The sequence below is a fragment of the Arachis hypogaea genome, chromosome 20 (genome assembly GCF_003086295.3).
Source record: "Arachis hypogaea cultivar Tifrunner chromosome 20, arahy.Tifrunner.gnm2.J5K5, whole genome shotgun sequence".
Classification (NCBI taxonomy): Eukaryota; Viridiplantae; Streptophyta; class Magnoliopsida; order Fabales; family Fabaceae; genus Arachis; species Arachis hypogaea.
Window position 1 is genome coordinate 22,427,063 of NC_092055.1, and position 72,089 is coordinate 22,499,151.

Below are 72,089 nucleotides of genomic sequence, written 5' to 3' on the forward strand. Positions count from 1 at the left end.
GGTATTTAGTGTTTTCCCACTCCTCAATTGAACTGCTTGGCATTCTTCTGCTATTTGCCTTGATAGCTGCTGCTTTGTTTGCTTAAACTGTTCGTCCATATGTATATTAGCTATCCTTGTCTCCTGTAGCCTGTCCTTGAATTCAGCTAACTGCTTTGTTAGAAAATTCAATTGCTGATTGAATTCAGCAGCTTGTTTTACAGTACTGAATTCAGCAGTTACTGTTTTAACCTCTTCATTCATGGAAGGGTTGCTGCTTAGATACAGATGCTGATTCCTGGCAACTGTATCAATGAGCTCTTGAGCCTCTTCAATTGTCTTTCTCATATGGATAGATCCACCAGCTGAGTAATCTAGAGACATCTGAGCTCCTTCTGCAAGCCCATAGTAGAAGATGTCTAACTGAACCCACTCTGAAAACATTTCAGAGGGGCATTTTCGTAGCATCTCTCTGTATCTCTCCCAGGCATCATAAAGAGATTCATTATCTCCTTGCTTGAAGCCTTGGATGTCCAGCCTTAGCTGTGTCATCCTTTTTGGAGGGAAATATTGATTCAGGAATTTTTCTGTCAGCTGTTTCCACGTCCTTATGCTGGCCTTAGGTTGGTTATTCAACCACCTCTTAGCTTGATCTTTTACAGCAAATGGAAACAGTAATAGTCTGTAGACATCCTGATCTATTTCTTTATCATGTACTGTGTCAGCAATTTGTAAAAACTGTGCCAGAAACTCTGTAGGTTCTTCCTGTGGAAGACCGGAATACTGGTAACTTTGCTGCACCATGATAATGAGCTGAGGATTCAACTCAAAGCTACTGACTCCAATGGAGGGTATGCAGATACTACTCCCATATGAAGCAGTAGAGGGGTTAGAATATGACCCCAGAGTCCTCCTGGACTGTTCATCTCCATTTATGTCCATGATGGATATATGGATATAACTTGGACTGATTTACCTTTTTAATTATTTTATTTTATGGAAAGAGGACAACTTAACCAAAAATAAAAATAACAAAAATTATGATTTTCGAAAAAGTGAGGAGAGAAAAAGTGGTTAGAAAGTTTTGAAAAAGATATGATTTGGAAAAGATTTTAAAAAAAAATTTTTTTTTTATATAATTTTCGAAAATTTGTTTTTTTTTTTTAAAATAGAGAGAAAGGATATTTTTGAATTTAAAGAGGAGAGAGAAAAATAATAAGATAGCACAAGATTTAAAATTTTTAGATCTAATGCTCCCTATTTTCGAAAATTTTGGAGGGAAAACACCAAAGAACACCCAACTTAAAAATTTTAAAATCAAGTCACAAGGAAAACTTAAGAACACGAAGAAAGAACACCAAACTTAAAATTTTTAGAAAACCAAGCTAAAATTTTTGAAAACCAAAGGGAAATCAACAAGAAAACACCAAACTTAAAGTTTGGCACAGGATTTAATAGAAAAAATTATTTTTGAAATAGGTTTTAAAAATATGATAGCCAATTACCATGAACATAAACACCACGTTCTAACTAACTGAGCTATAAATTTAAAGTGTTTTAATAAGGGATAAATAATAAAAGACTCTAAACCAAAAAAAGAAAGATTTTTCCTAATCTAAGCAACAAAATAATCCGTCAGTTGTTCAAACACGAACAATCCCCGGCAACAGCGCCAAAAACTTGGTGCACGAATTGTGAATCACACTTTTCACAACGCGTACCACTAACCAGCAAGTGCACTGGGTCGTCCAAGTAATACCTCACGTGAGTAAGGGTCGAATCCCACGGAGATTGTTGGTTTGAAGCAATCTATGGTTATCTTGTAAATCTTAGTCAGGAAGTCAATTATGTTTATCAGTTGAATTGCGAATAGCCAAGAGAGCATAAATTAAAGATTACTTGTTGTGCAGTAATGGAGAATATGTTGGAGTTTTGGAGATGCTTTGTCTTCTGAATCTCTGCTTTCCTCTGTCTTCTGATTCACGCACGCACGTCCTCCTATGGCAAGCTGTGTGTTGGTGGATCACCGTTGTCAATGGCTACCTTCCCTCCTTCCAGTGAAAACTACGCTCACGCGCTCTGTCACAGCACGGCTAATCACCGGTTGGTTCTCGATCCGGTTGGAATAGGATTTACTATCCTTTTGCGCCTGTCACTAACACCCAGCCTTCAGGAGTTTGAAGCTCGTCACAGTCATTCAATCTTTGAATCCTACTCGGAATACCACAGACAAGGTTTAGACTTTCCGGATTCTCATGAATGCCGCCATCAGTTCTAGCTTATACCACGGAGATTCTGATTAAGGAATCTAAGAGATACTCATTCGATCGGATATAGAACGGAGGTGGTTGTCAGGCACACGTTCGTGGTTTGAGGAAGGTGATGAATGTCACAGATCATCACCTTCATCACAGTTAAGCACGAATGAACATCTTAGATAGGAACAAGCGTGTTTGAATGGAAAACAAAAATACTTGCATTAATTCATCGAGACACAGCAGAGCTCCTCACCCCCAACAATGGGGTTTAGAGACTCATGCCATCAGAGAATACAAAGTTTTGATCTGAAATGTTATGAGATACAAAATAAGTCTCTAAAAGTTGTTTAAATACTAAACTAGTAGCCTAGGTTTACAAAAATTGAATAAACTATGATGGATGATGCAGAGATCCACTTCTGGGGCCCACTTGGTGTGTGCTGGGACCCACTTGGTGTGTGCTGGGGCTGAGACTTAAGCAATTCACGTGCAGAGGCCATTTGTGGAGTTGAACGCCAGTTTTTATGCCAGTTTGGGCGTTCAACTCCAGCTTTTGATCCTTTTCTGGCGCTGGACGCCAGAATTGGGCAGAGGACTGGCGTTGAACGCCAGTTTACGTCCTCTATCCTTGTGCAAAGTATGGACTAATATATATTTCTGGAAAGCCCTGGATGTCTACTTTCCAACGCAATTGGAAGCACGCCATTTCGAGTTCTGTAGCTCCAGAAAATCCACTTTGAGTGCAGGGAGGTCAGAATCCAACAGCATCAGCAGTCCTTTTTCAGCCTGAATTAGATTTTTGCTCAACTCCTTCAATTTCAGCCAGAAAAATACCTGAAATTATAGAAAAACACACAACTCATAGTAAAGTCCAGAAATATGAATTTTTCCTAAAAACTAATAAAAATAGACTAAAAACTAACTAAAACATACTCTAAACTATATGAAATTATCCCCAAAAAGCGTATAAAATATCCGCTCATCAATAGGTCTTTTCTAGAGTTAAACGCCAGCTTGGATGCCAGTTTGGGCGTTTAACTCCAGTTTTGGTGCCAGTTCTGGCGTTTTACGCCAGAAAAGGGTCTCTGGCTCGCGTTTGGACGCCAGTTTGGGCCATTAAATCTTAAGAAAAATATGGACTATTATACATTTATGAAAAGCCCAAGATGTCTACTTTCAAACGCAATTGAGAGCGTGCCAATTGGGCATCTTTAGCTCCAGAAAATCCATTTCGAGTGCAGGAGGGTCAGAATCCAATAGCATCTGCAGTCCTTTCTCAGCCTCTAAATCAGATTTTTGCTCAGGTCCCTCAATTTCAGCCAGAAAATACTTGAAATCACAGAAAAACACACAAACTCATAGTAAAGTCCAGAAATGTGATTTTTGCATAAAAACTAATAAAAATATAATAAAAAGTAACTAAAACATACTAAAAACTATGTAAAAACAATGCCAAAAAGGGTATAAAATATCCGCTCATCACAACACCAAACTTAAATTGTTGCTTGTCCCCAAGCAACTAAAAACAAAATAGGATAAAAAGAAGAGAATATACAATAAATTTTAAAAATATCAATGAAGACTAGTTTCAATTAGATGAGCGGGACTAGTAGTTTTTTTTGCTTCTGAACAGTTTTGGCATCTCACGTTATCCTTTAGAGTTCAGAATGATTGGCATCCATAGGAACTCAGAATTCAGATAGTGTTATTGATTCTCCTAGTTCAGTATGTTGATTCTTGAACACAGTTACTTTATGAGTCTTGGCCGTGACCTTAAGCATCTTGTTTTCCAGTATTACCACTGGATACATAAATGCCACAGACACATAACTGGGTGAACCTTTTCAGATTGTGACTCAGCTTTGCTAGAGTCCCCAGTTAGAGGTGCCCAGAGTTCTTAAGCACACTCTTTTTGCTTTGGATCACGACTTTAACCACTCAGTCTCAAGCTTTTCACTTGGACCTTCATGACACAAGCACATGCTTAGGGACAGCTTGATTTAGCCACTTAGGCCAGGATTTTATTCCCTTGGGCCCTCCTATCCATTAATACTCAAAGCCTTGGATCCTTTTTACCCTTGCCTTTTAGTTTAAAGGGTTATTGGCTTTTTCTGCTTGCTTTTTCTTTTTCTTTATTTTTCGCCACTTTTTTTTTCGCAAGCTTTGTGTTTTTCACTGCTTTTTCTTGCTTCAAGAATCAATTTTATGATTTTTCATATTATCAATAACATTTCTCTTTTTTCATTATTCTTTCAAGAGCCAACAATTTTAACATTCATAAACTTCACTATAAAAAATATGCACTGTTCAAGCATTCATTCAGAAAACAAAAAGTATTGCCACCACATCAAAATAATTAAACTATTTTCAAGATAGAATTCGAAATTCATGTACTTCTTTTTCTTTTTCAGAAAATATTTTTCATTTAAGAAAGGTGAAAGATTCATGGAACATTCATAGCTTTAAGACATAGACACTAAACACTAATGATTATGTAATGAAGACACAAACATGGTCAAAACATAAAGCATAAAAATTGAAAAGCAGAAAAAAAAAAAAGAACAAGAAAATTAAAGAACGGGTCCACCTTAGTGACGGCGGCTAGTTCTTCCTCTTGAAGATCCTATGGAGTGCTTGAGCTCCTCTATGTCTCTTCCTTGCCTTTGTTGCTCCTCTCTCATGGCCTTTTGGTCCTCTCTGATTTCATGGAAGATGATTGAGTGCTCTTGGTACTCCACTCTTAGTTGCTCCATGTTAGAACTCAAATCTCCTAAAGAGGTGTTGAGTTGTTCCCAATAGTTGTATGGAGGAAAATGCATCCCTTGAGGCATCTCAGGGATTTCTTGATGAGGGGCTTCTTCATGCTCTTGTTGAGGTCCATGAGTGGGCTCTCTTGTTTGCTCCATCCTCTTCTTAGTGATGGGCTTGTCCCCTTCAATGCGGATGTCTTCCTCTATGATAACTCTGGCTGAATTACATAGGTGACAGATGAGATGAGGAAAGGCTAACCTTGCCAAAGTGGAGGGCTTGTCAACCACATTGTATAGTTCTAGAGATATGATCTCATGAACTTCTACTCCCTCTCCAATCATGATACTATGGATCATGATAGCCCAGTCCACAGTAACTTCAGATCGGTTTCTAGTAGGAATGATAGAGCGTTGGATAAACTCTAACCATCCTCTAGCCACGGGCTTGAGGTCAAGCCTTCTCAGTTGAACCGGCTTGCCTTTGGAGTCTCTCTTCCATTGAACTACTTCCACACAGATGTCCATGAGGACTTGGTCCAATCTTTGATCAAAGTTGACTCTTCTAGTGAAAGGATAAGGATCTCCTCTCATGATTGGCAAGTTGAATGCCAACCTTACAGTTTTCGGACTGAAATCCAAGTATTTCCCTCAAACCATTGTGAGCCAATTTTTTGGGTTTGGGTTCACACTTTGATCATGGTTCTTAGTGATCCATGCATTAGCATAGAAATCTTGAACCATTAAGATTCTGACTTGTTGGATGGGGTTGGTGAGAGATTCTGAACCTCTTCTTCGAACCTCATATCGGATCTCTGGATATTCACTCTTTTTGAGCATGAAGGGGACCTCGGGGATCACATTTTTCTTGGCCAAAACTTCATAGAAGTGGTCTTGATGGACTTTTGAGATGAATCTCTCCATCTCCCATGACTCGGAGGTGGAAGCAATTGCCTTTTCTTTCCTCTTTCTAGAGGTTTCTCCAGCTTTAGGTGCCATTAATGGTTATGGAAAAACAAAAAGCAGAGCTTTTTCCCACACCAAACTTAAAAGGTTTGCTCGTCCTCGAGCAAAAGAAGAAAGAAAGGAGGAGAAGAAGATGAAATGGAGGAGATAGAGGGGTGTTTGGTATTCGGCCAAGGGGGGTATTAAGTGTTTATGATTGTGAAGTTGAAGGTGGTAAGGAGGGGTATTTATAGGGTAAGAGAGAGAGAGAGAGAGAGAGAGAGAGAGAGAGAGGGAAGTCGTGTATGAAGGGGTTGGGTTTGGGAGGAAAATGTTTTGAATTTGAATGGTGAGGTAGGTGGGGTTTTATGATGGGTTTTGGAGAAAAGTGGATGGATATGAGTGGTGAAGAGATTAAGGGGAAGAGGGTAGGATTTGATGGGTGAATGGTGTTTGGGGAAGAGTGTTATGGAAAGGTGTGAAGAGGAGAGAACGAGAGGTGGGGTAGGTGGGGATCTTGTGGGGTCCACAGATCCTGAGGTGTCAAGGAATTTTGGTCCTTGCACCTTTCTGGCGTTTAACTTCAACTCTGCTACCTTTTCTAGCGTTAAACGCCAGGCTGATGCCCTTTTCCGGCGTTTAACGCCAATCAGACACCAGAAACCCTTTTCCAACGTTAAACGCCAGTCTGTCTGCCAATTCTGGCATTTAACGCCCAGAATGCTGCCAGAGTGGGCGTTAAACGCCCATTCTGCTATCCTTACTGGCGTTTAAATGCCAGTAAGCCTGTCCTCCAGGGTGTGCTATTTTTTATGCTTTTTTTTTTATTCTGCTTTAATTCTGCAGTTGTTTTTGTGACTCCACATGATCATCTACCTAAAGAAAACATAACATGACAATGGAAAACAAATGTTTATAAAAATAAATATAATTAAATAACATTAGGTTGCCTCCCAATAAACGCTTCTTTAATGTCAATAGCTTGACAGTGAGCTCTTAGAGAGCTTCACAGAGACTCAGAGCTTAATGGAGGCCTCCCAACACCAAACTTAAAAGTTAAGTGTGGGGGCTCTGTTTGAATCTGTATTGAGAGAAGGTTTTCATGTTTCCTCTCCATGGTTACAGAAGAAGATCCTTGAGCCTTAAACACAAGGTAGTCCTCATTCAATTGAAGGACTAACTCTCCTCTGTCCACATCAATCACAGCTCTTGCTGTGGCTAGGAAGGGTCTTCTAAGGATAATGGATTCATCCTCTTCCTTCCCAGTGTCTAGGATTATGAAATTAGCAGGGATGTACAGGCCTTCAACCTTCACTAAGACATCCTCTACAAGTTCATAAGCCTGTTTCCTTGATTTGTCTGCCATCTCTAGTGAGATTCTTGCAGCTTGTACCTCAAAGATCCCTAGTTTCTCCATTACAGAGAGTGACATAAAGTTTATTCCTGACTCTAGGTCGGACAGAGCCTTCTCAAAGGTCATGGTGCCTATGGTACAAGGTATTAAGAACTTTTTGAGATCCGATTTCTTCTGAGGTAATTTCAGTTGAACCAAAGCATTCAGTTCATTGATGAGCAATGGAGGTTCATCCTCCCAAGTCTTATTACCAAATAACTTGGCATTCAGTTTCATGATTGCTCCAAGATACTGAGCAACTTGCTCTTCAACAATATCTTCATCCTTTTCAGAGGAAGAATAATCATTAGAGCTCATGAATGGCAACAGTAAGTTCCATGGAATCTCTATGGTCTCTGTATGAGCCTCAGATTCCTTTAGTTCCTCATTAGAAAACTCCTTAGTGGTCAGTGGACATCCATTGAGGTCTTCCTCACTGGAATTTACTGCCTTTCCCCCCTGTGCATTCGGCCACATTGGGTATATTGATGGCCTTGCACTCTCTCTTTGGATTCTCTTCTGTATTGCTTGGGAGAGTACTAGGAGGGATTTTAGTAACTCTTTTACTCAGCTGACCCACTTGTGCCTCCAAATTTCTAATGGAGGACCTTGTTTTAGTCATGAAACTGAGAGTGGTCTTAGATAGATCAGAGACTATGGTTGCTAAGTCAGAGAGGCTCTGCCTAGAATTCTCTGTCTGTTGTTGAGATGATGATGGAAAAGGTTTGCTATTTCCAAACCGAATTCTCCCATCATTATTATTATTGAAGCCTTGTTGAGGCTTCTGTTGATCCTTCCATGAGAAATTTGGATGATTTCTCCATAAAGGATTATAGGTGTTTCCATAGGATTCTCCCATGTAATTCACCTCTTCCATTGCAGGATTCTCAGAGTCATAAGCTTCTCCTTCAAAGGAGGCTTCTTTAGTACTGCCGAATGCAGCTTGCAATCCAGTCAGATTCTGAGAAATCATATTGACCTGCTGAGTCAATATTTTGTTCTGAGCCAATATGGCATTCAGAGTATCAATCTCAAGAACTCCTTTCTTCTGAGTCATCCCATTATTCACAAGATTTCTTTTAGAAGTATACATGAACTGGTTATTTGCAACCATTTCAATGAGTTTCTGGACTTCTGCAGGTGTTTTCTTCAGATGAAGAGATCCACCAGTAGAGTGGTTCAATGACATCTTGGACAATTCAGACAGACCATCATAGAATATACATAAGATGCTCCATTCTGAAAGCATGTCAGAAGGACACCTTCTGATCAATTGTTTGTATCTTTCCCAAGCTTCATAGAGGGATTCACCTTCCTTCTGTCTGAAGGTTTGGACTTCCACTCTAAGCTTACTCATCTTCTGAGGTGGAAAGAATTTGGCCAAGAAAGCATTGACCAACTTTTTCCAAGAGTTCAGGCTTTCTTTAGGTTGTAAGTCTAACCATGTCCTAGCTCTGTCTCTTACAGCAAAGGGGAAAAGCATAAGTCTGTAGACCTTGGGATTAACCCATTGGTCTTAACAGTGTCACAGATTTGCAAGAATTCAGCTAAGAACTGATGAGGATCTTCCAATGGAAGTCCATGAAATTTGCAATTCTGCTGCATTAGAGAAACTAATTGTGGCTTAAGCTCCAATTTGTTTGCTCCAATTGCAGGAATTGAGATGCTTCTTCCATAGAAGTTGGAAGATGGTGCAGTAAAGTCACCAAGCATCTTCCTTGCATCTCCACCATTGTTGTTGGGTTCGGCTGCAATGTCTGCTTCTTTTTCAAAAATTTCTGTAAGGTCCTCTCCGGAGTGTTGTGCTTTAACTTCTCTTAGCTTTCTCTTCAGAGTCCTTTCAGGTTCAGGATCAGCTTCAACAAGAATGTCTTTATCCTTGTTCTTGCTCATATGAAAAAGAAGAGAACAGAAAAGAAGAGGAATCCTCTATGTCACAATATAGAGATTCCTTTATGTGAGTAGAAGAAAAGAAGAATAGAAGAATGAGAATAGAGAGGAGAGAGATGAATTCGAACACAGAGAGGGGGAGAGGGTTCAAATTATGAGTAGAAGAGAATTGTTAGTAAATAAATAAAATAAATAGAAAGAGATGAGAGAGGAAATTCGAATATTAATTAAAAGAAAAGAAAAATATTTTTGTTTTTATTTTAATTATAAGTTAGAATTTGAAATTTAAGAAAAGAAATAAAAGAAAATTGAAAACTAAATAAATCAATTAATTAAAAAGATTTTTGAAAAACTTGTTAGTTAATTTTCGAAAATGATGAGAGGAAAAAGTAGTTAGGTGGTTTTGAAAAAGATAAGAAATAGTAAACTTTTAAAATAAAAAAAAATCAAGTAGTTAATTGAAAAAGATTTGAAAATAAATTTTGAAAAGATAAGAAGTTAGAAAAAGATTTTGAAATTAAATTTTGAAAAATATATGATTGGAATTTATTTTGAAAAAGATTTGAAAAGGAAATTAAAAAGATTTAATTTTTAAAATTAAAGTTGATGACTTGACTAACAAGAAACTAAAAGATATGATTCTAGAATTTAAAGATTGAACTTTTCTTAACAAGAAAGTAACAAACTTGAAATTTTTTTAATCAAAACATTAAATGTTAGTAAAATTTTCGAAAATTATGAAATAAAGTTAAGAAAAAGATTTTGAAAATTAATTTTTTAAAAAAAATATTTTCGAAAACACATAAAAGAAAAATTAAAAAGATTTGATTTTGAAAAAGATTTGAAAAGATAGAATTTTTAAATTGAAATTTTGACTTGACTAACAAGAAACAACTAAATTTTAAAAATCTTTGACTAAGTCAACCCAAAATTTCGAAATTTATGAGTAAAATAAGGAAAGATATTTTTTTTTATTTTTTTTGAATTAATAAAGAAAGAGAAAAATAACAAAATGAAACAAATATAAAAATTTAGGATCGAAACAAACAATGCATGCAAGAACACTTTGAATGTCAAGATGAACACCAAGAACACTTTGAAGATCAAGATGAACATCAAAAACATATTTTTGAAAATTTTTAAGAAAAGAAAGATATGCAAGACACCAAACTTAGAAATTTTTAATGTTTAGACACCATGAATTCGAAAATGCACAAGAAAAACAACAAAAAACACAAAACAAGAAAATCACAAGATCAAACAAAGAAAATCATCAAGAACAACATGAAGATCAAGAAAGAACACATGATGAATTTTCAAAAATCTAGGAAAAAGTAAAATCATGCAATTGACACCAAACTTAAAATTTGACACAAGACTCAAACAAGAAACATAAAAAATTTTTGGTTTTTATGGTTTTATTAACTTTTTTGTATATTTTTCGAAAAAATTTTGGAGAAAGAGAATAAAGAAATTGAAAATTTTTAATAAGAATTCCAGGATTCATTCCATGTTAGTCTAAAGCTCCAGTCCAAAAGAATTAGACATGGCCAAATGGCCAGCCAAGCTTTAGCACAGAATTTTAAATTAGAATCCAAAGGTTCATGTAATGTTATTCTAAAGCTCCGGTCCAAAGGAATTAGACATGGCCAAATGGCCAGCCAAGCTTTAGCATAACAAATACATACAACAATCCAATGAATAAGAATTCAAAGGCTCCTTCAATAGCTGCAATGATAAGTTAAAGCTTCGGTCCAAAAGATTAGACATGGCTTAATAGCCAGCCAAGCTTTAACATATCATCATGAAGCTCGAAGGTGGAATTCATTCTTAAAATTTTTATGAGTTTTTTGAAAACTACATTTTTTTTTCGAAAATAAAAATAAAAAATCTTAAACATAAAATAAAATTACCCAATCTAAACAACAAGATGAACGGTCAGTTGTTCAAACTCAAAATATCCCTGGCAACGACGCCAAAAACTTGGTGCACGAAATTGTGATCACACTTTTCACAACTCCGCACAACTAACCAGCAAGTGCACTGGGTCGTCCAAGTAATACCTTACGTGAGTAAGGGTTGATCCCACGGAGATTGTCGGCTTGAAGCAAGCTATGGTCATCCTGTAAATCTTAGTCAGGCGGATTCAAATGGTTATGAGGTTTTGATAATTAAATGATAAATAAAACATAAAATAAAATAAAATACTTATATAATTCATTGTGGGAATTTCAGATAAGCGTTTTGAGATGTTTTATTGCTTCTGAACCTCTGCTTTCCTATTGTCTTCTTCCAATCATGCGTGCTCCCTTCCATGGCAAACTGTATGATCCTCTCGGATGAAAATTACCAGATACGGTTTCTGCACGGCTAATCAACTATCGGATTTCTCATCTCGGATGAAAAATACCAGGTACAGCTACCGCACGGCTAATTATCTATCGGTTCCCACTAGCGTCGGAATAGGATCTCTCTATCCTTTTGCACACTGTCACTGCGCCCAACATTCGCGAGTTTGAAGCTTGTCACAGTCATCCCTTCCTAGATCCTACTCGGAATACCACAGACAAGGTTTAGACTTTCCGGATCTCAGGAATGCTAACAATTGGTTCTAGCCTATACCACGAAGGTTCTAATCTCACGGATCCGGATGCTCTGTTATCAGGAGAGATGATGCAAATCGTGGATTACAGACCCAAAAGAATATACTCCGGCTGTCGTCCAATGACTACGTTGAACATCATGTAGACCGCTTGTGATTGTCAGGCACGCGGATCTTGGCTAAGCGAGTAATGAAGATAGTGGGTGATTGTCACGGGTCACCCCTTCATTATGACTTAACTAAATTAAGTATGAGAGTATATCTTGGAGAAGAAGTAAGCGTGAATTGAAAGAGAAACAATAGTACTTGCATTAATTCATGAAGAATAGCAGAGCTCCGCACCTTAATCTATGAGGTGTAGAAACTCCACCGTAGAAAATAGATAAGTGAAAAGAGGTCTAGGCATGGCCGAATGGCCAGCTTCCCAAATGGCATAAGATATGATAGCATCTGAATACAATAGTAAAAAGTGCTATTTATACTAAACTAGTTACTAGGGTTTACAGAAATTGAGTAACTAAGTGCAGATAGTGCAGAAATCCACTTATGGGGCCCACTTGGTGTGTGCTTGGACTGAGCATTGAGCTTTACACGTGCATAGGTCTTTTCTAGAGTTAAACGCCAGCTTGGATGCCAGTTTGGGCGTTTAACTCCAGTTTTGGTGCCAGTTCTGGCGTTTTACGCCAGAAAAATGGCCTCTGGCTGTCGTTTGGACACCAGTTTGGGCCACCAAATCTCGGGCAAAGTATGGACGATTATACATTGCTAGAAAGCCCAAGATGTCTACTTTCCAACGCAATTCAGAGCGTGCCAATTGGGCTTCTGTAGCTCCAGAAAATCCATTTCGAGTGCAAGAGGGTCAGAATCCAACAACATCTGCAGTCCTTTCTCAGCCTCTGAATCAGATTTTTGCTCAGGTCCCTCAATTTCAGCCAGAAAATACCTGAAATCAAAGAAAAACACACAAACTCATAGTAAAGTCCAAAAATGTTATTTTTGCATAAAAACTAATATAAATATAATAAAAAGTAACTAAAACATACTAAAAACTATGTAAAAATAATGCCAAAAAGGGTATAAAATATCCGCTCATCAACCAGCAAGTGCACTGGGTCGTCTAAGTAATACCTTACGTGAGTAAGAGTCGATCCCACGGAGATTTTCGGCTTGAAGCAAGCTATGGTTATCTTGTAAATCTTAGTCAGGAGATTAATGATAAAAATAATTTTTATTTATGAAAAGTAAATAACATGAAATAAATGATACTTGTGATTCAGTAATGAGGAACAGGTTGAGGTTCTGGAGATGCTCTATCTTCTGAATCTCTGCTTTCCTATTGTCTTCTTCTCCAAACACGCGTGGCTTCCTTCAATGGCAAGCTGTATGTTGGTGGATCACCGTTGTCAATGGCTACCATCCGTCTTCTCGAATGAAAAATACCAGGCACGGTTTCTGCACGGCTAATCAACTGTCGGATCTCTCGTCTTGGATGAAAAATACCAGGTACAGCTATCACACGGCTAATCATCTGTCGGTTCTCACTAGTGTCGGAATAGGATATCTCTATCCTTTTGCACACTGTCACTGCGCCCAACATTCGTGAGTTTGAAGCTCGTCACAGTCATCCCTTCCTGGATCCTACTCGGAATACCACAGACAAGGTTTAGACTTTTTGGATCCTAGGAATGCTGCCAATTGGTTCTAGCCTCTACCACAAAGGTTCTAATCCCACGGACTCGGTCCGTGGATTAGAGACCCAAGAGATACGCACTCAAGCTGTCGCCCAATAACTACGTTGAGCTCAGGTAGAATGGGAGTGGTTGTCAAGCACGCGTTCATAGATTTGAGAATGGTGGTGAGTGTCACGGATCATCATATTCTCTATATTGAAGTACAAGTGAGTATCTTAGAACAGAATCAAGGGTGATTGAATAGAAAACAATAGTAATGGCATTAATCCATTGAGATATAGCAGAGCTCCTCACCCCCACCTATGGGGTTTAGAGGCTCATGCTGTAGAAGATACAATGTGGAATGTAAAAAATGTCATGAGTTCCAAAATGAATCTCTAAAAGTAATTTTTATACTAAATTAGTAACTTAGGTTTACAGAAAATGAGTAACTAAGTGCAGAAAGTGCAGAAATCCACTTCTGGGACCCACTTATTGTGTGCTTGGGCTGAGCATTGAAGCTTTCACATGAATAAGCCATTCTTGGAGTTAAACTCCAGCTTGGGGGCCAGTTTAGGCGTTTAACTCCAGTTCTGATGCCAGTTTGGACCATCAAATCTCGGGAAAAATATGGACTATTATACATTTCTGGAAAGCCCAAGATGTCTACTTTCCAACTCACATGAGAGCGTGCCAATTGGGCTTCTGTAGCTCCAGAAAATCCACTTTGAGTGCAGGAGAGTCAGAATCCAACAGCATCTGCAGTCCTTTCTCAGCCTCTGAATCAGATTTTTGCTCAGGTCCCTCAATTTCAACCACAAAATACCTGAAATTACAGAAAAATATACAAACTCGTAGTAAAGTCCAGAAATGTGATTTTTGCATAAAAACTAATAAAAATATAATGAAAAGTAACTAAAACATACTAAAAACTACCTAAAAACAATGCCAAAAAACGTATAAATTATCCGCTCATCATGCATCAAGAAATCATTGTGCTAATTGTTATAAAATTAGTCACTCTTACTTACAATGCTTCATTGAAAAAAGAAAAGTAGGAAATCAAACTTACAATGTTGTTTGTAGCTTTAATGCACTTGGGCAACCAAAGTGAATTAACTTCAAAAGATCTAAATTAATTTGGATACCTAAGGTTGATTGAAATCTTATGCAGATGTGCCTAGCATCCAAGAAAAAGAAAGATATGTGGCACTTGGATAATGGGTGTTCTAGGCACATGACTAGAAGGTCAACCTTCTTCATCAAACTGAACAAGTATGATGGAGGTTTTGTGACCTTTGGAGATGATGGAAAAGGTAAAATTGTTGCTGTTGGAAAAGTAGGTAACAATAACTCTACTTTCATTGATGATGTCTTTTTAGTTAATGGCTTAAGGCATAATCTTTTGAGCATAAGTCAATTGTGTGATTTGGGTTATTTGGTGATCTATAAAAGATTAGAATGCTGTGTTGTGAATGAAAAGACAAATGATGTATTATTTATAGCTAAGCGTTGTGACAATGTGTATGGACTTACACTTGAACTAAAAGGATCAAAATGTAGCTTGTTTTCACTCTAAAGAATCTGAAAAGTGTCAATGGCACAAGAGATCGGGCCATGCTAGCATGTTTCAAATAAACAAGCTTATCAAGAAAGGATTAGTGAGAGGTCTTCCTTTGATAAAATTTGACAAAGACATCACTTGCGATGCTTGTCAAATAGGAAAACAAACAAAGAGTTCATTTAAATCAAAGGAAGACATCTCTACTAAAAAACCGCTTGAATTGCTACATATTGATTTATTTGTCCATGAAGAACTCAAAGCTTAGGTGGTAAACATTATGATTTGGTAATAAAGGTTGTAGAAGGCTCAGAGAAGGGGGGTTGAATCTATGACCTTCTTTTAAGTTACTGTAATAACCCTTTTTAAAACAAACTTGCAATCTGAATCTGTTTGAACTCAGCAGTGGAAAATTTATGAGACAATTTTATTTTGTCTCATGAATATCAGAAAACAGAACAGAGTAGGGAAGAGAGAAGCTGACACCATCATGTATCCTGGTTCGGTTGTCTTGTGCAATGCAACCTACGTCTAGTTTCCACCACAATAGTGGTGAAATTTCCACTATAGTTAAAGTATTACATACACCAATTCCACAGGATTGACACAATCCTTTCACACTCAAGTTCTAACCTAACTTGACTTGGTTATGCTAATACCAAACTCTTCCTCTTAGTTCTAACCCAACTAAGAAAGGGGTACCTCACAGGTACATGATACAAGATACAGACTTAACCTAAAGAAATCTGAAATAACTCTAGGCTTTTCACTCATGTGTATCTCTCTGCCTTTTTCTCTCTTAGGCTCTTTCAATGACTCTCTCATTCAGCCTTTTACCTCAAGAAATTACAGAAAGATAAACATTAAAATGTAAATTACAATCTGTAAAACATGAAGGAGATTGACTCTACAACAGCCTCTTTGCTATGTGATAAACCAGATTTGCTAGCCTCTGATTCAGTTCTTCATTCTGACGGAATGCTCCTTTGACTAGGATGCATTGTCCAAGGAGATAAACTTCTTCAGAGAGCTCTTCTCAGAACATACACCTCAAGAACACTGGTTATCTCTCCTTAGTTTTTGAATGGTGAACCAACTTCTTTTGTATCTCCTTGCATGTTGCTGAGTTGCTCTCCCTAGGTCAACTCTCAAGCTTTGTGCTTCACCAACTCACCATCTCACTTTTTGCCATTAATCTTCAAAATAGGAACTTTGGTTCTGATCTTCTCTTATTGACCGAAGGCCACAAGACAGCAGAAACAGATATCTTAAATGGTAAACCCAGATCTTGGCCATTGAAACAACTTGGTCCCCAAGACACACTTATGACCGTAGATGCATAGTAGTGAAGAACAGAGATCATCTTTTCCATGTAACCCAGAATGGATAGGCAGAACGTTGAAGATGAAGAGAAGAAGATATGATGCATGTATAAGGAAATGAAATCACCTTTTAGCTTCTAACTTCTTGATATAGTTTAATGTGGGTGATTAGACTTCAACCTTTTGCTTAACCTTCTCTTTCTTGCTTATTTGGTGAACAACTTAGGAACTAAGCTTTCTCTTACTTCTCTGATTTCTGACCAAGAGGGAAAAAGTACACATTGCTTTTGGCGAAAGTAAATGAGAGGGAATTGCTTGCTATTGGGCTTGGATCAGATATCATTCATGTAGCCCGTTTATTTCTTTGCTTGATTTCTTTTGGGCTTCCTTTGGATTGTAGCCCACCAGCCTTGTTTTTATTTTTCATCCACTTGGGCTGTTGCAATAATGAGTTTTGGCCTGCAACATTTAATCATAAATAATCAACACTAATGATTTAATTTGCCCAATAAAATAATATTTGTCATCATTAATTAATTTAGTTAATTTCTTAACTCAACAATCTCCCCCTTGATGACAAACATAATTAAACATTAACCAAAGGAATTGAAATTTAATAGAGTTAAGAAACTTCCCTTTGAATGATATTGCTTGCTTTTGTTACTCCCCCTTTCTTTTTCAAGAGTAGCTCCCCCTATATTTAAGCTCTTCCTTTTTGTTCCTGTTTACATTATACTTATAGAGAGCACAATAAAGAGCTACACAAAATTCATCTTGACTAAGGGAGTTTAAACAACCAGCAGCACAAAACCAGCCCAATATTCAACATGTCATGTCAGCACTTTTAACAAAGGAACCATTTTAGAAAATGATCATGCTTCAATCAAAACAGGGCATTAAGACTATCATCATAACATAAAAATGAGTTCCAAATCTCATGCCAAAAACTCACTGCAATAGCAGTATTTGCAGATCAAATTCTCATGCAATAAAGAATAATAGTAGCAGTAAAATATCACAGCAAATATGCATAACCTAGCTACTAAAATATCACAGCAATACGCTACTACTCCCCCTTTTGTCATCAAGGGTGGAAAGTAGGCAATATCAAGTAAAATCCGCACCTTAAAACTTGCAAGAAAAGTTAATGCACAGTCTAAAACACCAAATTAATTTAAGGTAAGTGCAGCAGTAGTTAGAGTATTACAGTCATCCGAAATAACAGACAGCAGTTCAAAAAAACACAAGAGAAACAGTTTTCATGAGACAAATCTAGGCATCTGAACCAGTTCCCTCCGAATCAGCTTCTTCTTCAGCATCAGTGGCATGATCTTTATCTTGTTGAAGATTATCAATGAACTTCATAAATACAGCCACTCTATCCCTTAATTTTTGGAGGAAATTCTCATGCTTGCTTGTTAGCTTTCTTTGTTCCTTACTCATGGCAATCATGTGATTGGATTGGGAGACAAATTCTTGGACCACGTCACGAACAACATTAAACAGAGCAGATTTTTGTCCAGTGGAGATGGAAGTGCCTTCAGTGAAAGGAGGAGGAGATTTCTCAGGAATGAACTGATGCCAGAGCATCTTAGGCTAGTTTCACTAGCCTTTTTCTTTGTTTTTAATAGGTTTTATGCACTTTCTTGAGTTATAAGTAAGCAATTGGGTTAGAAATTCATGTATGCCTAGATTCATCCAACCATAGTTAATTTGATGCAATTTCATGAGAATTAGGCTATAATTACTTGTATGCTAAGAATGATGAGAATTTTCATGACTTTAGCAAGGCTTTGATGCATAAATTGGTTGATGACAGGTGAAGAAAAGCATGGGAGGAAGTTGAAGAAGGAGCATGGATGGAAAGAATGAACAAGAAGCAACGTTGGCGGCCAAGTTGGACCACCAACGTTGCCTCAAACGTTGAGAAAGAAGCAGAGCAAGATTCTGCATAATCTGCTGGTACCCACGTTGGAAGGAACGTTGGCAAGCCAACGTTACCCCCAACGTTGTGATAAAATGTGCTTTCTGGAGATTTTAAAAACCTGCAGTGACACGCACGCGTGCTACATGCGTACGCGTGGACTGGAAATTCTGACAATCCACGCGCACGCGCAGCTGGCGCGTACGCGTGGATGGGTAACGTTGGACCCCAAACGCTTCCCCGAACGTTGATGGCCAATGTGCACGATTGTGATCTCAAAATTCTGAATTTGAAAATGTGCAACGACGCGCACACATCTATGGTGTGTACGCGCAGGCTTGACTTTTGAGAATCCACGCGCACGCGTGGATAGGCCAACGTTGGAGGGAATGTTGCCAGTCCAATACTGAAGCCAACGTTCTTCTAAATGCTTTTAAAACTGGAAGTGGGATTTTTGCATCCACGCGCATGCGTACAACACGCGCACGTGTGAATGAGCAATCTGTCCCCAAGGGCGCAAACGCGCAAGGCACGCGTACGCGTGGGTAGCAGAATGTTGGCACTCCAACATTGAGTCAAATGCCAATGACAGCAAGTGTATCTAGTTTTTAAGAAAGGCATTTGAGTCAACGTTGACCATCAAACGTTGACTCCAACTTGAGCACCAGAACTTTGCAATTCAAATAGATCTCTTCTCAACAGCAAGGAAAACCAATTGGAGCGACTTCAACCCAATTCCATCAAGGTCAAAAGCTCAATTGAGAGATTGAAGATCAATGGAAGAGAGTGTATAAATAGCTTAGGATTTAAGTTAGAAAAAAAGAATTTTTAATTTGGCTAGCGACACTCTGCTAATTTTGATTTTTCTGCAATTCTTTCAATTTTGAATGTATCTTTCAATTCCATTTTCCATTTTGAGAGCTATAAACAACTAAACCCCTTTCATTGGGTTAGGGAGCTCTATTGTAATTCAATGGATCAATAGTAGTTTTCATCTTCTCCTTCTTTCTTTTCTCTTGATTTTGTTAGAAAGCTTTCGATCTTAATTCAATTGGGTAGTTGTCTTGACAGAGAAGCTACCCATAATTGGAATTCCTCTGATCCTTGAGAGAGGTATGAGGAATTCATGCTGGAAATGCTTTCTCACATTGGATTAGATTAGGGGTTGGATGGATATTGTGACATTTAATCCTACCAATACTTTGATCTATGAATTTGTGTGGTCTAATCAGTGACCGAACTTCATCTCTTCCCATGAGCAATTAAATCAAGACATTGGGCAATTGTTCATGCTTAGAGAGATTGGTGAGCCAAGACATTTGGATCCAATCATCTAAGATTGCCAAGCAAAGTCAATGAATGCATTGATTGAGGAAGAGATGAAAATGAATTGATCCGGAGAGTTCAATATCTCCTGAAACCCAATGAATCCCCATCTCTGATCTACCCATTCTTTTATATTCTACTTCTTTAATTTCATGCTAGATCCCCATTCCCATTTAATTCCTTGCACTTTAAGCTTCTGTCATTTAATTTCCTACAATTTAATTTCTGTCATTTAATTTCTTGCAATTTAAGTTTTCCGCCAAATTTACATTCTGCAATTCTCAACCAAATCTGATTTCGCTCAACTAGCACAATTCTCCAATTAACATTGATCAACCAACCAATCCCTGTAGGATTCGACCTCACTCTACAGTGAGTTTTTACTTGACGATAATCCGGTGCACTTGCCAGAAGGAAATTGTTGAGAGACAGTTTTCAGGTGAATCATGAACTCGTCATTTTCATCATTTAGAACCACTCTCTCAGAACGAGTAGGTCTTTTTTGCTGTTTCACTGCACCACCTCCCTTTAGATCTGAATGTCTATTTTCATAATCCTCATTGGACAAATTAACATCAAAATACTCAAAGATACAAGTTAGAAACATGCCATAAGGAAGGGCTTTATCTTTCTCACTTCTAACAGAGTCAAACATGTATCTAACCATCAAATAAGCAAAAGAAATTTCTGTTTTAGTGAGCAGGGCATACAAAATAAGAGTGTCAGTATAAGATACCCTTTGATATAAACCACTTTGAGGAAGAATGATGTGGTTGACAATACGGTGCAACTGAGCACGTTCATATCCTAGGTCTTTGTGAGTGGGTGCAATCCCATCAATCAAGAAAAATGTTCACAAATATGAGCCAAAGCATCATTGAAAGAAATACCAACTCCTTCATCCCACTTAATGAAAGTATAAGAACAAGCTCTAACATCAGTATATTTCAATGAATCACTGATTGTTTCATTATTTAAAACAATATATCGGCCCTTGACATAAGAATGCACACTTCTGTCATGATATGTCATGTTAATATGTCATGTTAGCATAAAACTCTTTGACCAAAAGAGGGTAAACAGGCTTTTTAATGTTAAAAAGGTGATTCCAGTCTAAAAAATCTAAATTTTCAACAAATAGAAAACCTTTTTTTTTTAAGTTTGTCAAGTCAGCAAAAAAAGAGGAACACAGGGTAAGGTACTTAATAACTCCTTCATAAAAGTCATTGTTCATGGCAGACTTAAATTTATAAGGGTTATAGTTGGAAGGAGAAGTCATAAAGTGGAATTTATGAGCAAATGGATCAATGTCTGGTTCTCTAACAGATTTAAGAGGGAGTCGAGGTTTACCTCTTTGAGAACGCAAGGGAACAGACCTTGTCTTAGGTTGTGTGGGCTCAGAGGTAGGTTCAATCGCGGCTGGTCTTTTCCCTTTCGATGAACTCGACTTCGACGAACCCGGTTTGGATGGAGGTTCCTTCGGTGGTGGCGTCTGCTTGGCTGAAGGTGGAAACCTAGAAGGATTCTTAGTGCAAGCCATAGGATCCGGACGAGGAGGTGAGGTTGGAGGAGAAGGAGAAGGAGTGAAGGTTCGGTCCTGAAAACGAGTGGAGGGTTTTTGTTTTGCAGGAAGCTTGTATATCTTCTCACGAGGAGGCTTTTAAGATATGGTTTTCTTCCTTATTTGGTTGGTTTCATACTTTTGAAGAAAGAGAAGCAATAAAGTTAGTGGGGAGAAACTAAAGGGTTGCAGGAGTTATGGAGGGAGAAGAAGAAGTATTGGTAACCATACCCAAAAGAAAATTTTTTAAAACCATGCAACTGCATCACCTCTGATTTGACTTGAAAGGACTTGACATCACAAAAAGAAAGATTTTATTTTATTTAAAATTAAAAGGGAAATTAGTTTTAAAGTTTAAAACTTTTTGGACTTAAAAAAAACTAAAGCAAACAGGCCAACAAAAACAAAACAAAACTCATGTAACATTCATATTGATCCCAGAGGTGGTTTGGTTTAAGAAAACACATTAGACCACTCATGTTCCGATTTTTTGAGGTTGGCCCAGATAAATCTGCACGTGCAACAAGCCCAGAGAACGCTGTTTGAAGAGAACGTTCTTTACTTGCCCAGAATTATCTCATACCTGTTTATGAGACAAAAATTCCAACAAACACATCAGCAACTTTCAAACAATGAATCATAGCTTAAAATCCCTAGACTAGTCCTAAGCATACAAAATCTGTCCTCAGCTAGTGGTTTTGTGAAAATATCTGCTAATTGCTCCTCTGATTTAACAAATTGAATGCTAATATCCCCCTTTTGAACATGTTCTCTTATTGAGTAAAATTTCACTTCAATATGCTTAGTCCTAGAGTGCAAAACTAGATTTTTAGATATATTGATGGCACTCATATTATCACACAACAAGGGAATATTTACAGCATCTAATTTGTAATCAGCAAGCTGTGTTTTTAACCACATAAGCTGAGAACAATAAGAAGAAGCAGCTATATACTCAGTCTCTACAGTGGATAAAGCCACTGTTGGCTGCTTCTTACTTGACCAAACATTCAAGGACTTTCCAAGGAAGCAACATAAGCCTGATGTGCTTCTTCTATCAACTCTATCACCAGCAAAATCTGCATCACAATAACCAACTACAGAAAAATCATGAATCTTAGGATACCAAAGACCAAAATTGGATGTGCCATGAATATATCTAATGATAATCTTAACTGCAGAAAGATGAGACTTGATGAGCGGATAATTTATATGCTTTTTGGCATTGTTTTTAGTATGTTTCTAGTATATTTTAGTTAGTTTTTATTATGTTTTTATTAGTTTTTAAATAAAAATCACATTTCTGGACTTTACTATGAGTTTGTGTGTTTTTCTGTGATTTCAGGTATTTTCTGGCTGAAATTGAGGGACCTGAGCAAAAATCTGATTCAGAGGCTGAAAAAGGACTGCAGATGATGTTGGATTCTGACCTCCCTGCACTCGAAGTGGATTTTCTGGAGCTACAGAAGCCCAATTGGTGCGCTCTCAATTGCGTTGGAAAGTAGACATCCTGGGCTTTCCAGCAATATATAATAGTCCATATTTTGCCAGAGATTTGATGGCCCAAATTGGCATTCCAAGTCAGCATAGCAATTTTGGCGTCAAAACGCTAGAACTGGCATAAAAGCTGGAGTTAAACGCCCAAACTGGCATAAAAGCTGGCGTTTAACTCCAAGAAAAGTCTCTACATGTGAAAACTTCAATGCTCAGCCCAAGCACACACCAAGTGGGCCCGGAAGAAGATTTTTGCATTAATTACTTATTTCTGTAACCCTAGGCTACTAGCTTCTATAAATAGGACCTTTTGCTATTGTATTTTCATCCATCTTTGATTAGTCTTATGCTATCTTAGACCTTTATGGGGGCTGGCCATTCGGCCATGCCTGGACATTCATTACTTTTGTATTTTCAACGGTGGAGTTTTTACACACCATAGATTAAGGTGTGGAGCTCTGCTGTTCCTCATGAATTAATGCAAAGTACTACTGTTTTCTATTCAATTCACGCCTACTTCTTCTCTAAGATATACACTCGTTCTTTAACCTTAAGAATGTGATGATCCGTGACACTCATCATCATTCTTACCTATGAACGCGTGCCTGACAACCACTTCTGTTCTACTTGCAATAGCTTGAGTGCGTATCTCTTAGCCTCCTGGTTCATAACGCATGGTTGCCTCGCCTAACAACCGAGCCTTACATTCCATGAGATCAGAGTCTTCGTGGTATAGGCTAGAATCAATTGGCAGCATTCTTGAGATCTGAAAAGTCTAAACCTTGTCTGTGGTATTCCGAGTAGGATCTGGGAAGGGATGACTATGATGAGCTTCAAACTCGTGAGTGTTGGGCGTAGTGACAGACGCAAAAGGATCAATGGATCCTATTCCAACATGATCGAGAACCGACAGATGATTAGCCGTGTGGTGATAGCGCATTTGGACCATTTTCACTAAGAGGACGGGAGGTAGCCATTGACAACGGTGAAACCCAACATAAGCTTGCCATGGAAAGGAGTATGAATGATTGGAAGAAGGCAATAGGAAAGCAGAGGTTCAGAAAGAACAAAGCATCTTCATACGCTTATCTGAAATTCTCACCAATGAATTACATAAGTATCTCTATCCTATTTTATGTTTTATTTATCTTTTAATTATCAATTCTCCATAACCATTTGAATCCGCCTGACTGAGATTTACAAGATGACCATAGCTTGCTTCAAGCCGACAATCTCCGTGGAATCGACCCTTACTCACGTAAGGTTTATTACTTGGACGACCCAGTGCACTTGCTGGTTAGTTGTGTGGAGTTGTGACAAAGAGTTGAGATTACAATTGTGCGTACCAAGTTGTTGGCGCCATTGATGATCACAATTTTGTGCACCAAGTTTTGGGCGCCGTTGCCAGGGATTGTTCGAGTTTGGACAACTGACGGTTCATCTTGTTGCTCAGATTACGTAATTTTATTTTATGTTTAAGCTTTTTATTTTTCAATTTTCGAAAAATTTCAAAAAAAAAAAATATATTTTACTTTGTTCTTCAGAATTTTTAAGAATGAATTCTAGAGTTTCAGATGATACTTTCATCATCACATGAGCTAGTTGATTCCCATCAATTTGGCTGTTGTATGTAATGTCTGCTGAAGCTTGCCTAGCCATGTCTAATCTTTTAGACTGAAGCTTTAGACTAACATTGCATGATTCCTAGAATTTCGATTAAAAAATTTGAGTTTAATTATTTTCTCTTAAATTTTCGAAAAAAAATAATACAAAAAAATTTTATAAAATCATAAAACCAAAAATATTTCGTGTTTTTTGTTTAAGTCTAGTGTCAATTTTTAAGTTTAGTGTCCTACATATTTTTAACTTTCTTGCAATTTTTTGAATATATGCATTATGTTCTTCATTAATCTTCAAGTTGTTCTTGATGATTTCACTGCTCTGATCTTTAATTTCTCTTGTTTTGTGTGTTTTGTTGTTTTTCATATGCATTTTTAATTTGTCATTGTCCCTAGTATACAAACTTCTAAGTTTGGTGTCTTGCATGCATTGTTTGTTTGATCTTAAGTTTTCCATGATTAGTCGCATTTTGGTTGTTTCTCATCATTAAAAATTCAAAAATTTTCAAAACTATGTCTTTTCAAGTCAATAATACAGAGAATTGAAGATTCAGAATATACAGCAGAGGAATTACAGAGAAAAAGCTAGGCGTTCAAAACGCCCAGTGAGGAAGGAAAACTGGCGTTTAAACGCCAGCTAGAGTACCTGGCTGGGCGTTAAACGCCCAAAAATGTAGTATTTTGGGCGTTAAACGCCAGAATGGATACCATTCTGGGCGTTTAATGCCAGGATGGCACAAGAGGGAAGATTTTATTTTTAATTCAAATCTTTTTCAAATTTTCATAATTTTTCAAAATTAAATTTTTTTCAAATCATATCTTTTCAAAATCAATTTCTTTCCATTCTTTTCATTTTCAAAAATCCTTGCTACAATTAATGATTTGATTCAAAATTTTCAAGTTGTTACTTGCCTATTAAGAAAGGATCAAATTTTTAAATTCTAGAATCATGTCTTTTAATTTCTTGTTAGTCAAGTAATCAACTTTAATTTTAAAACCTTCTTTTTTAATTTGATTTTCAATCATATCTTTTCAATCATATCTTCTCAATCACATCTTTTTCAAAATAATTTTCAATCATATCTTTTTAATTTTTAATTTCAAAAATTGTTTTCAAAATCAATTAACTATTACCTCAATTTCAATTTTCGAAATCATCAACCAATTTTTCAAAATCTCTTTTAATTATTTCAAAATCTTTTTAATTTAATTTCGAAAATTCTTTCCCCCTTTCTCACATTCTTCTACTTAAAGGACTAACACTCCTCCTCAATGTGCAATTCGAACTTTCTCCTTCTTTATATGTTCGAATTTTTCTCCTTCTACCTCCTCCTTCTATTCTTCTTTTCCTGTGACATCTCAAGGAATCTCTATACTGTGACATAGAGGATTCCATACTTTCTTCTCCTCTCTTTCATATGAGCAGGAGCAAGGACAAGGGCATTCTTGTTGAAGCTGATCCTGAACCTGAAAGGACCTTGAAGAGAAAGCTAAGAGAAGCTAAAGTACAACTCTCTTCAGAGGACCAAACAGAAATTTTCAAACAAGAAGAAGCCATGGTAGCCGAAAATAACAACAATGCCAACAATGCAAGGAAGGTGCTTGGTGACTTTACTGCACCTACTCCCGACTTTTATCGGAGAAGCATCTCTATCCCTACCATTGGAGCAAACAACTTTGAGCTTTAGCCTCAATTAGTTTCTCTAATGCAACAGAATTGCAAGTTTCATGGACTTCCATTAGAAGATCCTCATCAGTTCTTAGCTGAATTCTTGCAAATCTGTAATACTGTTAAGACTAATGGGGTTGACCCTGAGGTCTACAGACTTATGCTCTTCCCTTTTGCTGTAAGAGACAGAGCTAGGACATGGTTGGACTCACAACCTAAAGAAAGCCTGAACTCTTGGGAAAAGCTAGTCAATGCCTTCTTGGCAAAGTTCTTTCCACCTCAAAAATTGAGTAAGCTTAGAGTGGAAGTCCAAACCTTTAGACAGAAAGAAGGTGAATCCTTCTATGAAGCTTGGGAAAGATACAAGCAATTGATCAGAAGGTGTCCTTCTGACATGCTTTCAGAATGGAGCATCATAGGAATCTTCTATGATGGTCTGTCTGAACTGTCCAAGATGTCATTGGACAGCTCTGCTGGAGGATCTCTTCATCTGAAGAAGACGCCTGCAGAAACTTAGGAACTCATTGAAATGATTGCAAATAACCAATTCATGTAAACTTCTGAAAGGAATCCTGTGAATAATGGGACAAATCAGAAGAAAGGAGTTCTTGAGATTGATACTCTGAATGCCATATTGGCTCAGAACAAAATATTGACTCATCAAGTCAATATGATTTCTCATAGTCTGTCTGGAATGCAAGCAGCAACAGGCAGTACCAAAAAAGCTTCATCTGAAGAAGAAGCTTATGATCCTGAGAACCCAGCAATGGAAGAGGTGAATTACATGGGAGAACCCTATGGAAACACCTATAATCTTTCATGGAGAAATCACCTAAATCTCTCATGGAAGGACCAACAGAGGCCCCAACAAGGCTTCAACAACAGTAGTGGGGGAAGAAATAGGTTTAGCAATAGCAAGCCTTTTCCATCATCTTCTCAGCAACAGACAGAGAATTCTAAGCAGAGCTACTCTGACTTAGCAACCATAGTCTCTGATCTAATTAAAACCACTCAAAGTTTCATGACTGAAACAAGGTCCTCCATTAGAAATTTGGAGACACAAGTGGGTCAGCTGAGTAAGAAAGTCACTGAACTCCCTCCTAGTACTCTCCCAAGCAATACAGAAGAGAACCCAAAGAGAGAATGCAAGGCCATAAACACGTCCCACATGGCCGAATGCATAGAGGAGGGAAAGGCAGTGATTTTCACTGAGGAAGACCTCAATGGACGTCCACTGGCCTCCAAGGAGTTCCCTAATAAGGAACCATGGGAATCTGAGGCTCATACAGAGACCATAGAAATTCCATTAAATTTACTTCTGCCATTCATGAGCTCTGATGAGTATTCTTCCTCTGAAGAGGATGAAGATGTTACTGAAGAGCAAGTTGCTAAGTACCTTGGAGCAATCATAAAGTTAAATGCCAAGTTATTTGGTAATGAGACTTGGGAGGATGAACCGCCCTTGCTCACCAAAGAACTGGATGACTTGACTAGGCAGAGATTACCTCAGAAGAAACAAGATCCTGGAAAGTTCTCAATACCTTGTACCATAGGCACCATGACCTTTGAGAAGACTCTGTGTGACCTAGGGTCAAGCATAAACCTCAAGTCTCTCTCTGTAATGGAGAAGCTAGGGATCCTTGAGGTACAAGCTGCAATAATCTCACTAGAGATGGCAGACAATTCAAGAAAATAGGCGTATGGACTTGTAGAGGATATCTTGGTAAAGGTTGAAGGCCACTACATCCCTGCTGATTTCATAATCCTAGACACTAGGAAGTGTATGGATGAATCCATCATCCTTGGCAGACCCTTCCTAGCCACAACAAAAGGTGTGATTGATGTTGACAGAGGAGAATTGGTCCTTCAAGTGAATGAGGACTCCCTTGTGTTTAAGGCTCAAGGATCTCCCTCTGTAACCATGGAGAGGAAGCATGAAAAGCTTCTCTCATTACAGAGTCAAATAGAGCCCCCACATTCAAACTCTAAGTTTGGTGTTGGGAGGCCATCATCATGCTCTGAGTATTTGTAAAGCTTCATGAGAGCCCACTGTCAAGCTATTGACATTAAAGAAGCGCTTGTTGGGAGGCAACCTAATTTTATTATATCTATTCATTTTCTATTGTTATTTTATGTTTTCTGTAGGTTGATGATCATGTGAAGTCACAAAAATAACTGAAAAAGCAAAAATAGAATGAAAAATAGTATTAAAAATAGCACACCCTGGAGGAGAAGCTTACTGGCGTTTAAACGCCAATAAGGGTAGCAGAATGGGTGTTAAACGCCCAGTCTGGCACCATTCTGGGCGTTTAATGCCAGAAATGGGCACAGAGCTGGCATTTAATGCCAGAAAAGGGCACAAAGCTGTCATTAAATGCCAGAAAGGGGAGAAAAGCTGGCGTTAAATGCCAGAAATAGGCAGCAACTTGGCGTTTAACGCCAGGATTGGCAATCAAGGGGGCGTTTACACGCCACATGATGCAGAGATGAGAAATCCTTGACACCTCAGGATCTGTGGACCCTACAGGATCCCCACCTACTTCATCTCTCTCTCTCCTCTTCACACCTCTCCATAACACCCTTCCCCAACTACCCCTCACCTATCAAATCCTACCCTCTTCTCTATAATCTCTTCACCAATCCACATCCATCCATCATAAAACCCCACCTACCTCACCATTCAAATTCAAACCACTTTTCCTCCCAAACCCACCCATACATGGCCGAAACCTACCCCTCTCTCCACTCCTATATAAACCCATCTTCACTCCTTCATTTTCACACAACATCATACACCCTACTCACCCCCTTGGCCGAAACACTAACCCCCCTCTATCTCCTCTATTTCTTCTTCCTCTACTCTCTTCTTTCTTCTTTTGCTCGAGGATGAGCAAACCTTCTAAGTTTGGTGTGGTAAAAGCGTTGCTTTTTATTTTTCCATAACCATTTATGGCACCAAAGGCCGGAGAAACCTATAGAAAGAGGAAAGGGAAGGCGAAAGCTTCCACCTCTGAGTCATGGGAGATGGAGAGATTCATCTCAAGGGTGCATCAAGACCACTTCTATAAAGTTGTGGCCAAGAAGAAGGTGATCCTCGAGGTCCCTTTCAAGCTCAAAAAGGGTGAATATCCGGAGATCCGACATGAGATTCGAAGAAGAGGTTGGGAAGTTCTCACCAATCCCATTCAACAAGTCGAAATCTTAATGGTTCAAGAGTTCTATGCAAATGCATGGATCACCAAGAACCATGATCAAAGTGTGAACCCGGATCCAAAGAATTGGCTTACAATGGTTCGGGGGAAATACTTAGATTTCAGTCTGAAAAATGTAAGGTTAGCATTCAACTTGCCCATGATGCAAGGAGATGCACGCCCCTACGCTAGAAGGGTCAACTTTGATCAAAAGTTGGACCAAGTCCTCATAGATATTTGTGAAGAGGGCGCTCAATGGAAGAGAGATTCAAGAGGGAAGCCGGTTCAACTAAGAATGCATGACCTCAAGCCTGTGGCTAGAGGATGGTTGGAGTTCATCCAACGCTCAATTATTCCCACTAGCAACCAGTCTGAAATTACTATAGACCGGGCTATCATGATCCATAGCATCATGATTGGAGAGGGAGTAGAAGTTCATGAGGTTATATCCCTAGAACTCTACTAGGTGGCGGACAAGTCCTCTACTTTGGCAAGGTTAGCCTTCCCTCATCTCATTTGTCACCTCTGCAATTCGGCTGGAATTGACATAGAGGAAGACATCCTTATTGATGAGGACAAGCCCATCACTAAGAAAAGGATGGAGCAAACAAGAGATCTCACTCATGGGCAAGAGCATGAGGAAATTCCTCATCATGAAATCCCTGAGATGCCTCAAGGGATGCATTTTCCTCCACAAAACTATTGGGAGCAAATCAACACCTCCCTAGGAGAATTAAGTTCCAATATGGGACAACTAAGGGTGGAGCACCAAGAGCATTCCATCCTCCTCTATGAAATTAGAGAAGACCAAAGAGTCATGAGGGAGGAGCAACAAAGGCAAGTAAGAGACATTGAGGAGCTCAAGCACTCCATAAGATCTTCAAGAGGAAGAACAAGCCGCCATCACTAAGGTGGACCCGTTCTTTTATTTTCTTGCTCTTATTTTTTCTGTTTTTCGAATCATATGCTTTATGTTTTATTTATGTTTGTGTCTTTATTACATGATCATTAGTGTCTTAGTGTCTATGCCTTAAAGCTATGAATATCCTATGAATCCATCACCTTTCTTAAATGAAAAATGTTTTTAATTATAAAAGAAAAAGAAGTACATGAATTTTGAATTTTAAATAGTTTAATTATTTTGATGTGGTGTCAATACTTTTTGTTTTCTGAAGGAATGCTTGAACAGTGCATATTTTTGAATTTGTTGTTTATGAATGTTAAAATTGTTGGCTCTTGAAAGAATAATGGAAAAGGAAAAATGTTATTGATAATCTGAAAAATCATAAAATTGATTCTTGAAGTAAGAAAAAATAGTGAAAAGCTTGCGGAAAAAAAAAAGAAAAAAAAGAAGCGAAAAAAAATTAAAAGAAAGAAAAAGAAAAAGCAAGCAGAAAAAGCCAATAGCCATTTAAACCAAAAGGCAAGGGTAAAATAAAAAGGATCCAAGGCTTTGAGCATCAGTGGATAGGAGGGCCCACAGGAATAAAATCCTGGCCTAAGCGGCTAAACCAAGCTATCCCTAACCATGTGCTTGTGGCGTGAAGGTGTCAAGTGAAAAGCTTGAGACTGAGCGGTTAAAGTCGTGGTCCAAAGCAAAAAGAGTGTGCTTAAGAGCTCTAGACACCTCTAATTTGGGACTTTAGCAAATCTGAGTCACAATGTGAAAAGGTTCACCCAATTATGTGTCTGTGGCATTTATGTATCCGGTGGTAATACTGGAAAACAAAATGCTTAGGGTCACGGCCAAGACTCATAAAGTAACTGTGTTCAAGAATCAACAATACTAAACTAGGAAAATCAATAACACTATCTAAATTCTGAGTTCCTATAGATGCCAATCATTCTAAACTTCAAAGGATAAAGTGAGATGCCAAAACTGTTCAGAAGCAAAAAGCTAAAAGCCCCGCTCATCTAATTAAGACTGATCTTCATAGATGTTTTTGGAATTCATTGTATATTCTCTCCTTTTTATCCTACTTTGTTTTTAGTTTCTTAGGGACAAGCAACAATTTAAGTTTGGTGTTGTGATGAGCGGATAATTTATACGCTTTTTGGCATTATTTTTAGCATGTTTCTAGTATATTTTAGTTAGTTTTTATTATGTTTTTATTAGTTTTTAAATAAAAATCACATTTCTGGACTTTACTATGAGTTTGTGTGTTTTTCTGTGATTTCAGGTATTTTCTGGCTGAAATTGAGGGACCTGAGCAAAAATCTGATTCAGAGGCTGAAAAAGGACTGCAGATGCTGTTGGATTCTGATCTCCCTGCACTCGAAGTGGATTTTCTGGAGCTACAGAAGACCAATTGGTGTGCTCTCAATTGCATTAGAACGTAGACATCCTGGGCTTTTCAGCAATATATAATACTCCATATTTTTTCCGAGATTTGATGGCCCAAATTGGCATTCCAAGTCAGCATAGAAATTTTGGCGTCAAAACGCCAGAACTGGCATAAAAGCTGGAGTTAAACGCCCAAACTGGCACAAAAGCTGGCATTTAACTCCAAGAAAAGTCTCTACATGTGAAAGCTTCAATGCTCAGCCCAAGCACACACCAAGTGGGCCTAAAAGAAGATTTCTGCATTAATTACTTTTTTCTGTAACCCTAGGCTACTAGCTCTCTATAAATAGGACCTTTTGCTATTGTATTTTCATCCATCTTTGATTAGTCTTATGCTATCTTAGACCTTTATGGGGGCTGGCCATTCGGCCATTCCTGGACCTTCATTACTTTTGTATTTTCAACGATGGAGTTTTTACACACCATAGATTAAGGTGTGGAGCTCTGCTATTCCTCATGAATTAATGCAAAGTACTACTGTTTTCTATTCAATTCACGCCTACTTCTTCTCTAAGATATACACTCGTTCTTCAACCTTAAGAATGTGATGATCCGTGACACTCATCATCATTCTTACCTATGAACGCGTGCCTGACAACCACTTCCATTCTACTTGCAATAGCTTGAGTGCGTATCTCTTAGCCTCCTGGTTCATGACGCATGGTTGCCTCGCCTGACAACCAAGCCTTCCATTCCATGAGATCAGAGTCTTCGTGGTATAAGCCAGAATCAATTGGCAGCATTCTTGAGATCCGGAAAGTCTAAACCTTGTCTGTGGTATTCCGAGTAGGATCTGGGAAGGGATGAATGTGACGAGCTTCAAACTCGCGAGTGTTGGGCGTAGTGACAGATGCAAAAGGATCAATGGATCCTATTCTAACATGATCGAGAACCGACAGATGATTAGCCGTGCGGTGATAGCGCATTTGGACCACTTTCACTAAGAGGACGGGAGGTAGCCATTGACAATGGTGAAACCCAACATAAGCTTGCCATGGAAAGGAGTATGAATGATTGGAAGAAGGCAATAGGAAAGCAGAGGTTCAGAAGGAACAAAGCATCTTCATACGCTTATCTGAAATTCTCACCAATGAATTACATAAGTATCTCTATCCTATTTTATGTTTTATTTATCTTTTAATTATCAATTCTCCATAACCATTTGAATCCGCCTGACTGAGATTTACAAGATGACCATAGCTTGCTTCAAGCTGACAATCTCCGTGGGATCGACCCTTACTCACGTAAGGTTTATTACTTGGACGACCCAGTGCACTTGCTGGTTAGTTGTGCGGAGTTGTGACAAAGAGTTGAGATTACAATTGTGTGTACCAAGTTGTTGGCGCCATTGATGATCACAATTTCGTGCACCAAGACTCTTTTGGTTTAGATTGGAATCTTGAACACATTCCAACGCTTTGCACAATATCAGGTCTAGAGGAAGTAAAATACATAAGAGAGCCAATCATTCTTCTATACCTAGTCTCATCTACATCTTTCTCAGTTTCTCCCTTGTCTAATTTTGAATTAGGGTGCATGGGAGTTCCCATGGGTTTGGCATTGTCCATACCAAATTTCTTAACTAGTTCCTTGGCATACTTCTCTTGATGAATGAAAATACCTTTTTTAGTTTGTTTAATTTGCAGCCCAAGGAAAAAATTAAGTTCACCCATCATACTCATGTCAAATTCACTTGTCATGAGTTTTCCAAATTCAGTACATAGGGATTCATTGGCTTATCCAAAAATAATGTCATCAACATATATTTGGACTAGAATGAAAGAATCATTAGAATTTTTTATAACTAGAGTAGTGTCTGTGGTGCCTCTTTGAAAACCATTTTTCAAAAGAAAAGAGCTAAGTTTCTCATACCAAGCTTTAAGAGCTTGTCTCAAACCATAGAGAGCTTTTGATAATTTGAAAACATGGTTGGAAAATTCTTTATTTTCAAAACCTGGTGGCAGCTCCACATACACTTTCCTATCTATCACACCATTTAAGAATGCACATTTCACATCCATTTGATATAATTTAAAACCACAAAAGGCAGCATAAGCTAAAAGAAGTCTTATGGCTTCCATTCAGACAACAGAGGCAACGGATTCATCAAAGACTATTCCTTCTTCTTGGCCATATCCTTTTTCCACTAGCCTCGCTTTATTTCTTGCAATGCTACCATCTTCTCCTAGCTTATTCCGAAAAATCCACTTGGTGCCGGTCACTTTCTTTTCATTCAGCCTTGGAACCAATGTCCAAACTTGGTTCTTTTCAAACTCATGAAGCTCATCTTCCATTGCCTTTACCCAAGAAGGGTCATCAAGGGCTTCCTTGACATTTTGAGGCTCCATTTGAGAAGAAGGGCAATGTTTGTTCCTTCATTTGCCTTTCTAGTTGAAGACCGAGTTTTAACCCCATGAGAGACGTCCCCAATGACAAATTCCTCAAGTTAATTCTTCAAGAATCTCCATTCACGAGGTCTGGTGGACTTGGAGGCAGATTCAGTTACCAAGGGATTCTGGGAACTGCTGGTTTCAGGTTCTCCTTCAGATTCATGAGACAAAATAGAATTGTCTCTTAAATTTTCAGCAACTATAGTTTCTGGTTCATCTTGTCCAGAATTTCCATCTTCATGATTTTGTGCAGTTTCATCGTCCTTTTGAGCTTGATTCCCTGCATCACAGTCTTCCAAAATACTTTGAACCAAATTAATATCACAAAATGTAACATGTATGGACTCCTCAATTATCCTAGTATCTTGATGATAAACCCTATATGCTTTACTAGTTGTGGAATATCCTACAAACAAACATTCATACGCCTTTGGATCAAATTTCTCCAAATTATCTTTGTTATTAAGCACAAAGCATTTGCATCCAAAGATGTGCAAGTAGTCCAAGTTTGGTGGGTAACCTTTCCAAAGTTCATAAAGAATTTTCTTCAAAAATTTCCTTATGATGGTTCTATTCAAAATGTGGCAAGCCGTGTTAACCGCTTCAACCCAAAGAAATTTTGGAACATTTCTCTCACAAAGCATAGCTCTTGTCATTTCTTGAATGCTTCTATTTCTTCTTTCTACAACACCATTTTGTTGTGGTGTTCTTGGACAAGAGAAGTTGTGAGATATTCCAAATTCCTCACAAAAGGATTCAAACAAATGGTTTTCAAATTCAGTTCCATGATCACTTCTTATAGAAGAGATCTTTAAATCCTTTTCATTTTGAATTTTCTTGCTAAAAGCTTCAAAGGCCGAAAAGGCTTCATTTTTTTGTGCAAGAAATAAAACCCAACCAAACCTAGTATAGTCATCCACAATCACTAAACCATAATATTTACCACCTAGGCTTTGAGTTCTTATTGGACCAAATAAATCAATATGTAGCAATTCAAGTGGCCTTTTAGTAGATATGTCTTCCTTTGACTTAAATGAACTTTTTGTTTGTTTTCCCATTTGGCAAGCATCACAAGTGATGTCTTTTTCAAACCTTATCAAAGGAAGACCTCTTACTAAACCTTTCTTTACAAGTTTGTTTAATTGAAACATACTTGCATGACCCATTCTCTTGTGCCATAGCCACTTTTCAGATTCTTTAGAATGAAAACAGGCTACATTTTGATCCTTTAGTTCATCAAGGGTAAGTCCATACACATTATTGCAACACTAAGCAACAAAAAGTACTTCATTGGTATTTTCATTTATCACACAGCATTCAAATCTTTTGAAAGTCACTAAATATCCTAGATCACAAAGTTGACTTATACTCAAAAGGTTGTGCCTCAACCCATTTACCAAAAAGACATCATCAATGAAAGTGGAGTGATTATTACCTACTTTTCCAACAGCCACTATTTTACCTTTACCATCATCTCCAAAGGTCACAAAACCTCCATCATACTTGTTTAGTTTGATGAAGAAAGTTGACCTTCTAGTCATGTGCCTTGAGCATCCGCTATCCAAGTACCATATATCCCTTTTGTTCTTGGATGCTAGGCAAATCTCATCAAGATTATTATTACCAGCCATGAAGCAGATTTTATCTTCACCTTCAGAATCTTCTTCCTCATTTGAGTCATTCTCAAGATCCTCCCAAGCTGCCATGAGCACTCTTTTCTTTTCTTTCTTTCCTTTGTCCTCCTTCTTGAGCTTCGGACAGTTTAGCTTGAAATGTCCAGCCTCCTTGCAATGATAACAAGTCACCTTGCTCAAGTCCATCTTGTTTTCCTTTGATCTTGAACCTTGTACTTGCCCTTGTTCTTCATAATCCTTCTAAATCTCCTAACAAAAAACATAAGCTCATCATCTGAAATATCATCACTAGACTCACTCTCTTTTTATTCTATTTTTGACTTGAGGGCTATTCCCTTTTTCTTTGAGTCTGGGTTTGTGTGTGTGGTTTCATAGTAAGGAGTTTTCCTCTTAGCTCATCATAGGTTATAGCGCTTAGGTTATTACATTCAACTAGGACAGTGGCAGTGGTTTTCCATTCTTTTGTGAGGCTTCTAAGGAGTTTTCTCACTAGGGTTTGTTCTGAGTAGTTTGTACCCATAGCATCAAGGTTGTTGATTATGATTGAGAATCTCTCAAACACTTCATCAATGCTTTCTCCATCCTTCATGTTGAACATCTCGTACTCTTTTCGCAGCATATCAATCCTCTTTTCTTTGACCTGTTTAATGCCTTTGTGTGTAACCTGAAGTTTTTCCCAAATTTCTTTAGCTGTCTTGTATCTAAACACCTTTCGGTACTCTTCAAAATTGATAGCACAGTAAAGAAGGTTGATGGTTTTAGCATTCAGCTCTATCTTCTTCTTGTCGTCTTCATTCCATTCAGCTTCTTCTTTTGGAGTCACCACTCCATCAGCACTTGTTTTAGTTGGAATCTTGGGACCGCTCACAACAATCTTTCATATGTTGTAGTCAATGGATTGAATGAAGATCCTCATCCTCTCTTTTCAATAGGCATAGTTCTTCCCGTTGAACAAAGGAGGCCTATTATTTGACTGGCTTTCAGTTAGAGTGTAGGTAACCGTGGTTGTGCCCAAGTTGTTCGCCATTAGACCTTTGCTCCAAGCGGTGAAGCTTGATTTTTGAGACCAAGGCTCCTGATACCAATTGAAGGTTGTAGAAGGCTTAGAGAATGGGGGGTTAAATCTATGACCTTCTTTTAAGTTACTGTAATAACCCTTTTTAAAAAAAACTTGCAATCTGAATCTGTTTGAACTCAGCAGCGGAAAATTTATGAGACAATTTCATTTTGTCTCATGAATATCAGAAAACAGAATAGAGTAGGGAAGAGAGAAGCTGACACCATCATGTATCCTGGTTCGGTTGTGATGAGCGGATAATTTATACCCTTTTTGGCACTATTTTTATATAGTTTTTAGTATGTTTTAGTTACTTTTTATTATATTTTTATTAGTTTTTATTCAAAAATTACATTTCTAGACTTTACTATGAGTTTGTGTATTTTTCTGTGATTTCAAGTATTTTCTGGCTGAAATTGAGGGACCTGAGCAAAAATCTGATTCAGAGGCTGAGAAAGGACTGCAGATGCTGTTGGATTCTGACCCTGCTGCACTCGAAATTGATTTTCTGGAGCTACAGAAGCCCAATTGGCGCGCTCTTAATTGCGTTGGAAAGTAAACATACTGGGTTTTCTAGAAATATATAATAGTTCATACTTTGCCTGAGATTTGATGGCCCAAACTAATGTTCAAACGCCCACCTAAGATTTCTGGCGTAAAACGCCAGAACTGGCACCTTTTTTGGTGTAAAACGCCCAAACTGGAACCCAAGCTAGCGTTTAACTCCAAGAATGGCCTATGCACGTGTAAAGCTCAATACTCAGCCCAAGAACACACCAAGTGGGCCCCAAAAGTGAATTTCTGCACTATCTGCACTTAGTTACTTATTTTCTGTAAACCCTAGTAACTAGTTCAGTATAAATAGCACTTTTTACTATTTTATTAGAGCCTTTAGGATTTATCATCTTCGAGAGGCATTGTTCACGTTTGGAGGCTGGCCTCACGGCCACGCCTAGACCTCTTTCACTTATGTATTTTCTACGGTGGAGTTTCTACACCTCATAGATTAAGGTGAAGAGCTCTGCTGTTCTTCATGAATTAATGCAAGTACTATTGTTTTTCCTTCAATTCACACCTACTTCTTCTCCAAGATATACTCTTGTACTTAATTCAGTTAAGTCAGAATGAAGGGGTGACCCGTGACAATCACTCACTATCTTCATTACTCACTGTTCATACCCTGGGTCGAGTTACCCGACCCGGGATGATTGGCGACAAAGCGACCGACCTCTTCAGGTCAGACTACCCGACCTCTTCTAAAGAGCTCGGCCAAATCGATAGGAAAGCCCAATAAAGGGCCCAAATAGAGGAACACGACCCAAATCCAAAGGCAATCCCAGCCTATAGAGATAAAGGCGGTTCCCTTAAAAATAAAGCTGACTTCATCCTAAACAGGATAAGATAAGATAAGATAAGATAACTAAACTTATCTTATCAGAAAGGTCAGCCCCCACTACTATAAATACACTGGAGCACCCAGGTATAACTCATACTCTGATTCTACAAAAAACCTGCCTAATACCCATGATAACTTAAACATCGGAGTCTCTTGCAGGTACCCCCCACCTTCCGGTGATGAAGGATCAGCAGTACAGCCAATCCAACAAATCGGACGCACCCGCTCTGGACGTCATCCACCGACCGGACACGTCGGCTCCGACCAGTACAGAAAATCTCGTCCGAGATCGACCTCCAGTTTCAGGTAACCCTCGGAACATTGGTGCCGTTGCCAGAGACCTGGAAGTCATCCCAACACCATGGCAGACGGCCATGACAACGACCACAATTCAGATCTGAAAAACAGAACACCGCACAAGAACGCAGACACCACGCTAAAGGATACTCCGGAATCTAACGGAGAAAAAGACTCATCAAATCCAGGGATAATAGACGCACTTCAAGACCGTTTAAAGCAACTCGAGAAAGAAACTCAACAACAACGAGAGGTCGGAAAGGATCTACAAAGAGAGATACGGCGACGTCGAGAATTGGAAGACAAGTTACAGCAATTAGAAGCTGATCTCAAATTAAAAGCCCCTCGGGTCACTCCTGAGGAAAGCTCACGCAAAGAACAGGATCCATTCACCAGAGAAATTATGAAAACCAAAATTCCAAAAGACTTCAAACTCCCGGATATGATTTTGTACGACGGCACCACCGATCCCAACCATCATCTCAGCAATTTCAGAAGTAGAATGTACCTTACCGATGCCTCAAATGCCGTTCGCTGTAAAACCTTTCCAACAACCCTCACGAAGACGGCGATCAGATGGTTCGACAGCTTACCTCCCAAGTCCATCTCAAACTTCGATGATCTGGCCAGAAAGTTCCTCGCCAGATTCTCCATCCAGAAAGATAAAGCTAAACACGCCCCTAGTCTACTAGGGATCAAGCAAGGAGATCGGGAGAGCCTCCGCAGCTACATGGAAAGATTCAACAAAACATGCATGGACATACAAAGCTTACCCACAGAGGCCGCCATCATGGGACTTATCAACGGCCTACGAGAGGGACCTTTCAGCCAGTCTATATCAAAAAAGTACCCGACCTCCTTAGACGAAGTGCAGAAACGGGCAAAAAAATACATCAACATGGAAGAAAACGCTCGGTTAGGAGAGACCTCAAAATCGGGGGCCTCCTACCGTGACAAAGACAAAGAATCTAAACAAAAAGAAGACCGACAAGGGGAGAAAATTAAAAAATACCATAATTATACTCCCCTCAGAGCATCCCTAGTCGAAATATACAAAGAAGTCTGTCATACAGAAAAAATTCCCCCAGCAAGGCCCCTCAAAGGAAAATGGGAGGAGGAAATCGGAAGGAATATTGTGAATATCATAGGGTCAAAGGACACGCCACCAACGAATGCTTCGACTTAAAAAATATCATAGAAAAATTGGTAAGGGAAGGAAAATTAGATCGATTCCTGGCCACCCGAGATGATGATCAAAGAAAAAGACGAAGGGATGAAGATACCGAGCGAACAGAACGATCACCTCGGACACCAGAAAGACATGTCCACATGATACATGGCGGATTCGCAGCAGGAGGGATCTCCAAATCTTTCCGCAAAAGGTATCTCAAAGAAGTATATCATGTCGAAGGAGAGGAGGAAGCACTCAACATCCCAGCGATAACATTCACTAAGGAGGACGCGTCCGGCATCATCACAGGACACGACGATCCCATGGTCATCACCATCATATTGGCAAACGCCAACCTACACCGCACCTTAATAGACCAAGGGAGTTCTGCCGACATCTTATTCAAGACAGCCTTTGACAAACTCGGCTTAGAAGAAAAAGAACTTAAGGCATATCCAAATAGTCTGTTCGGGTTAGGAGATACCCCGGTTCGACCACTAGGATATATATCACTACATACAACCTTCGGAAAAGGAGACCAATCCAGGACCCTCAAAATAGACTACATCGTAGTCGATGTAAGTTCAGCTTACAATGCTCTCATAGGTCGGACAACACTCAACCAACTTGGCGCAATAGTCTCGACCCCACACCTATGTATGAAGTTCCCAACTCCAAAAGGGATAGCCACGATAAAAGCTGACCAAAAGATGGCACGTCGCTGTTATAACGAAAGCCTAAACCTCAGAGGTAAAGGAGAAGAGTTCCACGCAATCGAGTTGGGCGGAGCCCAACGACGAGAAGATCTTCGCCCCAAACCAGAGGGCGAGATAGAAAAAATTCAGATCGGGGACACCTCGGAAAAAACAACTAATATCGGCACAATCCTCAAAGGAGATTTAAAAGAATTGCTAATACAATTCTTACGAGATAATGTCGACCTCTTTGCATGGAAAGCCGCGGACATGCCAGGCATAGACCCTAAGCTAATGTGCCACAAGTTGGCGGTCTACCCAGGATCTCGACCGGTACAGCAGAGACGAAGAAAGCTTGGGCCAGAGCGATCCCAGGCTGTGGAAGAGCAAGTACAAGCACTACTCGAAGCCGGATTTATAAGAGAAGTTAAATACCTGCTATGGCTAGCCAACGTTGTCTTGGTGAAAAAATCAAATGGGAAGTGGCGAATGTGCACCGATTACACCGATCTCAACAAAGCTTGTCTAAAAGATCCATACCCACTCCCAAGTATTGACGCCCTGGTAGATGCTTCCTCTGGATATAAATATCTCTCGTTTATGGACGCATACTCGGGATACAACCAAATCCCCATGTACCCACCAGATCAGGAAAAGACCTCGTTCTTAACACCAAAGGCAAACTACTGCTACATCGTGATGCCTTTCGATCTCAAGAATGCAGGAGCTACTTATCAAAGGCTAATGAACAAAGTCTTCTCAGATCACATCGGAAAAATTATGGAAGTTTATATGGACGACATGTTGATAAAAACACAAACCGAAGATACATTATTATCTGACTTGGCTCAAGTATTTGACACCATAAGGAAACACAACATGCGACTCAATCCCGCAAAATGTACCTTCGCAGTAGAAGCAGGCAAATTCTTAGGTTTCATGCTCACACAAAGGGGAATTGAAGCAAATCCAGACAAATGTCAAGCCATACTCAACATGAAGACCCCAACCTGTGTCAAAGAAGTACAACAACTCAACGGGAGATTGGCCGCCCTATCCCGATTCTTAGCAGGAGCTGCGATAAGATCTCTCCCCTTCTATGCCACTCTAAGAAAGGGAAAACAGTTCGAATGGACGACAGAATGTGAGCAAGCCTTCAAAGACTTTAAGGAATTCTTAGGACGGCCACCTATCCTATCTCGACCACGAGAAGGAGAACCGCTCATATTATATCTCGCAGTAGGGAGTCGGGCAATAGCCTCAGCACTAGTCAGAGAAGACGAAAATGGGCAACAACCCGTCTATTTCATTAGCAAGGCACTACAGGGATCCGAGCTGAACTACCAGAAAATAGAAAAATTTTCCTATACTCTTATCCTAACGTCTCGACGACTCCGCCCGTACTTCCAGGCTCACACCATTAAGGTTCGAACTAATCAGCCCATAAAAGGAATATTGCAGAAAACAGACCTAGCAGGCAGAATTTTACAATGGGCAGTCGAGTTGTCAGAGTTTGATCTCCAATATGAAGCTTGGACGGCCATTAAGTCACAGTATCTGGCCAATTTTATCATAGAATTCACAGATGCCCTAGAAACCCCCACAGAATGGAATCTTTACGTGGACGGTTCTTCAAATAAAACTGGAAGTGGTGCGGGCGTGATAATAGAAAGCAACCAAGGAACCCAAGTTGAGCTCTCCCTCAAGTTTGGGTTCCCCGCCTCAAACAACCAGGCGGAATATGAAGCATTATTAGCTGGTTTGAAGCTGGCTAAAGAAGTCGGAGCTCAAAAACTCAACATTTACAGCGATTCACAAGTGGTTACATCACAAATAACAGGGAGCTACCAAGCCAAAGACCCCACCATGAAAAAGTATTTAGATAAAACCAAGGAACAGCTCGGACAAATAGGGGATTATAAGATCTGCCACATACCCCGCGAACAAAATGCCCGAGCTGACGCACTCTCAAAACTAGCCAGCACCAAACCAGGGGGCAACAATAGAAGCCTCATCCAGGAAATGTTGCAGAACCCGTCAATCTCGGAAGAGGAAAAAGTCTTGACCATAACAAATCAGGACCAAGGATGGATGACCCCTATAGCCAACTACCTCAGAACAGGAACACTCCCCACAGAAGAAAATGAGGCAAAGAGGTTAAAAAGGGAGGCACAGTACTACACCATCATAAACAACATCCTGTACAAAAGAGGAATCTCAACACCTCTACTAAAATGTGTACCAACCTCCAACACAGAGGAAATGCTAGAAGAAATACACGGCGGTATTTGTGGCAATCATCTCGGAGCATGAGCTCTCACCAAAAAAGTACTCCGGGCGGGATTTTATTGGCCAACTCTACAGAAAGAAGCCACAAAATTTGTAAAGACATGCCCACAATGTCAGAAACATGCCAACTTTCACATCGCCCCTCCAGAAGAGCTCATCAACGTGACCTCACCTTGGCCGTTTGCAAAATGGGGACTCGATCTTCTCGGTCCATTCCCACAGGGATCAGGACAAGTTAAATTCCTCATAATAGGGGTAGATTACTTTACAAAGTGGATCGAGGTAGAGCCCCTGGCCAATGCCACCACTCAAAGAAGCCGGAAATTCTTATATAGAAATATTGTCAAAAGGTTCGGGGTTCCATATTCAATAACCACAGACAATGGCACCCAATTCACAGATGCAGGCTTCAGAAAACTAGTAGCCGACTTGAGTATAAAGCACCAGTACACCTCCGTCGAACATCCACAAGCCAATGGGTAGGCCGAAGCTGCTAACAAAGTCATATTGGCCGGATTAAAACGGAGATTACAAGATGCAAAGGGAACCTGGGCAGAAGAGCTTCCACAGGTCCTGTGGGCATACCGAACAACACCACATTCCACCACAAAGGAATCCCCCTTCCGATTAGCATACGGAATAAAGGCGATGATTCCAGTAGAGATTGAAGAAGGGTCGCTTAGAGTAGTTCACTACAATGAGGGAGCAAACCCCCAACTTCAGATAGAAGAGCTCGACTTGTTACCCGAAATCCAAGAAAGATCCCGGATCAGGGAAGAAGCTCTAAAATGCCGAATGGCTTCCAGATATAATCAAAAGGTAGTACCAAGAAGTTTTGCAGAGAATGATCTCATCCTAATTCGAAATGATATTGGAACAATTCGACCAGGAGAGGGAAAGCTGGCAGCAAACTGGAAAGGACCCTACCGAGTTGTAGAAGTACTTGGAAAGGGCTACTACAGACTGTCCGAACTCGATGGATGAGAGCTTCCCAGGTCATGGCACGCCTGCAACCTCAGAAGGTACTACAGTTAGAAAGGATAAAGGATTTCATCATTGGACGCACTCTTTTTCCTGAAAAGGTTTTTTAATGAGGCACCAAGTTGAAACTCAAACAATCCCATATGTATATATTTGCATTCTTTCTTTGAATAAAATACATTTTAGATATTCTACAAAGATTTCAAGACGCATTAATCTGAAGTATTCATCGTCCGATTATAAAGCAACACGGCAGAAAGTGAAAAACCATTTCACTGCACGATCACGACAAAGACAACCGTCCGATAAAGGTAAAAACGCGATTCACCCAAAGGACGATCTAGAGATGAAAACCACTTTCTACAAATCGGCAAAGATGAATACAGAATAATGTAAGAAGTTATCAAAAGTGATCTAAAAAAGAGCCTGACGAGGTCTTACGGATTGCTAAAATAATAACTTAAAGACTGGCCGACGTTGAGAAGTCGGACCAAGTCAACCTAAGTTATAAGTAAACCCTGGAAAGAGGTCTGGCCAACCCTATTAAAGAGGATTACTTTAACTTAGAAGGGCTCGACATGAAAAAAGTCAGCCCAAAATGAAAAGTTATCAAAATAGTCCCTGAAAGAGATCTAACAAAGATCCAAGAAAGAGGACTACAAAAATAACTTAAAGGAGACCGGTATAACCAAGTCGGACTCCTACTACTTAAAAGTTATCAAAATAGTCCCTGAAAGAGATCTGACAAAGATCCAAGAAAGAGGACTACAAAAATAACTTAAAGGAGACCGGTATAACCAAGTCGGACTCCTACTACTTAAAAGTTATCAAAATAGTCCCTGAAAGAGATCTGACAAAGATCCAAGAAAGAGGACTACAAAAATAACTTAAAGGAGACCGGTATAACCAAGTCAGACTCCTACTACTTAAAAGTTATCAAAATAGTCCCTGAAAGAGATCTGACAAAGATCCAAGAAAGAGGACTACAAAAATAACTTAAAGGAGACCGGTATAACCAAGTCGGACTCCTACTACTTAAAAGTTATCAAAATAGTCCCTGAAAGAGATCTGACAAAGATCCAAGAAAGAGGACTACAAATAACTTAAAGGAGACCGGTCTAATGAAGTCGGACTCCTACAACTGGAAAGTCATAAAAGTAATCCCTAAAGGAGACCTAGCAAAGGTCCAAGACACAGGATTACGAGAATAGCTTAGAAGGGGACCAACAAAAGCATACAAAGCAAAGAAAACCAAAGAAACAAGTTGGACCCCTACAATCATGACCTCAAAGGATTTAAGCTACAAATAACATAACAAAAACAACCCAAGAAGGTCGAGCCGCAAGATTTCGACATCAGCAGAAAACAGAAAAGATGCCTAGTCAAAAGACTACTTTTTACAGAGTTATAAGGCCTCGAAAGGCCACCAAAGACTACTATCAAAAGATAGCAGGCTATTGTTTGTTTTTCAAAATAAAAAGTTGCTAGATAAGCAACTAAGAAGTATCAGCAAATAAATAAAAGAGTTCTAAAAAGCCCACAAGCCGGGCCAACTACACAAAATTTTAAGAAAAAAATCAACAAGCATCAGGAGCTTTCTTGGCAGCATCAGGACAAGGAGAAGGAGGGCGAGTCTGGATCGGCACAGCATCCACAATTCCATCCTCCCAATTCAGGATCTGGCAATCCGGGTCAGGCACAGCGGGGGGAACCGAAGAGGTCGGCACTTTGGTAGAAGACACACGAGGAACGACATCATCATCATCATCCTCATCATCAGGGACAATCTTGTCATCCCTGACAATATTATCCAGGCTAAAAAGGGTGAGGTCGGCCTCGGGAGCAATGACCCGAACTTGATCCTTCAAGTTCTCGTAAGCAGCAGTCACGCTGCCAACGAGATGACCCTAAAGCTCAGAATAATCTTCCCGGGCATGGTCGAGCTCCTCCCTCAGGCGCAGCACCTCTCGATAAGAGGTAACATAACTATCCTTGTGCATCAGGACTGCGTCCTCAGCCAATCTCAAAGAAGCCGCCAATGACTGGGAACTCGCCTCCTCATTCTTCAAGTCCTTCTCCAGCTTGGCTACCTTCATCTCAAGCTCCTCCTTCAGCTCCTTCATTCGATCAAACTCCTGTTTTGCCTCCTCCATAAATGCTTTAGTAGCATGGAGAGGGAGATTCTGAGCAGTCCGATATATGGCAGCCGACATGTACGCCATCTTCACATGATTTCGGGCCATGAATTCCAAGTGATGGAGGAGGGACACATCGTCCATGGAGAGAGTGCCATAAGGACCGATTTGTTGATCCACGAACTCAATAGCATTAAAATCTGGAGCATCGAGGTCAAAGGGCTCAGCAGTCTTTTGTTTTTTATTGGGAGGAGCAACAGAAGGAGCAGCAGAGGTGACGTGAGGATCTGCCAAACGAACTCGGGGTGTAGGGATCACCTTCTTCACCCCGGCGGAACTCTGCACCGATGGCTTCTCGCGCACTTGGGAGGATCCCTCCCCAGTCGCCTGGGCAGCAGCATTTCTGGCAGCAGTCGCCCTTTGCGCCCTCTTATAAGCTTTCATGGATTTATTATTCTTCATGGCCTCTGCAAACAAAATAGAAAACTCAGCTACAAGTCGGATAAAGTCGGAAAAGACAGCTACAAGTAACATAAACAAAATAATAAAAGAAACACAAGATACCCAGTTCAGTTTGAAGAAGAGCAGGATTGGTTAGAAATTTCTTTGTGTCAAGATTGGGAGGTTGACCCCAGCGTTCAAGATAGTCACAAAGGCTCGCTCAGCCTCATCCAACATTTCCCACGAATACCTGGAGACCCTCACATCTTTTTGCCATTCCAAGGGAAAAGCAGGTTCGTCATTCTCATCTAGAAAAAAGGGTCGAGCTCCTTCAACAGCTCGGACCTTGAAAAAGTAGTTTTTAAAATCACGAAACGACTCGTCAAACATGGAAAAAACCTTTTTTCCCTGGGTAGAACGAAAGGAGACCCAGGCCGACTTCTTTTTTACCACACCGGGCTTAGTCAAGATAAACAGATAGAAAAAGAGAGATTGGGAAGCAGGAATACCAAAACCATCGCACAGCAATTGGAAAATTTTTATGAAACCCCAGGAGTTGGGGTGAAGTTGAGAAGGGGCAACATTACAAGACCATAATAGGTCGGTTTCAAATGGAGTAAAAGGAAGGGTAATACCCAGTTGACCAAAGAAAAAATCGTAAGCATAAAAGAAGGGGCGATTGTCAACAACTCGAGTCGAGAAGCAGACTCTCTCGTCAGAAGAAGGAGGAACAAGCTCGTAGTTCTTTTCATCACCAGAATCACTACAGACACTATGAAACTGCCTAAGCTGAGCACAAAACTCAGAATCAACCAGCGAGACACACATGAGAACCATGGAGTCCACCCAATCGGCCATACCCGCAGGGACCTGGGAAGGCATCTCTACAACGTTATTTCAGGAAGACATGAGGTCAACTAAATCCTACAAAAAGAAAAGAAGAATGGATTACTTAAAAACATCTCGGACAGGGGGCAAAACATCTCGACGGGTGGATAAACAAAAAAGGGAAAACCCCAAGACTCATGACAAAAAGTCTTGGGGCATCCCTTGGAGGCAGTAAACGAGCAAGGTTTTCAAGTTATTTCTACGGCCTACATCCCAGCACTCATCAAAATATGATCCAGAAAGAAAGCAAAAGAAAGCGAAAATGCAAAAGGTCCACTCTCATACAGTTTATCAGAGGAAAGCGCTATTTCTACAGTTTATCAGAAATGGCCAAGCGGAAAGGCGCAAACTTTTTCAAAGTCAAGCAAAAAATCATCATCAAAGAACAAGCACCAACACCGAGCATACCAAAACAGAAATCATCAAAGACACAGCCTTTTTTCCAGAATCAAACAAATCATCATCAAAAGCACAAACGAGAAATAACATACAGAAGCCCTAAGCACATTAAAGCAATAGGAAAGGCAAAAAGATTCATACAAAAGGATGAAGAAACTTCAGAGCACGCATTATGACAGTAAACCAGGCACAGTAAAAGCAGAAAGATCCAAAACTTCCCTCAGAGCAAAATCGCAACTTAATCACAAAAGCCAAAGTAGCGAAAGAGAAAGAAAGTACGAATGGAACTCACCTGGAGAAGAGAAAAGCTGCAAAGGAAAGAAGGAGATGTAAAAATGAAAATTGTCCCAAGAACTGCCAAACGACGCCGCAACGAAGGAAGAAACGTAGGCGAAAAACAGAGAACGAGAAAAATGGAGGAAAATGGTGAAGAAGTTACGAAAGAGCAAAGAAGAGAAATCGTTTCTGAGTTTTCAAAAATCAAAATAAAGAGCCAAAGGAAAAACGAGGCAATTAATACTAATTAATTAGGGTATTAAACCCTCGCACGTTCCCCAGGACAAAGCGCTAATACAAAAGCGCGCGCTTTTAGAGAAAAATGTTCTACATTCAAAAGATTCTACAAAGGGAAGAAATCGACAAAATGCTTGAGTTCGGCTTCGACAGAGAAGGACCGAAGTCAAAGACTCGACGTTAACAAAAAGACCGAGCTCAAGCAGGGGCACTGTTCATACCCTGGGTCGAGTTACCCAACCCGGGATGATTGGCGACAAAGCGACCGACCTCTTCAGGTTAGACTACCCGACCGCTTCTAAAGAGCTCGGCCAAATCGACAGGAAAGCCCAATAAAGGGCCCAAATAGAGGAACACGACCCAAATCCAAAGGCAATCCCAGCCTATAGAGATAAAGGCGGTTCCCTTAAAAATAAAGCTGACTTCATCCTAAACAGGATAAGATAAGATAAGATAAGATAACTAAACTTATCTTATCAGAAAGGTCAGCCTCCACTACTATAAATACACTGGAGCACCCAGGTATAACTCATACTCTGATTCTACAAAAAACCTGCCTAATACCCATGCTAACTTAAGCATCGGAGTCTCTTGCAGGTACCCCCACCTTCCGGTGACGAAGGATCAGCAGTACAGCCAATCAAACAAATCGGACGCACCTGCTCCGAACGTCATCCACCGACCGGACACGTCGGCTCCAACCAGTACAGAAAATCTCGTCCGAGATCGACCTCCAGTTTCAGGTAACCCTCGGAACACTCGCTTAGCCAAGATCCGCATGCCTGACAACCACAAGCGGTCTACATGATGTTCAACGTAGTCATTGGATGACTGCCGGAGTATATTCTCTTGGGTATCTAATACACGGACCGAGTCTGTGAGATTAGTATCTTCGTGGTATAGGCTAGAATAATGGCAGCATTCCTGAGACCCGAAAAGTCTAAACATTGTCTGTGGTATTCCGAGTAGGATCTGGGAAGGGATGACTGTTACGAGCTTCAAACCTGCAAATGTTGGACGCAGTGACAGTGTGCAAAAGGATAGAGAGATCCTATTCCGGAGCTAGTGGGAATCGACAGATGATTAGCCGTGCGGTAGCTGTACATGGTATTTTTCATCCGAGACGAGAAATTCGACAGTTGATTAGCCGTGCAGAGATCGTACCTGGTATTTTTCATCCGAGAGGATCATACAGCTTGCCATGGAAGGGAACACACATGATTGGATGAAGATAATAGGAAAGCAGAGGTTCGAAAGCAACAAAGCATCTCCAAATGCTTATTTGAAATTCCCACCAATGAAATACATAAGTATCTTTATCTTATTTTATGTTTTATTTATCTTTTAATTATCAAAACCTCATAACCATTTGAATCCGCCTGACTAAGATTTACAAGGTGACCATAGCTTGCTTCAAGCCGACAATCTCCGTGGGATCGACCCTTACTCACGTAAGGTATTACTTGGACGACCTAGTGCACTTACTGGTTAGTTGTGCGGAGTTGTGAAAAGTGTGATTGCAATTTCGTGCACCAAGTTTTTGGCACCGTTGCCGGGGATTGTTCGAGTTTGAACAACTGACGGTTCATCTTGTTGCTTAGATTGGGTAATTTTATTTTATGTTTAAGCTTTTTATTTTTATTTTCAAAAAATCATTCAAAAAAATATATTTAATTTTTGAAAAATTTATCAAAATTTTTAAAAATGAATTCCATCTTCGAGCTTCATAAGGATATGTTAAAGCTTGGCTAGCTATTAAGCTATGTCTAAATCTTTTAGACCGGAGCTTTAACTTATCATATTCACTGGATTGTTGTATGTAATTGTTATGCTAAAGCTTGGCTGGCCATCTGGCCATGTCTAACTCAGTTAGACCGAAACTTTAGAATAACATTGCATCAGCTTTAGGATTCTTATTTATAATTCTATGCTAAAGCTTGGCTGGCCATTGGCCATGTCTAATTCTTTTGGACTGGAGCTTTAGACTAACATGGCATGAATCTTGGAATTCTTATTAAAAATTTTGAATTTCTTTATTTTCTCTTCCAAACATAATTTTCGAAAAATATACATAAAAATTAACAAAAGCATAAAAACCAACAATTTTGTGTTTCTTGTTTGAGTCTAGTATCAAATTTTAAGTTTGGTGTCTTGCATGTCTTTCTTTTCTTAAAAAAATTTTCAAAAATATGTTCTTGATGTTCATCATGATCTTTAAAGTGTTCTTGGTGTTCATCTTGACATTCAAAGTATTCTTGCATATTTTTCCTGTTTTGATTCATAATTTTTATGTCATATGTCATTTTGTTGTTTTTCTCTCTCATCATAAAAAATTCAAAAATCAAAAATATATCTTTCCTTATTTTACTCATAAATTTCAATTTAAAAATTCTATCTTTTCAAATCTTTTTCAAAATCAAATCTTTTTCATTTTTTTCCGAAAATTTTAAAATTAATTTTCAAAATCCTTTTCTTAATTATTACTAGCATTTAATGTTTTGATTCAAAAAAATTTTAAGTTTGTGACTTTCTTGTTAAGAAAAGTTCAAATCTTTAAATCCTAGAATAATATCTTTTAGTTTCTTGTTTGTCAAGTCATCAACTTTAATTTCAAAAATCAAATCTTTTTAATTTCCTTTTCAAATATTTTTTAAAATAAATTTCAATCATATCTTTTTTAAAATTTAATTTCAAAATCTTTTTCTAACTTCCTATCTTTCCAAAATTTATTTTCAGATCTTTTTCAATTAACTACTTAATTTTTTTGTTTTGATTTTTAAAAGTTTACTATTTCTTATCTTTTTCAAAACCACCTAACTACTTTTCTCTCTCTAATTTTTGAAAATAATTAATATCTTTTTTAAAAATCTTTTTAATTAACTAATTGTTTTAAATTCTAATTTTATTTTATTTCTTTTAACAACTTCGAACTCCAACTAATAATTAAAAATAAAAACAAAAATATTTTTCTTTTCTTTTAAACTAATATTCGAATTCTCTCCCTCTCTTCTCTTTCTATTTATTTTATTTAATTACTAACACTTCTCTTCTACTAAAAAGTCGAACCCTCTCCCTCTCTCTGTGTTTGAATTCATCTCTCTCATCCCTATTCTCATTCTTCTATTTCTTCTATTCTTCTACTCACATAAAGGAATCTTTATACTATGACATAGAGGATTCCTATTCTTTTCTGTTCTCTTCTTTTTTCATATGAGCAGGGACAAGGATAAAGACATTCTTGTTGAAGCTGATTCTGAACCTGAAAAGACTCTAAAGAGGAAACTAAGAGAAGCTAAAGCACAACACTCTGGAGAGGACCTTACAGAAATTTTCAAAAAGAGAAGTAGACATGGCAGCCGAACCCAATAACAATGGTAGAGATGCAAGGAAGATGCTTGGTGACTTTACTGCACCCTCTTCCGACTTCTATAGAAGAAGCATCTCAATACCTGCAATTGGAGTAAACAACTTTGAGCTTAAGCCTCAATTAGTTTCTCTAATACAGCAGAATTGCAAGTTTCATGGGCTTCCATTGGAAGATCCTCATCAGTTCTTAGCTGAATTTTTGCAAATTTGTGACACTGTCAAGACCAATGGGGTTAATCCCGAGGTCTACAGACTTATACTTTTCCCCTTTACTGTAAGAGACAGAGCTAGGACATGGTTGGATTTACAACCTAAAGAGAGCTTGAAATCTTGGGAAAAGTTGGTCAATACTTTCTTGGCCAAATTCTTTCCACCTCAAAAGATGAGTAAGCTTAAAGTGGAAGTCCAAACCTTCAGACAGAAGAAAGGTGAATCCCTCTATGAAGCTTGAGAAAGATACAAGCAATTGATCAGAAGGTGTCCTTCTGACATGTTTTCAGAATGGAGCATCTTATGTATATTCTATGATGGTCTATCTGAATTGTCCAAGATATCATTGGACCACTCTGCTGGTGGATCCCTTCATCTGAAGAAGACGCCTGAAGAAGCCCAGGAACTCATTGAAATGGTTGCAAATAACCAGTTCATGTACACTTCTGAAAGAAATTCTGTGAATAATGGGATGACTCAGAAGAAAGGAGTTCTTGAGATTGATACTCTGAATGCCATATTGGCTCAGAACAAAATATTGACTCAGCAAGTCAATATGATTTCTCATAATTTGACTGGATTGCAAGCTGCATCCAGCAGTACTAAAGAAACCTCCTCTGAAGGAGAAGCTTATGACCCTGAGAATCCTGGAATAGAAGAAGTGAATTACATGGGAGAATCCTATGGAAACACTTACAATCCTTCATGGAGGAATCATCCTAATTTCTCATGGAAGGATCAGCAGAAGCCTAATCAAGACTTCAATAATAACAATGGTGGGAGAACTCGGTTTGGCAATAGCAAACCTTTTCCATCATCTTCTCAGCAACAGACAGAGAATTCTAAGCAGAGTATCTCTGACTTAGCAACCATAGTCTCTGATCTATCTAAGACCACCTTCAGTTTCATGAATGAAACAAGGTCCTCCATCAGAAAATTGGAGGCACAAGTGGTTCAGCTGAGTAAAAGAGTTACTGAAATCCCTCCAAGTACTCTCCCAAGTAATACAAAAGAAAATCTAAAAAGAGAGTGCAAGGCCATCAATATGTCCAACACAGCTGAACCTCGAGAGGAGGGAAAAGAAGTGATTTCCAATGAGGAAGACCTCAATGGACGTCCACTTGCCACTAAGGAGTTCCCTCATGAGGAACCAAAGGAATCTGAGGCTCATACAGAGACCATAGAGATTTCACTGAACTTATTGTTGCCATTAATGAGCTCTGATGAGTATTCTTCATCTGAAGAGGATGAAGACATTATTGAGGAGCAAGTTGCTCTGTATCTAGGAGCAATCATGAAGCCGAATGCCAAGCTATTTGGTAATGAGACTAGGGAGGATGAACCTCTATTGCTCATCAATGAACTAAATGCTTTGGTTCAACTGAAATTACCTCAAAAGAAACCGGATCCCGGAAAGTTTTTAATACCTTGTACCATAGGCACCATGACCTTTGAGAAGGCTCTGTGTGACCTGGGGTCAGGAATAAACCTTATGCCACTCTTTGTAATGGAGAAATTAGGGATCTTTGAGGTATAAGCTACAGGATTCTCACTAGAACTGGTAGACAAATCAAGGAAACAGGCTTATGGACTTGTAGAGGATGTCTTAGTGAAGGTTGAAGGCCTGTACATCCCTGCTGATTTCATAATCCTAGACACTGGAAAGGAAGAGGATGAATCCATTATCCTTGGAAGACCCTTCCTAGCCACAACAAAAGCTGTGATTGATGTGGACAGATGAGAGTTAGTCCTTCAATTGAATGAGGACTACCTTGTGTTTAAGGCTCAAGGATCTTCTTCTGTAACCATGGAGAGGAAGCATGAAAAGGTTCTCTCAATACAGAGTCAAACAGAGCCCCACACTCAGCTTCTAAGTTTGGTGTTGGGAGGCCACCATTAAGCTCTGAGTCTCTGTAAAGCTCTCTAAGAGCTCACTGTCAAGCTATTGACATTAAAAAAGCGCTTGTTGGGAGGCAACCCAATTTTATTTAATTATATTTATTTGGTTTCCATTGTTATTTTATGTTTTCTTTAGGTAGATGATCATGTGAAGTCACAAAAATAACTACAGAATTAAAGCGGAATCAAAAACAGCATCAAAAACAGCACACCCTGGAGGACAAGCTTACTGGCGTTTAAACGCCAGTAAGGATAGTAGTATGGGCGTTTAACACCTAGCCTGGCAGCATTCTGGGCGTTAAACGCCAGAATTGGCAGGCAGACTGGCGTTTAACACCAAAAAAGGGTGTCTGGCTGAAGGCTGGCGTTAAACGCCAGAATAGGCAGACAGACTGGCGTTTAACGCCAGAAAAGGGTGTCTGGCTGGCGTTAAACGCCAGAAAGGGGATCAAACTGGCGTTAAACGCTAGAATTTGCACACAATGGGCGTTTAAACGCCAGAATGGTGCAAGGACCCAAATTCCTTTACACCTCAGGATCTGTAGACACCACAAGATCCCCACCTACCTCACCTCTCCTCCCCCCTCTTCACACCTTTCCATAACACTCTTCCCCAAACACCCTTGACCAATCAAATCACTTCCTCTTCCCCGTAATCCCTTCACCACTCACATCCTACCCTCTTCCCCATAACCCACCTACCCACCTACCTCACTATTCAAATTCAAACCATTTCCCTTCCTACCCAACCCCTCATACACGAATTCCCCCTCTCTCTTACCCTATAAATACCCCCTCCTTACCACCTTCATTTTCACACATCATATACACTTACACAACCTTGGCCGAATCCACCACACACCTCCATCTCCTTCATTTCTTCTTCTTCTCCTCCTTTCTTTCTTCTTTTACTCGAAGACGAGCAAACATTTTAAGTTTGGTGTGGAAAAAAGCTCTGCTTTTTAATTTTCCATAACCATTAATGGCACCTAAGGCCAGAAAAACCTCTAGAAAGAGGAAAGGGAATTGCTTCCACCTCCAAGTCATGGAAGATGGAGAGATTCATCTCAAAGGTCCATCAAGACCACTTCTATGAAGTTGTGGCCAAGAAAAAGGTGATCCCCGAGGTCCCCTTCATGCTCAAAAAGAGTGAATATCCAGAGATTCGATGTGAGATTCGAAGAAGAGGTTGGGAATCTCTTACAACCCCATTCAACAAGTCGAGATCTTAATGGTTCAAGAGTTCTATGCTAATGCATGGATCACTAAGAACCATGATCAAAGTGTGAACCCGAACCCAAAGAATTGGCTCACAATGGTTCCGGGGAAATACTTGGATTTCAGTCCGGAAACTGTAAGGTTGGCATTCAACTTGCCAATCATGAGAGAAGATCCTCATCCTTTCACTAGAAAAGTCAACTTTGATCAAAGGTTGGACCAAGTCCTCATGGACATATGTGTGGAAGAAGCACAATGGAAGAGAAACTCAAGAGGCAAGCCGGTTCAATTGAGAAGCCCTAACCTCAAACCCGTGGCTAGAGGATGGTTGGAGTTCATCCAACGCTCTATCATTCCTACTAGCAACCAGTCCGAAGTAATTATGGACTGAGCTATCATGATCCATAGTATCATGATTGGAGAAGAAGCAGAAGTTCATGAGATCATATCTCTAGAACTATACAAGGTAGCTAACAAGCCCTCCATTTTGGCAAGGTTAGCCTTCCCTCATCTCATCTGTCACCTATGCAATTCAGCTGGAGTTGTCATAGAGAAAGACATTCTCATTGAAGGGGACAAGCCCATCACTAAGAAAAGGATGGAGCAAACAAGAGAGCCCACTCATGGACCTCAACAAGAGCATGAGGAAGTTCCTCATCAAGAAATTCCTGAGATACCTCAAGGGATGCATTTCCCTCCACACAACTATTGGGAGCAACTCAACACCTCTTTAGGAGATTTGAGTTCCAACATGGAGCAACTAAGAATGGAGCACCAAGAGCACTCCATCATCCTCCATGAAATCAGAGAGGACCAAAAGGTCATGAGAGAGGAGCAACAAAGGCAAGGAAGAGACATAGAGGAGCAACAAAGGCAAGGAAGAGACATAGAGGAGCTCAAGCACTCCATAAGATCTTCAAGAGGAAGAACTAGCCGCCGTCACTAAGGCGGACCCGTTCTTTAATTTTCTTGTTCTTATTTTTCTATTTTTCGGTTTCTATGCTTTATGAGTTATCTATGTTTGTGTCTTTATTACATGATCATTAGTATTCAGTGCCTATGTCTTAAAGTTATAAATGTCCCATGAATCCTTCACCTTTCTTAAATGAAAAAAAATTTTTTTTTTTGAAAAAGAACAAGAAGTACATGAATTTCGAATTTTAAATAGTTTAATTATTTTGATGTGGTGGCAATACTTTTTGTTTTCTGAATGAATGCTTGAACAATGCATATTTTTTATAGTGAAGTTTATGAATGTTAAAATTGTTGGCTCTTGAAAGAATAATGAAAAAAGAGAAATGTTATTGGTGATCTGAAAAATCATAAAATTGATTCTTGAAGCAAGAAAAAGCAGTGAATAGCAAAAGCTTGCGAGAAAAAAAATATGCGAAAGAAAAAGAGAAAGCAAGCAGAAAAAGCCAATAGCTCTTTAAACCAAAAGGCAAGAGCAAAAAGCCAATAACCCTTTAAACCAAAAGGCAAGGGTAAAAAAGGACCCAAGGCTTTGAGCATTAATGGATAGGAGGGCCCACAAGAATAAAATCCTGGCCTAAGCGGCTAAATCAAGCTGTCCCTAATCATGTGCTTGTGGCATGAAGGTGTCAAGTGAAAAGCTTAAGACTGAGCGGTTAAAGTCGTGGTCCAAAGCAAAAAGAGTGTGCTTAAGAACTCTGGACACCTCTAATTGGGGACTCTAGCAAAGCTGAGTCACAATCTGAAAAGGTTCACCCAGTTATGTGTCTGTGACATTTATGTATCCAGTGGTAATATGGGAAAACAAAATGCTCAGGGTCACGGCCAAGACTCATAAAGTAACTGTGTTCAAGAATCAACATGCTGAACTAGGAGAATCAATAACACTATCTGAATTCTGAGTTCCTATAGATGCCAATCATTCTGAATTTCAAAGGATAAAGTGAGATGCCAAAACTGCTCAGAAGCAAAAAGTTACTAGCCCCGCTCATCTAATTGAAACTAATCTTCATTGATGTTTTTGGAATTTATTGTATATTCTCTTCTTTTTATCCTATGTTGTTTTTAGTTGCTTGGGGACAAGCAACAATTTAAGTTTGGTGTTGTGATGAGCGGATAATTATACCCTTTTTGGCACTGTTTTTATATAGTTTTTAGTATGTTTTAGTTACTTTTTATTATATTTTTATTAGTTTTTATTCAAAAATCACATTTCTGGACTTTACTATGAGTTTGTGTGTTTTTCTGTGATTTCAGGTATTTTCTGGCTGAAATTGAGGGACCTGAGCAAAAATCTGATTCAGAGGCTCAGAAAGGACTGCAGATGCTGTTGGATTCTGACCCTGCTACACTCAAAATGGATTTTCTGGAGCTACAGAGGCCCAATTGATGCACTCTCAATTGCGTTACAAAGTAGACATTCTGGGCTTTCCAGAAATATATAATAGTTCATACTTTGCCCGAGATTTGATGGTCCAAACTGACGTTCAAACGCCCACCTGAGATTTCTGGTGTAAAACGCCCAAACTGGCACCCAAGCTGGCGTTTAACTCCAAGTATGGCCTATGCACGTGTAAAGCTCAATGCTCAGCCCAAGCACACACCAAGTGGGCTCCGAAAGTGGATTTCTGTACTATCTGCACTTAGTTACTTATTTTCTGTAAATCCTAGTAACTAGTTCAGTATAAATAGCACTTTTTACTATTTTATTAGAGCCTTTAGGATTTATCATCATCGAGAGGCGTTGTTCACGTTTGGAGGCTGGCCTCACAGCCATGCCTAGACTTCTTTCACTTATGTATTTTCTACGGTGGAGTTTCTATACCTCATAGATTAAGGTGAGGAGCTCTGCTGTTCTTCATGAATTAATGCAAGTACTATTGTTTTTCCTTCAATTCACGTCTACTTCTTCTCCAAGATATACTCTTATACTTAATTCAGTTAAGTCAGAATAAAGGGGTGACCCGTGACAATCACCCATTATCTTCATTACTCGCTTAGCCAAGATCCACGTGCCTGACAACCACAAGAGGTCTACATGATGTTCAACATAGTCATTGGACGACAGCCAGAGTATATTCTCTTGGGTATCTAATACACGGACCGAGTCTGTGAGATTAGTATCTTCGTGGTATAGGCTAGAATAATGGCAGCATTCATGAGATCCGGAAAGTCTAAACCTTGTCTGTGGTATTCCGAGTAGGATCTGGGAAGGGATGACTATTACGAGCTTCAAACATGCGAATGTTGGACGCAGTGACAGTGTGCAAAAGGATAGAGAGATCCTATTCCAGCGCTAGTGGGAACCGACAGATGATTAGCCGTGCAGTAGCTGTACATAGTATTTTTCATCCGAGATGAGAAATCCGACAGTTGATTAGCCGTGCAGAGATCGTACCTGGCATTTTTCATCCGAGAGGATCATACAGCTTGCCATGGAAGGGAGCACGCATGATTGGAAGAAGGCAATAAGAAAGCAGAGGTTCGGAAGCAACAAAGCATCTCCAAATGCTTATCTGAAATTTCCACCAATGAATTACATAAGTATCTTTATCTTATTTTATGTTTTATTTATCTTTTAATTATCAAAACCTCATAACCATTTGAATCCACCTAACTAAGATTTACAAGGTGACCATAGCTTGCTTCAAGCCGACAATCTCCATGGGATCGACCCTTACTCACGTAAGGTATTACTTGGACGACCCAGTGCACTTGCTGGTTAGTTGTGCGGAGTTGTGAAAAGTGTGATTGCAATTTCGTGCACCAGGTTGCCTTGTGCAATGCAACCTACGTCCAGTCTCCACCACAACAGTGGTGGAATTTCCACTATAGTTAAAGTATTACATACACCAATTCCACAGGATTGACACAATCCTTTCACACTCAAGTTCTAACCTAACTTGACTTGGTTATGCTAATACCTAACTCTTCCTCTTAGTTCTAACCCAACTAAGAAAGGGGTACCTCACAGGTACATGATATAAGACACAGACTTAACCTAAAGAAATCTGAAATAACTCTAGGCTTTTCACTCATGTATATCTCTCTGCCTTTTTCTCTCTTAGGCTCTTTTAATGACTCTCTCATTCAGCCTTTTATCTCAAGAAATTACAGAAAGATAAACATTAAAAAGTAAATTACAATCTACAAAACATGAAGGAGATTGACTCTACAACAGCCTCTTTGCTTTGTGATAAACCAGATTTGCTAGCCTCTGATTCAGTTCTTCATTCTGGCAGAATGCTCCTTTGACTAGGATGCGCTGTCTAAGTAGATGAACTTCTTCAGAGAGCTCTTCTCAGAACATACACCTCAAGAACACTGGTTATCTCTCCTTAGTTTTTGAACGGTGAACCAACTTCTTTTGTATCTCCTTGCATGTTGCTGAGTTGCTCTCCCTAGGTCAACTCTCGAGCTTTGTGCTTCACCAACTCACCATCTCACTTTTTCCCATTAATCCTCAAAATAGTAACTTTGATTCTGATCTTCTCTTGTTGACCGAAAGCCACAAGACAGCAGAAACAAATATCTTCAATAGTAAACCCAGATCTTGGCCATTGAAAAACAACTTGGTCCCCAAGACACACTTATGACCATAGATGCAAAGCAGTGAAGAGTAGAGATCATCTTTCCCATGTAACCTAGAATGGATATGCAGAACGTTGAAGATGAAGAGAAGAAGATATGATGCATGTATAAGGAAATGAAATCACCTTTTAGCTTCTGACTTCTTAATACAGTTTGATGTGGGTGATTAGACTTCAACATTTTGCTTAACCTTCTCTTTCTTGCTTCTTTGGTGAACAACTTAGGGACTAAGCTTTCTTTTACTTCTCTGATTTCTGACCAAGAGGGAAAAAGTATACGTTGCTTTGGTGAAAGCACACGGGAGGGAATTGCTTGCTATCGGGATTGGATCGGATATCATTCATGTAGCCCGTTTATTTCTTTGCTTGATTTCTTTTGGGCTCCCTTTGGATTGTAGCCCACCAGCCTTGTTTATATTTTTCATATCCACTTGGGCTGTTACAATAATGAGTTTTGGCCTGCAACTTTTAATCATAAATAATTAACACTAATTATTTAATTTGTCCAATAAAATAATATTTGTCATCATTAATTAATTTAGTTAATTTCTTAACTCATCAGGTAATTGTGGATGACTACACTAGGTTTGGTTGGGTTTTATTTTTTGCGCACAAAAATGAAGCCTTTTCGGCTTTTGAGATTTTTAGCAAGAAAATTCAAAATGAAAAGGATTTAAAGATTGCATCAATAAGAAGTGATCATGGAACTGAATTTGAAAACAATTTATTTGAATTCTTTTGTGAAGAATTTAGAATATCACACAATTTCTCTTGTCCAAGAACATCTCAACAAAATGGTGTTGTTGAAAGAAGAAACAGAAGCATTCAACAAATGACAAGAGCTATGCTTTGTGAAAGTAATGTTCCAAAATTCCTTTGGGCTAAAGTAGTTAACACTGCCTGCCACATTTTAAATAGAACTATCATAAGGAAATTCTTGAAGAAAACCCCTTATGAACTTTGGAAAGGTCACCCACCAAATTTAAATTACTTATATATCTTTGGATGCAAATGTTTTGTTCTAAATAACAAAGATAATCTAGAAAAATTTGATCCAAAAGCATATGAGTGTTTATTTGTAGGATACTCCACAACTAGTAAGGCATATAAAGTTTATAATCAAGATGCTAGAATTATTGAGGAGTCCATACATGTTACATTTTGTGATACTAACTTGGTTCAAAGTATTTTGGAAGATTGTGATGCAGGAAATCATGTTTAAAAGGATGATAAAAAAGCCCAAAATCATGAGAATAAAAATTCTGAACAAAATGAATCAGAAACTGCAACTGCAGAAAATCCTGCAGGAGACAATTCTATTTTATCTCATGAATCTGCTGAGAATCCTGAAACCACCAGTTTATTGAATCCCTCAGTGATGGAATCTACTTCTAAGTCTACAAGACCTCGTGAATGGAGATTCTTAAAGAACTATCCACATGATTTTATCATTGGGGATGTCTCACAAGGTGTCGAAATTCGTTCCTCCACTAGAAAAGCAAATGAAGAAACAAACAATGCTTTTCTCTCTCAAATAGAGCCTCAAAACATCAAGGAAGTTCTTGATGACCCCTCTTGGGTAAAGCCAATGGAGGAAGAGCTTCATGAGTTTGAAAAGAACTAAGTTTGGACATTAGTTCCAAAGCCAAGTAATAAGAAAGTGACAAACACCAAGTGGATATTCTAGAACAAGCTGGGTGAAGATGGAAGCATTGCCAGAAATAAAGCAAGATTAGTGGCATAAGGATATGATCAAGAAGAAGGAATAGATTTTGATGAATTCTTTGCCCCTGTTGCCCGAATAGAAGCCATAAGACTTCTAGCTTATGCTGCTTATTGTGGTTTCAAATTGTATCAAATGGATGTGAAATATGCATTCTTGAATGGTGTGATAGATAGAGAAGTGTATATAGCACAGCCACTTGGTTTTGAAAACAAGGAATTTTCTAACCATGTTTTCAAACTTTCTAAATCTCTCTATGGATTAAGACAAGCTTCTAGGGCTTGGTATGAGAGACTTAGCTCTTTTCTTTTGAAAAATAATTTTCAAAGAGGAACCACAGACACTACTCTATTTATTAAGAATTCTAATGATTCTTTCATTCTAGTCCAAATTTATGTGGATGACATTATTTTTGAATCAGCTAATGAGACCCTTTGTACTAATTTTGGAAAGCTCATGACAAGTGAATTTGACATGAGTATGATGGGTGAACTTAAATTTTTTCTTGGGCTACAAATTAAGCAAACTGAACATGGTATCTTTATTCATCAAGAAAAGTATGCCAAGGAACTAGTTAAGAAATTTGGTATGGAAAATGCCAAACCCATGGAAACTCCCATGCACCCTAACTCTAAATTAGAAAAGGGAGAAACTGAGAAAGATGTTGATGAGACTAGGTATAGAGGAATGATTAGATCTCTTATGTACCTAACTTCCTCTAGACTTGACATTGTGCAAAGTGTTGGAATGTGTTCAAGATTCCAATCAAAACCAAAAGAATCACATCTTTCAGCAGTCAAAAGGATCATTAGATATGTTCATGGCACATCCAATTTTGGCTTATGGTACCCTAAAATTGATGAGTTTTCTGCAGTTAGTTATTGTGATGTAGATTTTGCTAGAGATAGAGTGGATAGAAGGAGCACATCAGGCATATGTTGTTTCCTTGGAAAGTCTCTAAATGTATGGTCAAGTAAGAAGCAGTCCACGGTGGCATTATCTACTGCAGAGGCTGAGTATATTGCTGCTTCTTCATGTTGTTCTCAGTTTATTTGGTTGAAAACACAACTTACTGATTATAAATTAAATGCTGAAAATATTCCCTTGCTATGTGATAATATGAGTGCCATCAATATTTCCAAAAATACAGTTTTGCACTCTAGAACTAAACATATTAAGGTAAGATTTCACTCTATAAGAGAACATGTTCAAAAAGGGAATATTAGCATTCAATTTATTAAATCAGAAGATCAATTAGCAAACATTTTTACCAAATCTCTAGCTGAAGACAGATTTTGCAAGCTTAGGACTAATCTAAGGATTTTAAGTCATGATTCATTATTTGCGCATTGCTGACATGTTTGTTAAAGTTTTTGTCTCTCAGGTTGGGATGAGACAATTCTGGATAAATGAAGAACCATCTTTCTGAACTTCATTTTCTGGTCTCTAATCCACGTGCTGAATCATCTGGGCTAACCCTCAAATTCAGATTCTGTGTGGTCCAATATGTTTCCTTAAACACTACCATCTTTGGGCCCAAATGACTGTTACATTGTACACATGTCATTTTTTATCTTTTAGTAAAAAGTTTTCATTTTTAAATTAATGTTTTACTTTTATTTTTAAATAAAATTAAATCATCTTTTTGTGATGTCAAGTCTTTTCAAAGTCTAGTCAAGGGTGATGCAGTAGCATGGTTTTAAGAAACCTATTTTCTTGTGGCAGTTACACCTCTCTCTTCATATAGCCTTCCAATAACCCTTCTTTTCTTCCCCACTACCATTAGTGCTTCTCTTCATTCAAAACCTAGGTTCACCCTAATGAGGAAGAAAACCATTTTTGCAAATCCTCCTCGTGAACCAATCCTTAAACTCCCTGAGAAACCTAAACCCTCTACTCGCTCCAGGGATCGCACGTTCACTCCATCTCCTTCTCCTCCTACCTCTCCTCCTCGTACTGATCTAATGGCAAGAACCAAAACCACACCACGGTTTCCATCTTCTGCCAAGCCGATGGCTCCACCTAAGGAGACTCCTTCCAAACCTAGCACATCAAAAGGGAATCACCCTGCCAATGAGGAACCTGCTCCTGAGCCATCTTGACCTAAGCCTAGGTCTGCTCCCTCACGTCCTAAAAGAGGTAATACTTGAATCCCTCTCAAATCTATTAAAGAGCCTTCCATTGACCCTTTTGCACACAAATCACACTTCATGACTCCCACTCAAACTACAATCCTCACTGTTTTTGATCTGCCATGAATAATGATTTCTATGAGGGTGTTATTGCTCACCGTACCATATGTCCCACCTTTTTGGTTAATTTACCAAATTTGAAAAAGAAAGCTTTCGCTTTTGCTAAAACTTTTGAATTTCCGAACTGGAATCATATTTTTATAATAAAAAAAACCAGTTTACCCAGATTTAGTCAAGGAGTTTTATGCTAAAATGACTTATCATGAGGGCAATGTTCATTTCTATGTAAAAGGCCGTGACCTCATTTTGAACGAGGAAACCATCAGTGCTTCTCTAAAATACACTAATGTTGGTGCTTGTATTTACACCTCTGGTAAGTGGAATGATGAGGTAGGTCTCTCTTATAATGATGCTCTGGCCTATGTATGTGAACACATTTCTTTGATTGATGGCATCACTCCCACTCACAAATCCCTGGGTTACACTCGTGCTCAGTTGCACCGCATAGTGAACCATATCATCCTTCCGCATAGTTTTGTATGCTATTCTCACAAAAATAGAAATCTCTTTTGCTTACTTAATGGTAAGGTATATGTTTGATTTTGTTAGAAGTGAGAAAGATAAAGCTCTTCCTTATAGCATATTCTTAACCTGTATTTTTGAACATTTTGGTGTTGACCTGTCAAATGAGTCATATAAAAATAGACACTCATATCTAAAAGGAGTTGGTTCAGTGAAACAGCAGAAAAAGGGACCAACTCGAACTAAAAGGGTGGTTCTTGATGATGATGATGATGATGACTATGAACCAGAAGAATCCACTCCTCCATCCGCCTCAGGTACTTCAGCATCCACTGGAGACAAAACTGCTTTGTATGAAGTTTTTAAGGATGTGGTGCAAGAGTTTGTCTCTCAGTCAAACCATCTAATTGCTATGAGAAAAGAGCAGAGGAAACTTGCCACCAAGCATGAAAACTTTCTCAGGAAATCCAGAGATAGAGTGGCAGTCTTCTTGAAATTCATTGATAACCTCCAAGAAGATGACAATGCTGCCACTGATCCTGAAGAAGATGTTGTTTCTGAAGAGGATGATTCGGATGCTTGAAACGATCTCATGATGCTGTAGTCTTCTGTTTACTTTTGTCTCATAAAAACTCTTGTTTTACTTTTGGACTTTCTTGTATTATGTCTCAGATGACTGTAAACCGTTTAACAACTGTTGCTTTTAATTTCAGTTATTTAAATATTTGAACTTTGCATTAATAATTTGTTGCAGGTTTTAAGTTGTAGATTTGCATTTGATTAGATTTCCTCCCTTGATGACAAAAGGAGGATGAGGAGTAGTAGTAGTAATAGTAGCAGATTGCATGTGTTGTGTATATGGTGTGTATCTGTTGCATAAATCTCTATTTTGCTCTACTTTGCTTTTGATCTTCTTGATAATGCTGCTCTGTTTTGTTCAGCTTCTGCCATGTTTTGTTTGGTATTGGGCTAGATTTTAGTTGCTGTATGTGTACAATCCCTCAGTTAAGTTGAGATGTTAAATTGTTTGAAAATCTTGAGGATTGCATCATCCATGGACAACATATAGTATGTAGTATATTATTGTGTTCTCTATAAGAATATGTAAACAGGAAAGAAGAAAAGAGCACAAATCTAGGGGAGCAACTCTTGAAAAGAAAAAGAGGTGAAACTCAAAAGCAAGTGACATCACTTAGAGGGAAGTACCTTAACTTTATTAAAATTCAACTCCTTTGATCAATGTCACAATTATATTTGTCATCAAGGGGGAGATTGTTGAGTTATGTTTAACTAATTTAATTTGATGATGACAAACATTATTTCATTGGGTTAAACACCTAATTAGTTTTGATTGTGTTTGGTTAAGTGATGCAGGCCAAAAATCAAAGAAGCAGCAGCCCATTTAGAAGAAAACAAAAATGAGATTATTGGTGAATCTCTAGCCAACAAAGCCCAAAGTAATTGAGCAAAGAAATCAAACGGGCTGAGAGGTAAAGAAAGCAAATCCAAGCCCAAGTTGATCCCACCAAGCTGATACACTCCAAAGCCAACGTTCACTTGTTGCTTCGGTCATACTCGAGAAAGAGAGAGAGAGAAAGCTTCGCTCTTCTTCTTGTTCATTTCACCAGAGAAGAAAGAAAGAGAAAGCTAAATAAAAAAGGACAAATGTCTAATCACCCAAATCAAACCATTTTAAGCTAAGTCGGAAGTTAAAGGTGATTTATTTCCATTTATATGCAATTTACTTTCTTCACTCCTTCTCCAAATTTCTGCTACTCTAATTTGGGATAAATGAAAAAGTGTTCTCTGATAATCACTGTTGTGAATCAAAGGCTAAAACTGTTTCTTGGGGACAAAGCTCTTAATCAAGGGTTTAGATTTAAGTTTACCTTTGAAACTTTTATTTTTGCAGATCTGAGGCATTCGGTCAAGCAAAAGGGGTCTGTCCCCAAATTTCTAATTTGGGAATTAAGGGAAGAAAGTGAAATGTCACTTCTGGGAAGCACACAGCTCGAAGAGTTGACTTGGAAGAAAGCAACTCAGCAACTGGAAAAGAGATACAAAAAGAAAAAATTTTCATCTTTCGAAGGACAAGGAGAAAGAACCAGTTTTTGGGTATTGTTCTAAAGAGCTTCTCTGTGAAGAGTTCATCAACTTTGGACAGTGTTTTCTAAGTTAAAGAAGTATTCTACCAAGATGAGGAACTCAATCAGAGTCAGCTGAATCCGGTTCAACTTATAGCATCAGAGGGTATTGAAGCATTAATCGCCTTCATGTTTTACAATTTGTAATTTATTTTCAATGTATATCTTTCTATAATTTCTTAAGAGGTAAAAGGAAGAAAGAGAGAAATCAAGAAAAAGCCTATGAGTGATAAAAGGCTGAGTGAAACACATGAGAGAAAAGCCTAGAGTGATTTCAGATTTCTTTAGGTTGTTTCAGATGTCTTATGTCTTGTACCTGTGAGGTACTCCTTTCTAAGTTGGGTTAGCACTTAGAGTGAGGGTTAGATATTAGTATAACCAAGTCAAGTTAGGTTAAAGCTTGAGAGAGAAAGGATTGAGTGAATCCTATGAATTAGTGTATGTAATACTTTAACTATAGTGGAAATTCCACCACAATTGTGGTGGAGACTAGATATAGGTTGCATTGCACAAGGCAACTGAACCATGATACATGCCTGTGTTATTCTTCTTCTCTTTCTATGAGATCTGTTTTCTGTTATTTATGAGATAAAATGAAATTGTCTCATAAAATTTCTGTAGCACAGTACAAACAGATTCCAAGAAAAAGTCTGCAAGTAAAGGCTTAATTCATTAAAGCAAAGAAGGTCATAGATTCGACCCCCTTCTCTAAGCCTTTTACAACCTTCGCAAACAACTAAAAGAAAAGCTCAAAATTAAGACATAGAATACTATTTTCTAAAATGTATAAGTAAATAAATAGATAATTCAATTTATAAATAATACAACACTTTTAAATTTATACCATATTAGTATAATTAATTTAGTTCTCTGCATATCACATTGATCTTAATCTAGTTACACTATAAGAAAAATGTTGAATGCTGTCAGATTTAGCGTCACACATTAGTGTCGGCTTTACCCACATATTTAGCGATGGTTTTGTTGTGGGATTCATCATGCCAAATAATTACCGACGAATAGCCTCTTCCGACGGTAAAGTCGCTGATAATCTTTGGCGGGAAAATAAGCCAGATAGGCACCAAACTTAGCGTCAAAGTTACCGTCAGAAAAATCCGATGGTAGACACTTTTAATGGAATGCTGTGTTTTGGTGATCCGCATCGCCTTATCATCGGAAATATCCGCCGGTAAATCCGACAGTAACTGTTCCCTAAAAGTGAACCATGAATCCCCTCCTTTCATTTTGAATTTGCTTTCTCTCTCTAACTTCTCACCTTCCTCTCTCTCTCTCTCTCTCTCTCTCTCTCTCTCTCTCTCTCTCTCTCTCTCTCTCTCTCTCTCTCTCTCTCTCTCTCTCTCTCTCTCTCTAACCACTCACCCTCCCACTCTCTCTTTAACTTTCTCATCTCTCATCTCCATCAACCTCTTCCGCTGCTGCTGCTGTAAATCCCTTGCCACTTTCGCTTCTGCCGCCACTGCAGCTCCACCTCTGTTCTCCGTTTTCACTTGTTCTGCATTCAAGGTTTTTTGTTTAAATTTTGTTTCTTTCAAATTTTATTACTTCAAGTTAATTAATTAGTTAGTAGAGTTTAGTTAGTTTAATTTTCTGATTTAGTGGATTTAGGTAGTTAGGATATGTTAGAATAAGTTAGATTAGGCTCTGAGATTGCTGGAAAGTGTTACTTATTGAGCTGTTTGCTTATTCACCATGCTGAATTGTTTGAAAAATGCTTGACTGTATTGATGAGTCGCTATTTTACTGTTGATTTTGATGAATTTTGATACTGGAATTGTTTAGATAATTTTAATTGCATTCATTCACTACGCTAAGGTTGTTTTTGCTAAAAATTTGCTGCTGGACCTTTCTGCATTATATTTCATTGTTGCTTGTTGTGACTGGCCATAACTTGATTAATCCTTGTTTTGAAATTGTCGCTTGTCAATTTCTAATTGAGTGCATCAATTTTGCATTAATTTTGCATAGAATTTTCCATCTTCATCACATTCGTGAGTGATTTTTGCTTCCGATGTTTGTTGAAATGTGGAAGATTAAATAATGATGTGATTTATAAGATAGAGTTATAGATGATTAAGGTCTTTGATTTTTGAAGAAAGTTAATAATAAGTTTGATTTAATTTCATATATTTGGTGCCTTAAACGATGGTTGAGATATCCGAACGACTCTCAATAGAAAATTAACTACAATATTTTATTTTTATCCTTTTATTAACTTTTATCAAAACGCAAGGTAGAATAGTATTGAAAATAATCAAACTAATTAAGGTCATTTATATGTACATCTTCGAATTTTATGGGAGACTAAGTCAAATTTTTTATACGATTTTGAGTGAAATTTGAATTATTTGTTTAATTGTGTGTTGATTGATGCTGTGGATTGAGATAAGTTTGATTTGTTTTAATAATAATATATGCTGATTACTGTTAGTAATATATTCACTGTGCAGATATGACGACAGGTAGAGGAGGTAGGTTGAGTAAGTCACGTGGTCGTGGTAGAGGACAGGCTTCCACCGAATCCCCAATGACTGCTTAGTCATCGCCCTCTACCCTGACTACCATGTCGATCCCTGTGATGTCACAGGAGGATCAAGCGGACTAGCAATTCATCATAGTCCCAAACCCGAACTACGTGCCTCCTTCTGCTACACCTCCCCTGTAGATCCAACGACGACAGAGCCCGCAGTGGATGATACCTTCAGTGCCCTCCAGCAGGATTCTCCTCCGCCACTGCCCGTTATTCGGCTAAAGATTTGACCCAATGGCATGTAATTGTGAGTATATACAATTTTTTTTAAGTTTATTATGCGTTTCTATGTGTTTATTATGCGTTTCTATGTGTTTGTTAATCTTAAGTTTAGTATGCATTTCTATGTGTTTGTTAATCTTAAATTTAGTATGCGTTTCTATATGTTTTACTGTTTCTGAATGTTATGTTTTTTTCTCTACCAAGTTTGCACCAAACCCCAACACTTGCACACAGGAGATCACCGACATCATTAAGTCGATGTAAGACCACTCGTGGCCGACCTACACGTAGATCCCAACTGAGACTAGAGATCGATGGTTTCAGAAGTGGGTGGTAATAGCCCAATAATGTTGAATTAATTAACTGTATTTAATTGTATCTTATTCCGACTAACTTTTGTAATGGTGAATCACTTTGTGCAATTAAAATTCGTATGGGATGCAGAGCATAATCTCATGATCCAGAAGATATACGACTACTGGACAGTCAAACGACTTCAGCAGATGATGAGCGACGTTCGTTGGAGGCGTGACCACCTAACATCGTGGATCCGTCTAGCCATCAAGAAGGAACTAGAGGCCTATTTTGCTAATGATGAAGGGTTCAAGCATTGCCATTTGACGAGCATCGCTAACAGGGCTTCGCCCAGGTTGTCGAAGTATACGAATAGATTGGCGACCTTCAAGAGCAGACTAGTAGGTTTTTTGTCATCATTTATTTTATTAGTTACTTGAATTAGTTGTTTAATTTGTTCATTTATTTTATTGGTTGATATATTAATTCGTAGTCTAAGTCATTGGACCGTGAGGTGATACTGGCGAAAACCTTCAAGTATACCCATACTTTGAAGGCCAACAAGGAGAGATTTGCTGACGAGCGGTCAGCAACCTATTATGTGAGTTTAAATTAATTCTAATTTTCAAATTTATTTGGTTTTAAGTCATTTATTTAACTTTTATCCTAAGCATGACGTGTGTGACACATGAGAAGTACACGCAGAGGTTAGAGGCTGCGACCCAGCAATCTCAGCCGCCTAGTGGGGATGACGATGCCGACTCTGAGACCTCAGTGTTAGATCCTAATAGAGTTTGGCGCCAGACTGCCTTTGAACCCCACAAGAATTGCCTCTTCGGGTTGGAGTCGTTCTTCGCTAGTGGCCTCCGCTTCTCCACATTGGCGGCTTCCTCTGTCTCTACCTCTGCCACCAGCCCTGCCGATCCCCAGGAAGTTGTCACTTGAGGGAAGAGGTGCAAAAGTTGATGCAGGAGCCTCACCAGCAAGCGAAGAAGTCTGAACAAAGGTACAACGACATTCTTGCATGCGTGGGAGGAGCCGTTGCCATCAGTTCAGACCGGACGAAAAAGATGGGGCAGTTCGATCAGTTGCGAGAGCAAATGGAGTAGTACAACCAGTAGATGCGCGTTGGAGCCAGTGGCAATGCTGCTGGTGGGGCTCCGACCTTAGCACCTACACCGCTGCCTCAGTAGGGGAACCACGACGACGACAACGACGATTATCGAGATCTGTAAAGGTTAAGGTTTTTTTTTGTCTACTTCGTTGTATTCTACTTCTGTGATATTTTATTATATTCAGACAATTTATTTTTAATAAAATAATTTATTAATTTCTATTAATTTTAGATTTTTGCTAACAATTTTGTTAACAATAGTTCTAATTCGAACTTAACTGTGCCAAAAAAAATATAAAAATACTATCGTCGGATTTACTGTCTGATTAATCCGACGGTAACTTGGTGCCTAAACACATGAAATAGCGCCAAATTTACCGTTGGATTAATCTGATGGTAGTCATCAGCTCGGTCTCGACAAATTCATTAAAAATACCGACAGAAAATTCGCCGCTAATTAGTGTCGGACAAAAAAAATTAGCCAGTAAACAGTTTCTGACACCATTTATACCGTCAACTCTAGAATAACAGTAAATTCGACGATAAACTAATTACCAGCAAATTTATTTGATGAATCCAAGATAAATCTGACAGTATTCAAAATATTTTTTTTGTAATGTTAATTATAAATTGTAGCCATTTAAAATAATGCTACTTTTAAATGATTAATGGTTTAAACACAACACAATTATTCTTTCAAAATAATAATTATTTAAAAAAATTGACCTAAATGTTTTGTGTGTGCACTTATAAATGAAAAATGTTCTATTGTATAAAATTTTATTATGGTTGAGTTAAATTTAAAAAAATAAATTTAAAACTTAATAATATATTTGACTCTTCCAAAAAAAAATAGATAGAGAGTGACAAAAATGAAACATGGAGAAGAGACATTTTACTCAACGGAGAGAAAGAATGAGAAAAAATTCTGTTCCATGGAAATCAATTGCCATCTCCATTGAAAATATTAGAATACGTTTAGTTTGCGTTTTTATTTTGTGTTTTTTTAAATTTTATGAAGAAAAAACTAAAAAAAAGTGAAATAATAAAATCTTGTTTTTTTTTTTAATTTTCACATCTTATTTTCACTTTTTTTTATAAAATTAAAAAAATAAAAAACACTAAAAATAAAATAAAAACAAACACACCTTTATATATCACAATTTTTTGGATTCGGGTCGGACCAGATGCCTCACCCGCCGAATAATCAGACCTGCCTAGTGCCTAGACACTCCAATTACCCAAATTCATCCAAGACTCGAGCTACCCTGAGACCCGCCCCACCAAGACAGATCCACGAACTCAACCCTCGCCTATGCTAATTGCTAACCCATCTCCCTTTCCTCTTCTTCGTCGAGATCGCTGATGCAGGCGCCGTCGTCGTCGGAAACCATCCCTGAAGCACGTTGAGAAGGGCCAAGCCCTGGCCTGAATCCCACACACAAGGCCGGTTTTTTAAGATTTCCGGTAAGCTACCTTCCCTTAAAACGGCGCCATTTTGATCTATTTAAAAAAAATCCAAACAGAAAACACAACCTCTCACAAACGAAACCCTACCCTAAACCCTATCAGAGCTGCTGAGCTGCAGCCACCTTCAAACTTCAGAACGCGTGCCAGCCCCCACCGCTATCGCCGCCGGCGGTGACAGCCCACGGTGGCCGTCCTCGCCTCTCGAAGGTCAGCTCGGAGCTGTTGGCGTCGCCGTCCCTGTCCTCGTCTTCAGGCCAGTCTCCTCCGTCGTCGTTGTCAGCCCTGAACTCGTCGTCTTTGTCGTCGTCGTCGTCAAGGCTCTACCTTCGATCCCCCTCTCTCTGTCCGAGCTCACTTCCCTTCCTCCCTCACCGCCGGTAAGCAAAGCTGCTTCAATTTATGTTTGCTTATTTTGTTAATTTTACTGATTCTGAGTTGCTGATTTTTCTGTTTTTGTTAATTTTTGCTTTTTTTTTTAAAAAATTTTGATGGACGATGGTTGATGGTGTTTTGTTAAATTTTCTGAAATAATTTTGTTATTCTGAGTTGCTGATATTCTGAAACAATGTTGTTGCTGATTTTCTGTAATAATGGTTGTTGATGATTTTCTGAAATTATGTTGTTGCTGTTAGTGTTAAAATTTGTTAAATTTTCTAAAATAATGTTGCTGATTCTCTGAAATAACGGTTAATGGTTGATTGGAATGATTCTGTTGAATTTTTTTTGCTGAGTTAATTTGTTTGGAGTTAATTTTGTCAATGGATAATTTTTTTTTGGCTGTATGTTGAAGATGGAACAACCATAAAGTGATCAAAGATGGATAA

General features: G+C 38.8%; 1 protein-coding gene and 2 non-coding genes across 8 annotated transcripts in view; 2 read left to right on the forward strand and 1 right to left on the reverse strand.

Annotated features, from left to right (window-relative positions):
* The first annotated feature begins 8,565 nt into the window (after window positions 1-8,565).
* On the forward strand, window positions 8,566-8,673 carry LOC112788339 (small nucleolar RNA R71). The gene has a single exon (XR_003195707.1). It is a non-coding gene; the product is annotated as a small nucleolar RNA R71 (small nucleolar RNA).
* A 17,579-nt stretch (window positions 8,674-26,252) lies between these two features.
* On the reverse strand, window positions 26,253-26,360 carry LOC112787040 (small nucleolar RNA R71). Its single transcript, XR_003194477.1, has one exon. It is a non-coding gene; the product is annotated as a small nucleolar RNA R71 (small nucleolar RNA).
* A 44,615-nt stretch (window positions 26,361-70,975) lies between these two features.
* LOC112785590 (pentatricopeptide repeat-containing protein At5g14820, mitochondrial) overlaps window positions 70,976-72,089 on the forward strand; it is a 4,061-nt gene continuing 2,947 nt past the window's right edge. For 5 of the 6 annotated variants that reach the window (XM_072229293.1, XM_072229295.1, XM_072229297.1 and 2 more), the window contains exon 1: window positions 70,976-71,642. The gene's annotated coding sequence lies outside the window, so the exon portion shown is untranslated. The remainder of the gene's footprint in view (window positions 71,643-72,089) is intronic. The other variant, XM_072229296.1, reaches the window with a different exon arrangement.